The sequence below is a fragment of the Stomoxys calcitrans genome, chromosome 2 (assembly GCF_963082655.1).
Source record: "Stomoxys calcitrans chromosome 2, idStoCalc2.1, whole genome shotgun sequence".
Taxonomy (NCBI): domain Eukaryota; kingdom Metazoa; phylum Arthropoda; class Insecta; order Diptera; family Muscidae; genus Stomoxys; species Stomoxys calcitrans.
This window is the reverse complement of record NC_081553.1, coordinates 239,090,030-239,159,093: the sequence shown is the minus strand read 5'-3', so window position 1 is coordinate 239,159,093 and position 69,064 is coordinate 239,090,030. Positions and strand designations below refer to the sequence as shown.

Sequence of the window (69,064 nt, the reverse complement as noted above, 5' to 3'; positions counted from 1 at the left end):
CTTCATGTATTTCGGTTTAATTCAAATTTCGATTATCGAATTCCGATTGAAGTGCAACAACGGCAAAGGAGCCGGCCATCGACCAAGGTAGTTAAGTACAGGATGAAAATGTCTAAGGTTTGTGGACGAGAAATCCAGAGGAGGCCTTCCCGCCGAAAAAGGAAAGTCATCGATAATTCATTAGTCGGGGCATCGGCAGTCATTGTCCAGGGTGATTGGACATGGGATGAGGAAAAAAGGGACCTTCACACGAGATCGAAGGGAGAATATTTTCTTCTTTTATTTTTCTGTTATACAAAACGATTTCCTGCCAACTAATGACGACTTCCAACAGGGAATTTCTGTGCGTAACAGATTCTGCATTTAGGAAGGAATACTGATTTCTATTGATCCTGATAGTTCATCGGTTTTGCACATAGGTAGCTTCCGCTGGGGCTCCCCGAAGAACGATTTTTCGCGCCAATCTTCTAGTATATGACGCCACTGCTCTCTCCACTTTCTTATTTCAGATTGTTCTTATTTTATTATAATTTTATTGATTTTTACTATTATAATCCTATATATGATTTTTCCTGAGAGGAGATCTGCAATTGATAGTACGACTTCGACGACTTTCCCTTAATGGACTTATAGTTTTTTGATAACCCTGTTTAACATACCATGAGTTTCTTCACGACTCAGAATTGTTATCGATATGCCTTATTGGAAATCGATTAATGTCAAGACAGATAGATTTATCTACCCTTTGGATAGACCAGCTGGTCATATAAGGACAGGCCAACCGGCAACACAACGGGCAGGAGTTTCTTTTATAAATAATTTCCTGCAAATTTCACACACTTTGCAGGAAGGGTATCCGTCCCGGGCTGTGAAAGCCTTAATACTGTTTTCCAACCTTTGTGTTTTTCCCGGTGGATAGGAGAATTGCTGCGACTGTGAATTTCAGCTTTCTGGTGTGGCTGGATATTGGCGGTCGGCTGTCTGTGTGGCAGTGTGTTGTGACAAGGTGCTGGAATGTTGGAGAGGGTCGAGGACGGGATGATATGGCCACCCTACACTCGAAGGACTACCTGTGTAGGGGATATACTGGCATTAGAGGAGGGCTGGCAGTGTGACTAATGGCCTTTTTGATGCAACTAATATTTTGGCGTTCAAGCAGGGCAGTTTTGAGACACACTCGCGTTTCTGTGATGCATTGACTGAGGCGGCCGATGGCGCCGATTACTATTGGAGTGTTATTTCGCCGAATGGACGTTTCTTGGGCGTTAATTGATAAATACAGAGGAGAATGAAGAGAGATTTTGCTGCTGTCGTTTTTTGTTTCGCCAAATGGGCTTTATTTAATACCTACAGAGGAAAATAAAGGAGAAATTTTTAGCTGCCGTCGAAGTTTATGGAAATTGTTTTACTATATGGCGGATGCGGTCACTATATGTGTGTTATTGGTTAGGAAGATAACTACCGCTGTGCGTTGCGCAGGCTTGCTCGACGACTAATTTGGAAGATTTGGACATAGGTCCCTGGGAAATTGGTGATATTTCGATTTTTTGTTGTCCAAGCTGTTATGGCTGTATGCTGCGCACAGAGACAATTGGTACTTGACATGACAACTGGCACATGTGTGCTGAGCACGGGGGCGAATGGCCGTTGCCATGGCAGCTGTTATGTATGTGTCGCTGTTTTGTTATAACCGCGCTGTGGACCAGCAACTTCAATCTTCAGAATGTTGCGGCAATTTCGATTGCCTTTATGATTCACTGCAACTATTGTTGTTGCAATTTTTAAACAGGGGTCCTGTGACATTGTATATGTCCAGTTTTTCTTGTTGTAATTGTTGTTATCGCCGTTTTTTGTTGCTGTTTTCATAAGAAAGAAGACTGCAATTATTGTTATGAATTTAGTTATTGCATTCTCCCTGAGTTTTTTTCAGATTTTTGTCGCAATTTTGAAAAGAAGTTTTTGTGTTACTGTTGCGATTTTGACCATTGTAGATGTCCAGTTTTTCATGCTGTAATTGTTGTTATGGCCGCCTTTTGTTGCTGTTTCTCATGGGAAAGAACGCTGCAACTATTGCTATAAATTTAGTTGTTGCATATTCCCAAGATCTTTTTTCAGATTGTTGTCGCAATTTGAAAATAAGTTTCTTGTGTTGTTGTCGAAATTTGGCCATTACAACATCAGGCATTTTGCAGTCATCGTTGTGACGTCTCGATGGCTGAGACCGGTGAGGTTGCAGTTTTGACTACTGCAGCCGATTGATCTTTTGGTATAGCTGTGAGTTGCGGCTATCGATGGTGCAGTCCTTTATAGACTTTGCAGCACTTGTTGATGCAGATCTGTCACTCTTAAGGAGATTACTACTGCTGGCTGTTATTGCCACAATTACTGGCCGAAAGTGTTAATTATACTTCTGATGGGAGCGGCCGTTAAGGATAATTTTAATTTTCCTTGCTGTCATTACTATTATGACCAGGTTATACACATAAATGGGAAGCTAACAACTTGGGCTGTCGACCTTGATGCCACTGCTGATGGAGCAGTCGTTTTTTTCAGACAGAATCTCTCAGATTGTTGTCGCGATTTTGGGGGTAGGTTCTGTTGGGTTTCATTGCTCTGACATTTCGATGGCTGAGACTGTTGGTGTTACAGTTTTGGTTGCTGCAGTTTATTAGTCCTCAGACGGAGCTACGTTTTTGCAGCTATCGATGGTGCAGTCTTTTGTGGGCCCAGCAGTACTTGATGATGCAATTTTCGGCCTGAGGGATTTTCGCCTGTAGAAATGTTGCTGTTTTTATGGAAAGGAATGCTGCGATTATTTGTGGCAGTTCTAGTTGTTTGCAATTATTCCCTGAGTCTTTCAGATTGCTGTCGCGGTTTGCGGGGGTAAGATTTTCGTTTAGGTTTCATTGCTGTGACATTCCGATAGCCGAGACCATTGGTGTTGCAGTTTTGGCTGCTGCAGTTGATCGTTCTTCGGTTAGAGCTGCGACTTGCAGCTATCGATGGTGCAGTCTTTTGTGGGTCTTGTAGTGCCTGATGATACAATTTTCGGTCTGAGCGATCTTCGCCTGTAGAATAGTCATTTTTAATAAGGTTACTGCTGCTGGTTGTTATTGCCACAATTGATGCAATATATACCGCTGTTATATTGCAATTTTCCTATTTGCGAGAAGTTTGTTGATACTAACACTTTTGTTTCCGTTGCAGAAATTGTTGCTGTCGAATGTTGCTGTTACTATTGCGGGACTGGCGCTATGGCAGAGAGGCCGATGTACTGTTGAAATTACGGCCATTATGACAAGAACTCTCAGGACTTTTGCTTGTCGTTCGGAGAATATTTCGAGGTGATTTTCGCCTGGTAGTTGGGACCTTGACTATTGCAATACGTTGACCCTGGAGACGGGCACATTTGCACTTGTGACCTTCTGCGTACTTCTTTTGACCTTCTACTTACCCTCCTTGACCTCATACTTACCCGGACTGGCCTTTTCCGGTTCCTTTAAAGTTACTGCTTTAATTTTCAACCCCCTTTTATCTTCGAGATTGGAAATTTTCCAGTCTGACGTGACATAGGGCTTGCCTACTAGTTATGAGATGGGAATTACTTTAGAGGAAGACAGGTGAGGGGTAGGTTTTAGGGAATCTGGGAGAATTGATTAATGAATTTGGGAGATCTGGAAGGATTTATGACGGTCAGAGGATAGGACTGAGAATCGCCACGCGGCCCTTATGGCTAACTGGGGATAGATGTTGTGATGATGACGACAGGATAGGCGGGGGAAACCGTGGATAGGGGGGCTCCAGTTACCTACCATAGGGTTGCCGGATCCGCGGGCCTTGACAACCCAAAGAACTGGGGATAGTCCTTTGCAGATTGACAATAGGATAGGCGGGGGAAACCGTGGAAAGGGAGGTTCCAGTTTCCTGCTATAAGGTTGCTAGATCCTCTGGCCTTGACTACATAAGAACAATATGAAGGGATGGGTAGGAGGAGGAAATGAATAGGACGAAAGGAATTGGAGAAGTAATGACCTCACATGTGTGAGGCACAATTAATAACGTGGTGGCGTTAGTCTGAAACGAAGAGAAGAATTATGACGTATATATGAGGGCGTACGAGGTGTACAGCCGGGACGACACCACTGATAATTTATATTTTGACGACGATAGGTAATACTGGTGGGCAAACCCCGGGAATAGGTGACACTATAAGGCAGCCAGTTGTGACGATGATATTGAGAGACGGGCTGCCAGGAATCCCAGTTACACCAGAGGTCCTCATCGCTGTGCATATTCGGTTGCGGTTGCTGGAGGACAGGCGGAGCCTCTCTTGCGGTTACGAGTGTGGAAATGGTAGACACTGAATCGGGGAAGTCATTTTCAGTTACGGACGTAGAGATGGTGGACTCTGAGTCGGAAAAGTCACTTGCATGTAGACTAATCGATGGACTAAGGAAAGAAGTGAGGGAGATAAGTTGAGATTCCTGACTTAGAAAAATGGGCTGACTATCACTGTCATACCTGGGTGTTGGAAAGGGAACACATAGACTAGTGGACGGAGTAACCGTACGAGATCCAAACTTTTTTGTCAGATTGCTCACAGATACATCCGAAGCGGGTGTGTCCGACCGGACATTTGGACTACTGGAGGTCGGAAATAAGACACAGACGGAAAACTATTGTAACACATGACTTACCTAGGACCATTATTGGACCCTTTTCCATTACGGACCGCACGGGTTCTCGCTTCGCCTTCTTTTCCGGCGCCGCATTCGGTTTCTTCATTATCGATTTCTAGTTTTATTTTTTTGACAGGTGATGCAGATAGTGACAGGTGATGCAGTAGCACCCCTGACAGACAGAATAAATTCACGAAAGGCTTCACGGGTGGTGGGAAACACCTGTTGAGACAGGACTATGCCGGACATACTGCGGATGGAGGTAAGAGAGAACAGAGACACTTATGAGGTGGTCATAGACAGGACACAGTGATTCCTTTGATGCAAGGAATAACGCTCTGACACACCTGTCTTTCGCAATGAACACAATAGATCTTTTAGATCTGATTTTCGAACACGACTGGTTTGCACTAATCACACGGATAATTAATTTTCACACACACACAGGTTAAGGGTCTATACGCCCTTGTGCAGTTTACTTGAATGACTGGCTCCGACACACGGAACTCAGACACGATCTGACGGGCTTTTTTCATAAACCCTCACGCTTGTATGTATGGGCAATTTACGATAGTCTTTATGAATATTGACTAGAATAATACGTGATGAGGAATTCAGGAGGTACAGGACCAGAGTTTGAATTCCCTTACAGGTTTTATGTATTTTCTCTCTGAATGTTAGACGCCGACTGACTTTTTCTTCATGTATTTCGGTTTAATTCAAATTTCGATTATCGAATTCCGATTGAAGTGCAACAACGGCAAAGGAGCCGGCCATCGACCAAGGTAGTTAAGTACAGGATGAAAATGTCTAAGGTTTGTGGACGAGAAATCCAGAGGAGGCCTTCCCGCCGAAAAAGGAAAGTCATCGATAATTCATTAGTCGGGGCATCGGCAGTCATTGTCCAGGGTGATTGGACATGGGATGAGGAAAAAAGGGACCTTCACACGAGATCGAAGGGAGAATATTTTCTTCTTTTATTTTTCTGTTATACAAAACGATTTCCTGCCAACTAATGACGACTTCCAACAGGGAATTTCTGTGCGTAACAGATTCTGCATTTAGGAAGGAATACTGATTTCTATTGATCCTGATAGTTCATCGGTTTTGCACATAGGTAGCTTCCGCTGGGGCTCCCCGAAGAACGATTTTTCGCGCCAATCTTCTAGTATATGACGCCACTGCTCTCTCCACTTTCTTATTTCAGATTGTTCTTATTTTATTATAATTTTATTGATTTTTACTATTATAATCCTATATATGATTTTTCCTGAGAGGAGATCTGCAATTGATAGTACGACTTCGACGACTTTCCCTTAATGGACTTATAGTTTTTTGATAACCCTGTTTAACATACCATGAGTTTCTTCACGACTCAGAATTGTTATCGATATGCCTTATTGGAAATCGATTAATGTCAAGACAGATAGATTTATCTACCCTTTGGATAGACCAGCTGGTCATATAAGGACAGGCCAACCGGCAACACAACGGGCAGGAGTTTCTTTTATAAATAATTTCCTGCAAATTTCACACACTTTGCAGGAAGGGTATCCGTCCCGGGCTGTGAAAGCCTTAATACTGTTTTCCAACCTTTGTGTTTTTCCCGGTGGATAGGAGAATTGCTGCGACTGTGAATTTCAGCTTTCTGGTGTGGCTGGATATTGGCGGTCGGCTGTCTGTGTGGCAGTGTGTTGTGACAAGGTGCTGGAATGTTGGAGAGGGTCGAGGACGGGATGATATGGCCACCCTACACTCGAAGGACTACCTGTGTAGGGGATATACTGGCATTAGAGGAGGGCTGGCAGTGTGACTAATGGCCTTTTTGATGCAACTAATATTTTGGCGTTCAAGCAGGGCAGTTTTGAGACACACTCGCGTTTCTGTGATGCATTGACTGAGGCGGCCGATGGCGCCGATTACTATTGGAGTGTTATTTCGCCGAATGGACGTTTCTTGGGCGTTAATTGATAAATACAGAGGAGAATGAAGAGAGATTTTGCTGCTGTCGTTTTTTGTTTCGCCAAATGGGCTTTATTTAATACCTACAGAGGAAAATAAAGGAGAAATTTTTAGCTGCCGTCGAAGTTTATGGAAATTGTTTTACTATATGGCGGATGCGGTCACTATATGTGTGTTATTGGTTAGGAAGATAACTACCGCTGTGCGTTGCGCAGGCTTGCTCGACGACTAATTTGGAAGATTTGGACATAGGTCCCTGGGAAATTGGTGATATTTCGATTTTTTGTTGTCCAAGCTGTTATGGCTGTATGCTGCGCACAGAGACAATTGGTACTTGACATGACAACTGGCACATGTGTGCTGAGCACGGGGGCGAATGGCCGTTGCCATGGCAGCTGTTATGTATGTGTCGCTGTTTTGTTATAACCGCGCTGTGGACCAGCAACTTCAATCTTCAGAATGTTGCGGCAATTTCGATTGCCTTTATGATTCACTGCAACTATTGTTGTTGCAATTTTTAAACAGGGGTCCTGTGACATTGTATATGTCCAGTTTTTCTTGTTGTAATTGTTGTTATCGCCGTTTTTTGTTGCTGTTTTCATAAGAAAGAAGACTGCAATTATTGTTATGAATTTAGTTATTGCATTCTCCCTGAGTTTTTTTCAGATTTTTGTCGCAATTTTGAAAAGAAGTTTTTGTGTTACTGTTGCGATTTTGACCATTGTAGATGTCCAGTTTTTCATGCTGTAATTGTTGTTATGGCCGCCTTTTGTTGCTGTTTCTCATGGGAAAGAACGCTGCAACTATTGCTATAAATTTAGTTGTTGCATATTCCCAAGATCTTTTTTCAGATTGTTGTCGCAATTTGAAAATAAGTTTCTTGTGTTGTTGTCGAAATTTGGCCATTACAACATCAGGCATTTTGCAGTCATCGTTGTGACGTCTCGATGGCTGAGACCGGTGAGGTTGCAGTTTTGACTACTGCAGCCGATTGATCTTTTGGTATAGCTGTGAGTTGCGGCTATCGATGGTGCAGTCCTTTATAGACTTTGCAGCACTTGTTGATGCAGATCTGTCACTCTTAAGGAGATTACTACTGCTGGCTGTTATTGCCACAATTACTGGCCGAAAGTGTTAATTATACTTCTGATGGGAGCGGCCGTTAAGGATAATTTTAATTTTCCTTGCTGTCATTACTATTATGACCAGGTTATACACATAAATGGGAAGCTAACAACTTGGGCTGTCGACCTTGATGCCACTGCTGATGGAGCAGTCGTTTTTTTCAGACAGAATCTCTCAGATTGTTGTCGCGATTTTGGGGGTAGGTTCTGTTGGGTTTCATTGCTCTGACATTTCGATGGCTGAGACTGTTGGTGTTACAGTTTTGGTTGCTGCAGTTTATTAGTCCTCAGACGGAGCTACGTTTTTGCAGCTATCGATGGTGCAGTCTTTTGTGGGCCCAGCAGTACTTGATGATGCAATTTTCGGCCTGAGGGATTTTCGCCTGTAGAAATGTTGCTGTTTTTATGGAAAGGAATGCTGCGATTATTTGTGGCAGTTCTAGTTGTTTGCAATTATTCCCTGAGTCTTTCAGATTGCTGTCGCGGTTTGCGGGGGTAAGATTTTCGTTTAGGTTTCATTGCTGTGACATTCCGATAGCCGAGACCATTGGTGTTGCAGTTTTGGCTGCTGCAGTTGATCGTTCTTCGGTTAGAGCTGCGACTTGCAGCTATCGATGGTGCAGTCTTTTGTGGGTCTTGTAGTGCCTGATGATACAATTTTCGGTCTGAGCGATCTTCGCCTGTAGAATAGTCATTTTTAATAAGGTTACTGCTGCTGGTTGTTATTGCCACAATTGATGCAATATATACCGCTGTTATATTGCAATTTTCCTATTTGCGAGAAGTTTGTTGATACTAACACTTTTGTTTCCGTTGCAGAAATTGTTGCTGTCGAATGTTGCTGTTACTATTGCGGGACTGGCGCTATGGCAGAGAGGCCGATGTACTGTTGAAATTACGGCCATTATGACAAGAACTCTCAGGACTTTTGCTTGTCGTTCGGAGAATATTTCGAGGTGATTTTCGCCTGGTAGTTGGGACCTTGACTATTGCAATACGTTGACCCTGGAGACGGGCACATTTGCACTTGTGACCTTCTGCGTACTTCTTTTGACCTTCTACTTACCCTCCTTGACCTCATACTTACCCGGACTGGCCTTTTCCGGTTCCTTTAAAGTTACTGCTTTAATTTTCAACCCCCTTTTATCTTCGAGATTGGAAATTTTCCAGTCTGACGTGACATAGGGCTTGCCTACTAGTTATGAGATGGGAATTACTTTAGAGGAAGACAGGTGAGGGGTAGGTTTTAGGGAATCTGGGAGAATTGATTAATGAATTTGGGAGATCTGGAAGGATTTATGACGGTCAGAGGATAGGACTGAGAATCGCCACGCGGCCCTTATGGCTAACTGGGGATAGATGTTGTGATGATGACGACAGGATAGGCGGGGGAAACCGTGGATAGGGGGGCTCCAGTTACCTACCATAGGGTTGCCGGATCCGCGGGCCTTGACAACCCAAAGAACTGGGGATAGTCCTTTGCAGATTGACAATAGGATAGGCGGGGGAAACCGTGGAAAGGGAGGTTCCAGTTTCCTGCTATAAGGTTGCTAGATCCTCTGGCCTTGACTACATAAGAACAATATGAAGGGATGGGTAGGAGGAGGAAATGAATAGGACGAAAGGAATTGGAGAAGTAATGACCTCACATGTGTGAGGCACAATTAATAACGTGGTGGCGTTAGTCTGAAACGAAGAGAAGAATTATGACGTATATATGAGGGCGTACGAGGTGTACAGCCGGGACGACACCACTGATAATTTATATTTTGACGACGATAGGTAATACTGGTGGGCAAACCCCGGGAATAGGTGACACTATAAGGCAGCCAGTTGTGACGATGATATTGAGAGACGGGCTGCCAGGAATCCCAGTTACACCAGAGGTCCTCATCGCTGTGCATATTCGGTTGCGGTTGCTGGAGGACAGGCGGAGCCTCTCTTGCGGTTACGAGTGTGGAAATGGTAGACACTGAATCGGGGAAGTCATTTTCAGTTACGGACGTAGAGATGGTGGACTCTGAGTCGGAAAAGTCACTTGCATGTAGACTAATCGATGGACTAAGGAAAGAAGTGAGGGAGATAAGTTGAGATTCCTGACTTAGAAAAATGGGCTGACTATCACTGTCATACCTGGGTGTTGGAAAGGGAACACATAGACTAGTGGACGGAGTAACCGTACGAGATCCAAACTTTTTTGTCAGATTGCTCACAGATACATCCGAAGCGGGTGTGTCCGACCGGACATTTGGACTACTGGAGGTCGGAAATAAGACACAGACGGAAAACTATTGTAACACATGACTTACCTAGGACCATTATTGGACCCTTTTCCATTACGGACCGCACGGGTTCTCGCTTCGCCTTCTTTTCCGGCGCCGCATTCGGTTTCTTCATTATCGATTTCTAGTTTTATTTTTTTGACAGGTGATGCAGATAGTGACAGGTGATGCAGTAGCACCCCTGACAGACAGAATAAATTCACGAAAGGCTTCACGGGTGGTGGGAAACACCTGTTGAGACAGGACTATGCCGGACATACTGCGGATGGAGGTAAGAGAGAACAGAGACACTTATGAGGTGGTCATAGACAGGACACAGTGATTCCTTTGATGCAAGGAATAACGCTCTGACACACCTGTCTTTCGCAATGAACACAATAGATCTTTTAGATCTGATTTTCGAACACGACTGGTTTGCACTAATCACACGGATAATTAATTTTCACACACACACAGGTTAAGGGTCTATACGCCCTTGTGCAGTTTACTTGAATGACTGGCTCCGACACACGGAACTCAGACACGATCTGACGGGCTTTTTTCATAAACCCTCACGCTTGTATGTATGGGCAATTTACGATAGTCTTTATGAATATTGACTAGAATAATACGTGATGAGGAATTCAGGAGGTACAGGACCAGAGTTTGAATTCCCTTACAGGTTTTATGTATTTTCTCTCTGAATGTTAGACGCCGACTGACTTTTTCTTCATGTATTTCGGTTTAATTCAAATTTCGATTATCGAATTCCGATTGAAGTGCAACAACGGCAAAGGAGCCGGCCATCGACCAAGGTAGTTAAGTACAGGATGAAAATGTCTAAGGTTTGTGGACGAGAAATCCAGAGGAGGCCTTCCCGCCGAAAAAGGAAAGTCATCGATAATTCATTAGTCGGGGCATCGGCAGTCATTGTCCAGGGTGATTGGACATGGGATGAGGAAAAAAGGGACCTTCACACGAGATCGAAGGGAGAATATTTTCTTCTTTTATTTTTCTGTTATACAAAACGATTTCCTGCCAACTAATGACGACTTCCAACAGGGAATTTCTGTGCGTAACAGATTCTGCATTTAGGAAGGAATACTGATTTCTATTGATCCTGATAGTTCATCGGTTTTGCACATAGGTAGCTTCCGCTGGGGCTCCCCGAAGAACGATTTTTCGCGCCAATCTTCTAGTATATGACGCCACTGCTCTCTCCACTTTCTTATTTCAGATTGTTCTTATTTTATTATAATTTTATTGATTTTTACTATTATAATCCTATATATGATTTTTCCTGAGAGGAGATCTGCAATTGATAGTACGACTTCGACGACTTTCCCTTAATGGACTTATAGTTTTTTGATAACCCTGTTTAACATACCATGAGTTTCTTCACGACTCAGAATTGTTATCGATATGCCTTATTGGAAATCGATTAATGTCAAGACAGATAGATTTATCTACCCTTTGGATAGACCAGCTGGTCATATAAGGACAGGCCAACCGGCAACACAACGGGCAGGAGTTTCTTTTATAAATAATTTCCTGCAAATTTCACACACTTTGCAGGAAGGGTATCCGTCCCGGGCTGTGAAAGCCTTAATACTGTTTTCCAACCTTTGTGTTTTTCCCGGTGGATAGGAGAATTGCTGCGACTGTGAATTTCAGCTTTCTGGTGTGGCTGGATATTGGCGGTCGGCTGTCTGTGTGGCAGTGTGTTGTGACAAGGTGCTGGAATGTTGGAGAGGGTCGAGGACGGGATGATATGGCCACCCTACACTCGAAGGACTACCTGTGTAGGGGATATACTGGCATTAGAGGAGGGCTGGCAGTGTGACTAATGGCCTTTTTGATGCAACTAATATTTTGGCGTTCAAGCAGGGCAGTTTTGAGACACACTCGCGTTTCTGTGATGCATTGACTGAGGCGGCCGATGGCGCCGATTACTATTGGAGTGTTATTTCGCCGAATGGACGTTTCTTGGGCGTTAATTGATAAATACAGAGGAGAATGAAGAGAGATTTTGCTGCTGTCGTTTTTTGTTTCGCCAAATGGGCTTTATTTAATACCTACAGAGGAAAATAAAGGAGAAATTTTTAGCTGCCGTCGAAGTTTATGGAAATTGTTTTACTATATGGCGGATGCGGTCACTATATGTGTGTTATTGGTTAGGAAGATAACTACCGCTGTGCGTTGCGCAGGCTTGCTCGACGACTAATTTGGAAGATTTGGACATAGGTCCCTGGGAAATTGGTGATATTTCGATTTTTTGTTGTCCAAGCTGTTATGGCTGTATGCTGCGCACAGAGACAATTGGTACTTGACATGACAACTGGCACATGTGTGCTGAGCACGGGGGCGAATGGCCGTTGCCATGGCAGCTGTTATGTATGTGTCGCTGTTTTGTTATAACCGCGCTGTGGACCAGCAACTTCAATCTTCAGAATGTTGCGGCAATTTCGATTGCCTTTATGATTCACTGCAACTATTGTTGTTGCAATTTTTAAACAGGGGTCCTGTGACATTGTATATGTCCAGTTTTTCTTGTTGTAATTGTTGTTATCGCCGTTTTTTGTTGCTGTTTTCATAAGAAAGAAGACTGCAATTATTGTTATGAATTTAGTTATTGCATTCTCCCTGAGTTTTTTTCAGATTTTTGTCGCAATTTTGAAAAGAAGTTTTTGTGTTACTGTTGCGATTTTGACCATTGTAGATGTCCAGTTTTTCATGCTGTAATTGTTGTTATGGCCGCCTTTTGTTGCTGTTTCTCATGGGAAAGAACGCTGCAACTATTGCTATAAATTTAGTTGTTGCATATTCCCAAGATCTTTTTTCAGATTGTTGTCGCAATTTGAAAATAAGTTTCTTGTGTTGTTGTCGAAATTTGGCCATTACAACATCAGGCATTTTGCAGTCATCGTTGTGACGTCTCGATGGCTGAGACCGGTGAGGTTGCAGTTTTGACTACTGCAGCCGATTGATCTTTTGGTATAGCTGTGAGTTGCGGCTATCGATGGTGCAGTCCTTTATAGACTTTGCAGCACTTGTTGATGCAGATCTGTCACTCTTAAGGAGATTACTACTGCTGGCTGTTATTGCCACAATTACTGGCCGAAAGTGTTAATTATACTTCTGATGGGAGCGGCCGTTAAGGATAATTTTAATTTTCCTTGCTGTCATTACTATTATGACCAGGTTATACACATAAATGGGAAGCTAACAACTTGGGCTGTCGACCTTGATGCCACTGCTGATGGAGCAGTCGTTTTTTTCAGACAGAATCTCTCAGATTGTTGTCGCGATTTTGGGGGTAGGTTCTGTTGGGTTTCATTGCTCTGACATTTCGATGGCTGAGACTGTTGGTGTTACAGTTTTGGTTGCTGCAGTTTATTAGTCCTCAGACGGAGCTACGTTTTTGCAGCTATCGATGGTGCAGTCTTTTGTGGGCCCAGCAGTACTTGATGATGCAATTTTCGGCCTGAGGGATTTTCGCCTGTAGAAATGTTGCTGTTTTTATGGAAAGGAATGCTGCGATTATTTGTGGCAGTTCTAGTTGTTTGCAATTATTCCCTGAGTCTTTCAGATTGCTGTCGCGGTTTGCGGGGGTAAGATTTTCGTTTAGGTTTCATTGCTGTGACATTCCGATAGCCGAGACCATTGGTGTTGCAGTTTTGGCTGCTGCAGTTGATCGTTCTTCGGTTAGAGCTGCGACTTGCAGCTATCGATGGTGCAGTCTTTTGTGGGTCTTGTAGTGCCTGATGATACAATTTTCGGTCTGAGCGATCTTCGCCTGTAGAATAGTCATTTTTAATAAGGTTACTGCTGCTGGTTGTTATTGCCACAATTGATGCAATATATACCGCTGTTATATTGCAATTTTCCTATTTGCGAGAAGTTTGTTGATACTAACACTTTTGTTTCCGTTGCAGAAATTGTTGCTGTCGAATGTTGCTGTTACTATTGCGGGACTGGCGCTATGGCAGAGAGGCCGATGTACTGTTGAAATTACGGCCATTATGACAAGAACTCTCAGGACTTTTGCTTGTCGTTCGGAGAATATTTCGAGGTGATTTTCGCCTGGTAGTTGGGACCTTGACTATTGCAATACGTTGACCCTGGAGACGGGCACATTTGCACTTGTGACCTTCTGCGTACTTCTTTTGACCTTCTACTTACCCTCCTTGACCTCATACTTACCCGGACTGGCCTTTTCCGGTTCCTTTAAAGTTACTGCTTTAATTTTCAACCCCCTTTTATCTTCGAGATTGGAAATTTTCCAGTCTGACGTGACATAGGGCTTGCCTACTAGTTATGAGATGGGAATTACTTTAGAGGAAGACAGGTGAGGGGTAGGTTTTAGGGAATCTGGGAGAATTGATTAATGAATTTGGGAGATCTGGAAGGATTTATGACGGTCAGAGGATAGGACTGAGAATCGCCACGCGGCCCTTATGGCTAACTGGGGATAGATGTTGTGATGATGACGACAGGATAGGCGGGGGAAACCGTGGATAGGGGGGCTCCAGTTACCTACCATAGGGTTGCCGGATCCGCGGGCCTTGACAACCCAAAGAACTGGGGATAGTCCTTTGCAGATTGACAATAGGATAGGCGGGGGAAACCGTGGAAAGGGAGGTTCCAGTTTCCTGCTATAAGGTTGCTAGATCCTCTGGCCTTGACTACATAAGAACAATATGAAGGGATGGGTAGGAGGAGGAAATGAATAGGACGAAAGGAATTGGAGAAGTAATGACCTCACATGTGTGAGGCACAATTAATAACGTGGTGGCGTTAGTCTGAAACGAAGAGAAGAATTATGACGTATATATGAGGGCGTACGAGGTGTACAGCCGGGACGACACCACTGATAATTTATATTTTGACGACGATAGGTAATACTGGTGGGCAAACCCCGGGAATAGGTGACACTATAAGGCAGCCAGTTGTGACGATGATATTGAGAGACGGGCTGCCAGGAATCCCAGTTACACCAGAGGTCCTCATCGCTGTGCATATTCGGTTGCGGTTGCTGGAGGACAGGCGGAGCCTCTCTTGCGGTTACGAGTGTGGAAATGGTAGACACTGAATCGGGGAAGTCATTTTCAGTTACGGACGTAGAGATGGTGGACTCTGAGTCGGAAAAGTCACTTGCATGTAGACTAATCGATGGACTAAGGAAAGAAGTGAGGGAGATAAGTTGAGATTCCTGACTTAGAAAAATGGGCTGACTATCACTGTCATACCTGGGTGTTGGAAAGGGAACACATAGACTAGTGGACGGAGTAACCGTACGAGATCCAAACTTTTTTGTCAGATTGCTCACAGATACATCCGAAGCGGGTGTGTCCGACCGGACATTTGGACTACTGGAGGTCGGAAATAAGACACAGACGGAAAACTATTGTAACACATGACTTACCTAGGACCATTATTGGACCCTTTTCCATTACGGACCGCACGGGTTCTCGCTTCGCCTTCTTTTCCGGCGCCGCATTCGGTTTCTTCATTATCGATTTCTAGTTTTATTTTTTTGACAGGTGATGCAGATAGTGACAGGTGATGCAGTAGCACCCCTGACAGACAGAATAAATTCACGAAAGGCTTCACGGGTGGTGGGAAACACCTGTTGAGACAGGACTATGCCGGACATACTGCGGATGGAGGTAAGAGAGAACAGAGACACTTATGAGGTGGTCATAGACAGGACACAGTGATTCCTTTGATGCAAGGAATAACGCTCTGACACACCTGTCTTTCGCAATGAACACAATAGATCTTTTAGATCTGATTTTCGAACACGACTGGTTTGCACTAATCACACGGATAATTAATTTTCACACACACACAGGTTAAGGGTCTATACGCCCTTGTGCAGTTTACTTGAATGACTGGCTCCGACACACGGAACTCAGACACGATCTGACGGGCTTTTTTCATAAACCCTCACGCTTGTATGTATGGGCAATTTACGATAGTCTTTATGAATATTGACTAGAATAATACGTGATGAGGAATTCAGGAGGTACAGGACCAGAGTTTGAATTCCCTTACAGGTTTTATGTATTTTCTCTCTGAATGTTAGACGCCGACTGACTTTTTCTTCATGTATTTCGGTTTAATTCAAATTTCGATTATCGAATTCCGATTGAAGTGCAACAACGGCAAAGGAGCCGGCCATCGACCAAGGTAGTTAAGTACAGGATGAAAATGTCTAAGGTTTGTGGACGAGAAATCCAGAGGAGGCCTTCCCGCCGAAAAAGGAAAGTCATCGATAATTCATTAGTCGGGGCATCGGCAGTCATTGTCCAGGGTGATTGGACATGGGATGAGGAAAAAAGGGACCTTCACACGAGATCGAAGGGAGAATATTTTCTTCTTTTATTTTTCTGTTATACAAAACGATTTCCTGCCAACTAATGACGACTTCCAACAGGGAATTTCTGTGCGTAACAGATTCTGCATTTAGGAAGGAATACTGATTTCTATTGATCCTGATAGTTCATCGGTTTTGCACATAGGTAGCTTCCGCTGGGGCTCCCCGAAGAACGATTTTTCGCGCCAATCTTCTAGTATATGACGCCACTGCTCTCTCCACTTTCTTATTTCAGATTGTTCTTATTTTATTATAATTTTATTGATTTTTACTATTATAATCCTATATATGATTTTTCCTGAGAGGAGATCTGCAATTGATAGTACGACTTCGACGACTTTCCCTTAATGGACTTATAGTTTTTTGATAACCCTGTTTAACATACCATGAGTTTCTTCACGACTCAGAATTGTTATCGATATGCCTTATTGGAAATCGATTAATGTCAAGACAGATAGATTTATCTACCCTTTGGATAGACCAGCTGGTCATATAAGGACAGGCCAACCGGCAACACAACGGGCAGGAGTTTCTTTTATAAATAATTTCCTGCAAATTTCACACACTTTGCAGGAAGGGTATCCGTCCCGGGCTGTGAAAGCCTTAATACTGTTTTCCAACCTTTGTGTTTTTCCCGGTGGATAGGAGAATTGCTGCGACTGTGAATTTCAGCTTTCTGGTGTGGCTGGATATTGGCGGTCGGCTGTCTGTGTGGCAGTGTGTTGTGACAAGGTGCTGGAATGTTGGAGAGGGTCGAGGACGGGATGATATGGCCACCCTACACTCGAAGGACTACCTGTGTAGGGGATATACTGGCATTAGAGGAGGGCTGGCAGTGTGACTAATGGCCTTTTTGATGCAACTAATATTTTGGCGTTCAAGCAGGGCAGTTTTGAGACACACTCGCGTTTCTGTGATGCATTGACTGAGGCGGCCGATGGCGCCGATTACTATTGGAGTGTTATTTCGCCGAATGGACGTTTCTTGGGCGTTAATTGATAAATACAGAGGAGAATGAAGAGAGATTTTGCTGCTGTCGTTTTTTGTTTCGCCAAATGGGCTTTATTTAATACCTACAGAGGAAAATAAAGGAGAAATTTTTAGCTGCCGTCGAAGTTTATGGAAATTGTTTTACTATATGGCGGATGCGGTCACTATATGTGTGTTATTGGTTAGGAAGATAACTACCGCTGTGCGTTGCGCAGGCTTGCTCGACGACTAATTTGGAAGATTTGGACATAGGTCCCTGGGAAATTGGTGATATTTCGATTTTTTGTTGTCCAAGCTGTTATGGCTGTATGCTGCGCACAGAGACAATTGGTACTTGACATGACAACTGGCACATGTGTGCTGAGCACGGGGGCGAATGGCCGTTGCCATGGCAGCTGTTATGTATGTGTCGCTGTTTTGTTATAACCGCGCTGTGGACCAGCAACTTCAATCTTCAGAATGTTGCGGCAATTTCGATTGCCTTTATGATTCACTGCAACTATTGTTGTTGCAATTTTTAAACAGGGGTCCTGTGACATTGTATATGTCCAGTTTTTCTTGTTGTAATTGTTGTTATCGCCGTTTTTTGTTGCTGTTTTCATAAGAAAGAAGACTGCAATTATTGTTATGAATTTAGTTATTGCATTCTCCCTGAGTTTTTTTCAGATTTTTGTCGCAATTTTGAAAAGAAGTTTTTGTGTTACTGTTGCGATTTTGACCATTGTAGATGTCCAGTTTTTCATGCTGTAATTGTTGTTATGGCCGCCTTTTGTTGCTGTTTCTCATGGGAAAGAACGCTGCAACTATTGCTATAAATTTAGTTGTTGCATATTCCCAAGATCTTTTTTCAGATTGTTGTCGCAATTTGAAAATAAGTTTCTTGTGTTGTTGTCGAAATTTGGCCATTACAACATCAGGCATTTTGCAGTCATCGTTGTGACGTCTCGATGGCTGAGACCGGTGAGGTTGCAGTTTTGACTACTGCAGCCGATTGATCTTTTGGTATAGCTGTGAGTTGCGGCTATCGATGGTGCAGTCCTTTATAGACTTTGCAGCACTTGTTGATGCAGATCTGTCACTCTTAAGGAGATTACTACTGCTGGCTGTTATTGCCACAATTACTGGCCGAAAGTGTTAATTATACTTCTGATGGGAGCGGCCGTTAAGGATAATTTTAATTTTCCTTGCTGTCATTACTATTATGACCAGGTTATACACATAAATGGGAAGCTAACAACTTGGGCTGTCGACCTTGATGCCACTGCTGATGGAGCAGTCGTTTTTTTCAGACAGAATCTCTCAGATTGTTGTCGCGATTTTGGGGGTAGGTTCTGTTGGGTTTCATTGCTCTGACATTTCGATGGCTGAGACTGTTGGTGTTACAGTTTTGGTTGCTGCAGTTTATTAGTCCTCAGACGGAGCTACGTTTTTGCAGCTATCGATGGTGCAGTCTTTTGTGGGCCCAGCAGTACTTGATGATGCAATTTTCGGCCTGAGGGATTTTCGCCTGTAGAAATGTTGCTGTTTTTATGGAAAGGAATGCTGCGATTATTTGTGGCAGTTCTAGTTGTTTGCAATTATTCCCTGAGTCTTTCAGATTGCTGTCGCGGTTTGCGGGGGTAAGATTTTCGTTTAGGTTTCATTGCTGTGACATTCCGATAGCCGAGACCATTGGTGTTGCAGTTTTGGCTGCTGCAGTTGATCGTTCTTCGGTTAGAGCTGCGACTTGCAGCTATCGATGGTGCAGTCTTTTGTGGGTCTTGTAGTGCCTGATGATACAATTTTCGGTCTGAGCGATCTTCGCCTGTAGAATAGTCATTTTTAATAAGGTTACTGCTGCTGGTTGTTATTGCCACAATTGATGCAATATATACCGCTGTTATATTGCAATTTTCCTATTTGCGAGAAGTTTGTTGATACTAACACTTTTGTTTCCGTTGCAGAAATTGTTGCTGTCGAATGTTGCTGTTACTATTGCGGGACTGGCGCTATGGCAGAGAGGCCGATGTACTGTTGAAATTACGGCCATTATGACAAGAACTCTCAGGACTTTTGCTTGTCGTTCGGAGAATATTTCGAGGTGATTTTCGCCTGGTAGTTGGGACCTTGACTATTGCAATACGTTGACCCTGGAGACGGGCACATTTGCACTTGTGACCTTCTGCGTACTTCTTTTGACCTTCTACTTACCCTCCTTGACCTCATACTTACCCGGACTGGCCTTTTCCGGTTCCTTTAAAGTTACTGCTTTAATTTTCAACCCCCTTTTATCTTCGAGATTGGAAATTTTCCAGTCTGACGTGACATAGGGCTTGCCTACTAGTTATGAGATGGGAATTACTTTAGAGGAAGACAGGTGAGGGGTAGGTTTTAGGGAATCTGGGAGAATTGATTAATGAATTTGGGAGATCTGGAAGGATTTATGACGGTCAGAGGATAGGACTGAGAATCGCCACGCGGCCCTTATGGCTAACTGGGGATAGATGTTGTGATGATGACGACAGGATAGGCGGGGGAAACCGTGGATAGGGGGTTCTAGGTTACTAATGACTTAATAAGAAAGAGGGGCGGGAGAAGGAGTAGATGGCAGTGAGAACCAGAAGAGGTCCGTGTAGTGGGTGGGTGTCTCCTTATCACACATGGAGACACCCAGAAGGGGACCTCTCGTGGTTGCACTGCCATCTACTCGTATTTCATTCCAATACCTTCGCGCCCGTCTTCCTTTTTCCTACCTCCTGCCTATTTTAATCCTATCTCTCTTATGTACACTTTTGCCCGTCCATTTAATTAAGCCTACAATGCTAGTAATTGTTTCTTGTAAGCCTAAGATATTTTAACTAAATCCTGATGCTATTTTTTCTCTGTCGCTAAATTCTAATCTTGTCTGCTTCACTATGTATTTCTAGCACTGTTCTTTTCTCCTTCTTTCTACCAATTATCAACTTTCGCCTACAAACTATCCCTTTCACAACTCTGCAGGAGCAGGAGTAGATGGCAGTGAGAACCACAAGAGGTCCGTGTAGTGGGTGGGTGTCTCCTAATCACACATGGAGACACCCAGAAGGGGACCTCTCGTGGTTACACTGCCATCTACTCCTATTTCATTCCAATTCCTTCGCGCCCGTCTTCCTTTTTCCTACCTCCTGCCTCTTTTAATCCTATCTCTCTTATGTACACTTTTGCCTGTCCATTTTATTAAGCCTACTTTGTTAGTACTACTTGTAATTGTTTCTTGTAAGCCTAAGATATTTTAACTAAATCCTGATGCTATTTTTTCTCTGTCGCTAAATTCTAATCTTGTCTGCTTCACTATGTATTTCTAGCACTGTTCTTTTCTCCTTCTTCCTACCAATTATCAACTCTCGCCTACAAACTATCCCTTTCACAACTCTGCCTATTGACATACGGGATACTATACTTTCTTGAATGCTATTTGGAAATATCTGACGATAGGACAGGCGGAAAACAATGGACAATCGGATGGACAAATTCTGCTGATGAAGATTCTGGCGAATCAGAAATCGCGTTACAGATAGCCAGTCAAATGCTTTTAAGCAACATCACACATTTTGTCTCACTTTTGAAAATACTTACTGTGCTATCTTTTAACTAAATCCTGATGCTATTTTTTCTCTGTCGCTAAATTCTAATCTTGTCTGCTTCACTATGTATTTATAGCACTGTTCTTTTCTCCTTATTTCTACCAATTATCAACTTTCGCCTACAAACTATCCCTTTCACAACTCTGCCTATGGACATAAGGGATACTATACTTTCTTGAATGCTATTTGGAAATATCTGACGATAGGACAGGCGGAAAACAATGGACAATCGGACGGACAAATTCTGCTGATGAAGATTCTGGCGAATCAGAAATCACGTTACAGATAGCCGGTTAAATGCTTTTAAGCAACATCACACATTTTGTCTCACTTTTGAAAATACTTACTGTGCTATTCTTTGAATAGAAAGCATTGGACGAAATGGTCTATATCCGGACAATATTCTGCAATAGAACCTAAATAAGATTTAAGTTCAAACAAAGAAAGCGCAGAGAAACCAAACGAAAGGCACGTCGCATTAAGTGTAGATATCACTGTCTATACACAAAAAAGCACTGGCAGCATCAGCCGATGCCTGATCTCAGTGCAGAGAACAAATAAGTTCGGCGAAATTGTTGTTGTTGTAACAGTGTGTTGTACACTGAAAGGGCAGCCCTTGCCGATGAAGGATTCCATCAGGTCAATCCGGTACGTACAGCGGCTGCCATGTGAATCAATTTTGTCGTTCGTTCGTTCAATGGATGGTTTCAATGGACTCGTTTTTTAAAGTAGTTTTCCCGCCAAATTCCTTATTTCTACTCTGGGAGCCCCACTTTGTTGGCAAATTCGGACGGTCACTCTAACGATGACAACCTACTGTTGTTGTTGTTGTAGCCACATTTGCATGTGGAGGTGGCGATCCTCGTGAAGCTCCTATAGGCGAGCAAGCTCGTTCCGGCCTATACGACCGTTCGCCGAGGGAATATGATGGCGATTGGTTATTTAAACGCGCCAAAACCTCGCCTTGTCGTATCGAGCATCATTGGCACTCAGTATTTAAGAAAATCTCTGATCATTTAATTCATGCATTTACCGTGAAATGCAGGTACTAATCTGGCAATGTGACTCAATATTAAAAAGATATAAACATGGAATTCGGAGACCAGGCTTCACGAATGAAAAACAAGGAATGAACTTACGGCCAGACTGACAGACGGGCGGAAACCACTTTATAGACTGAGAATGTGATGACGATCTGAAAGTGATTCTGAGTCGATCGGTATACAGACGGACGGACATAGCTAAATTGAATCAGAAAGTGATTCTCAGTCGATCGGTATTCTTATCAATGGGGATAACTCTTCTCCTTTTTAGCTTTGCAAACATTGCACAAACTTATAATACCCTGTTACACAGTGGTGGTGTAGGGTATAAAAATAATATTGTGGTTGTTGTTTTAGTAGCAGTGTGTTGTGCACTGCAGTGGCAGCCCGTTCAACGGCTGCTATGTGATACAATTTTGCTGTTAAAAGTTGTTGGTGCTTATTGTACATGGAAGGTTTCAAAGGACCCTTTTTTTTAAATAGTTTTCCTGCCAAATCCCTCATTTCTACTCTGGCACTACCTCTTTATTGGCAAATTCGGATGGTCACGCTAACGATGACTAAGATAAAGAGAAATAAAAAATGTATATATTTAGTGCAAATCGTTTTCAATTTAGCTGGTTTTTGTTCTATATTTTGTACACATATGCTCTCACTCATATACGTATTATTGGGAAAGAGGTGCCTTTAAGCAGCATTAAAACAAGTCAACCACTTAATTGGATCTAGAATATCTTAAAAACATGAAGGTTTTTATTATTTCTGATACTTTTAGATCCATGTTTTCTTACCTATTTATTTTCAACTCGTATTGTAGTAAATACCTGGTCATCAAAGTTGGTTTGTTTATATTGTTTTAAATATTTTCTGTTGCTGTTCTTTTTATGAGGAGTAAATTTGGATAACGGCAAAATGTTCGTTTAAATTAGATCAGCGATGTTAGCGGGCATCTCCTCAATAGTTCTTTGACAAAATTGTTCAGAACCTTTAAGAATTCTACGATCGTCGTCTGTAATGAAGTTGATGGCTACACCTTTACGGCCAAAACGACCGCCACGACCGATTCTATAATAAATTTAAACAGTCAAAAGTTGTCAGTTATTGTGATTATATTTTGTATTTACCTGTGAATGTATTTTTCTCTATTTGACGGCAAATCATAGTTAATAACCAATGATACTTGCTGGACATCAATTCCACGAGCCAATAAATCGGTTGTAATCAATATACGAGACGAGCCAGAACGAATTTGTTTCATAATCAATTGACGATCTCGTTGTTTCATATCATCATGCATTGCCGAAACAGTACAATTATGGGCTTTCATCTCTTCAATTAGTTGATCGACCTATATGCTGGGATGACATATTTATAAAAAAAAGTAATTTAATAGCATATAATCGTTCCCTTAGAATATGAATTTTTGTGCAAACTTGGTTCATAAAGGGCATAAAATTCTCCTATGTTGGTAAGAAACAAAAAATTTGGATGGCTCTAAACCACGCATATTTTCTTCTTAGATTTCTTACCTATAATCTTCTATAACGTAAACGTTAACAAAGATTTCAAATAACTTACCATGCGTCTGGTGTTGCAGAAAATCAATTGGAAGTGTGTCGTACAAATCACACAGTGCGACAGGTTTCCAATTTTCTTGCTTGACGTTATATAAAATTGTTTAATACTTTCAAGGATAAGTTCTTCCTTTAAGACTGTACTTGTTTTCTATTGCGCTTGTGAATCAAGTCGTCTTTAAAAGCCCTGCTCAAATTCAGTTATGTGCTCTGCAAGCTACTGTTGCTGTTGTAGACACATTTGCAATTCTCGTCAAGTCTTATAGGGCAGCATACTCGTTCCGGTCTATATGACCGATTGCCGCGGGAATATGATGGCGATTAATTATTTAAAGGCACCAAAACTCGCCTTGTGGTATCGAGCATCATAGGTACTCAGTTTTTAAGCAAGAGCTGGTGCCACCCGGGCTCTCACTGAGACACTCCACTAGATACTTTTGATTGTCCGCGACCTCAGTGCAGAAGTTCGGTAAGTTCGGTAAAATTATTGTTGATGTAGCAGTGTCTTGTACACTGAAGCGTCAGCCCTTGCCGATGGAGGACTTCATCGGGTCAATCCGGTACGTACAACCGGCTGCCATGGGATTGTCGGCAAAATTGTGTTTCTTTGTTGCTTTTGGCATTGTTGGATAAATAGCATTTGAATAAGGGAAGTAAGATTTTACTTATTTTCTATTGCGCTTGTGAATCAAGCGCCCAGCTCTAGTTGGGTTGGTATATAAAGCACCATTCTTCATTTGACAAATTCTGCTGATAAAAATTCTGGCGAATTAGAAATCGCATTATAGATGGTCGGTTTTTTAAGCAACATCACACATTTTGCCTTACTTTTGAAAGTTCTTGCTGTGCTTTTAAGCAACATCACACATTTTGCCTTACTTTTGTCTTCGCACTGGTAGGATCTTTGTCTACTGATGGAGGTGGTTGTAATCAATATACGAGACGTGTCAGAACGAAATTGTTTCATAATCAATTCACGATCTCGTTGTTTTATATCACCATACATTGCTGAAACAGTAAAATTGTGGACTGTCATCTCTTCAGTTAATTGATCGACCTATATGCTGAGATGGCATATTTATAAAAAAAACAGTAATTTAAATAGGATATAATCGCTCACTAAGAACATGCATTTTTATGCTATTTGGTTCACAAAGGACATAAAATTCTCCTATGTTGGTAAGAAGCAGAAAATTTGGATGGCTCTTAACCACGCATATTTTCTTCTTAGGTATATAATTCAAAGTAAATAACTATAATGTAAAAGTAAACAAAAATCTATTATATACTATTGGATGGCTCTTAACAACGCATATTTTCTTCTTAGGTATATAACTCAAAGTAAATAACTATAACGTAAAAGTAAATAAAAATCTATTATAACTTACCTTGTGTCTGGTGGGTAATTGAAAGTTGAAATTGAAAGAAAGAAATCACACATTGTGACAAATTTCCAATTTTCTTGCTTGACGTTGACATAAAATTGTTTAATACCTACAAGGGTACGTCCATCCTTGGTTCATCCTGGTGCCACCCGGCCTTTCACTGAGACTCTCCACTCGATACTTCTGATTGTCCGCGTTTGCAGGCTGATCTCAGTGCAGAGAAGAAATATGTTCGGTAAAATTTTCGTTGTTGTATCAGTGTGTTGTACACTTAAGCGTCAGCCCATGCCGATGAAGGACTTCATCGGGTTAATTCGGTACGTACAACCGGCTGCCATGGGATTGATTCACATAGGGTATCTAACTCACAAGTTTCTACAACGTAAAAGTAAACAAAAATCTAAAATAACTTGCCATGCGTCTGGTGTTGCACAAAATCAGCGGTTGGGTAATTGAACGTGTGTCGTACAAATCACACAATGTGCAAAGTTTCGAATTTCGAAACATAAAATTGTTTAATACCTACAAGGGTATGTTCATCCTTGGTTCATCCTGGTGCCACCCGGCCTCTAACTGAGACTCTCCTCTCGATACTTCTGATTGTCCGCGATTGCAGGCTGATCTCAGTGCAGAGAAGAAATAAGTTCTGTAAAATTTTCGTTGTTGTATCCGTGTGTTGTACACTAAAGCGTCAGCCCATGCCGATGAAGGACTTTATCGGGTTAATTCGGTACGTACAACCGGCTGCCATGGGATTGATTCCCATAGGGCAAAAAATTCTCCTATGTTGGTAAGAAACAGAAAATGTGGATATCTCTTAACCACGCATATTTTCTTCTTAGGTATCTAACTCACAAGTTTCTACAACGTAAAAGTAAGCAAAAATCTAAAATTACTTACCATGCGTCTGGTGTTGCAGAAAATCAGCGATTGGGTAATTGAACGTGTGTCGTACAAATTACACAATGTGCAAAGTTTCGAATTTTCTTGCTTGACGTTGATATAAAATTGTTTAATACTTTCAAGGGTAAGTTCGTCCTTCTAAGACTATACTTGTTTTCTATTGCGCTTGTGAATCAAGTCGTCTTTAACAGCCCTGTTCAAATTCAGATGTGTGCTCTGCAATCTACTGTTGTTGTTGTTATAGCAGTTTCTTGTGTTCTATCTTTCGTCTGCTTGGTTCTGTTGAGTGTCAAGATCCACGGTCTCTGCGACTAAGATGGGGTGCGTCCAGAGGGATCTAGGTTTGACTGAGTAGTTTAACTTGTGACGTGTATCGTGTTGTCCCTCGTCTTAATCGGGACATACATCTTGCACGTCGGTATCAATTTTTGCTCTCTGGGAGTTGAGGCGGCTGTATCTGCCGGAACGTAATTGAGCTAGAACTACTCTGGTTTTTTGCCGGGGAGGTCAATTTCTTCGGGTGCAATGGGAGGCGGTCGTTCTCCAAGGACTACATTCACCCGGTAGCTGTTTACCGCATCTGCTACCGTGTCCGCATTAATGTTGTCTAGACCTGCTTGATATGCCGCTCGATCTAGAGGTTCTCTCTTGTAGCGTTGAACCTCACGCTCTAGATAATGTAGATCTATCTTAAGGCTTCTGGGCGGTGAGTATCTATCCATAAGATGATGGTTTGGATAGTCTCTTCGATAACAGCCCAAAAGGTATTGCTCAGACAGCATGTAGTTATGTCTTCGCACTGGTAGGATCTTTGTCTACTGATGGAGGTGGTTCACAGAGAACTAAGGAGACAGCCCGTCGCAGTTCGGAGGGCGGCATTCTGACAGATCTGAATATTATTCCACTGCGTGTCACAGAGCTGACGAGACCACACTGGCGCTGCATAATTTACCACAGATCGGCCAACTGCTTTTTACGTGGTTAACAAGGTTTTTTTGTCCGCATCCTAAATGCTGCTGTCAAGTGACTTGAGGACATTGTTTCTTTGCGCTATCGAGAGATGACTTATGCATTTTTATGAACCGAGTCTGATGGTATTGATCTGGACATTGTTTACCTTCAGCAAGACGGCATTATGTGGCACACAAGCAACGACACCATTGCTTTTTTACGGGAAAAGTTTCCGGGCCGTGTTATCTCAGGAAGAGATGATCACAATTGACCACCAGATCTTGTGATTTAACACGTTGCGACTTTTTCCTTTTGGGGAAAACAGCCCAGGGTCAACACCACAAAGATAGGATTAGTGAGGCTCTCGAGGACATAGGTCAGCCATTTTGCGATTTGGTTATGGCAAATGGCATGGAAGGTATGGTCCGGTAAGCGTGGTAGTGGTGCCCATTTTACTGAATTTCTTCTTCATTATGAAATGCGTACCTTTCTCGTTGTTATGAAATAAACATCCGATCAATTATCCCAAAAATTCCATTTGTCTTTGAATATCAAAATAACATATCTTATTGGAAAATCCTTTATTAATTGACGACAATTAAATAGTACTTCAAGCTCATTTCCGACATGGACCCACAATACCTTGATAAAAACGATTTTTTTTTGGATATTTAGCAAAAAATAAACCATTCTAAAATCCGGTAACGAGTACTTTTACTACTACTACTACTGAATTTTCCATGAACATTTCATTTATGGACAGGGGATACTTCTAAAATCCGTTAACGAGTACCTTTGCAATCTATAAAACAAATAGTCAGTTTTGTCGAGGAAATTTGTATTTCCTATTTTTTTCTTTTTCCTACAAACTGAGAATTGCAGCATGTAAATAAGCGAAATTTTTCATTTATTATATTTATGTAATATTGTGTATTTTGCTATAACTGGCTTTTCTTAAGTCTCCTCTTCTTTAAACAAAAAAAAAAAAAAAAAAGAAATCCATCAAATGTTTCAGCACTAACCTTAAACTTAAATTTACTATGTTAATACACTTAATTTTATAACAAATTATAACTACAAACTAGTATCCAAAATGTGTTCAAGAACAAAATTTACAAAAGTCGTTTAAATCAAAAATGTTCAGCCGATACTAAATAAGATAGTAAAAATGTAATGAAAGCTTGAAGCAACTCCAAGATGTCTTTATCAAGTAGGATAATTTATGTAAATGTTATTTTATTTGTTTAGTTTCTTATCAAACAATAAATCATTTAACAAAAAACATAATACTAAATAAAACATTCTTCACCTATTTTAATCCTGGAATCAATAAAATGTTAATACAAGCATTGTTCTATGGAGGTCTTTCTAATCAAAGAAAATTTTACGACGGCAATATTGAAATTATAATACCATTATTGTGCTTTTATTGCAAAAAAAACAGTATACTCATTATTTCAGTACGCCGTAGGTAGTACTATGATTACAGGATCTGTAAGATTTTTGAGACATTCTTGAATAAAATAGCTTTGCTGAATAATTTAAATTATATACAATATGTCGGCTCACAAATAAGTATTACAAAACAATAAAAAAAATCTATTTTTATTATATGTATGCCTCTGACCTACGCCAATTGCAAATTAGATTCTCTATCCCACGACGTACGAATAGTTCTTTTTAGTCTGAGTATAAATTTGTTACTATCCAGTCCATAATCAATGCTTATATTCAAGTTTTAACATATTTCCAGCCTGTTATTTAAAGTTGCTTTTTAAATCATTAAATTTGCTCTTAATAGGAGATTAGCTACAATATTTAACATATGAATTTTTTTTCTGATTAATAAATAATTTGTGTTCCCAATAATGCTTTACTAAGTTATTGGTGAAATAAAGAGCATGATATCAGGACTCTAAAAAGTAAATGATTTATTATTTTTTGCAGACTCTTTTTTTTTTGTTTTGTGTGTAATCTAGATCTAATTGTTAAGCCAATTTCATGAGGCGTACATTCGATTAATATCATGCTGATATTTGTCTTGAATGTCTTTGCGTTTGAGCTTGAATGCAGCAGTAACAAGCCCCATGTCGGGCGACCAAACTTCTTTACACAATGTTATAGCGGCGGGTACTTCATACTTTTGTAGTTTGCCTATTAAAAAACAACGCACATTAGACATTGAAAATTAATTACCTTGTGCGTTTGCTTACATTTTCTAGCATGCTCCGCTATTTCCTTAATCACCGCTTTTTCAATCACAGGATTGGAGCAGAGTTCTTCAAATGACTTCCCTTCCAACCCGTGGCGAATAGACAATTCTTCCAAATGCTTTTGATTTGGTACAACTAGAGCTACAGTAAATTGCTTGGTTGGGTCGCCGTACACACATATATTTTCCACCAATGGACATGTTTTCAATTCCGATTCTACTTTGCCCAATGAAACATACTCGCCTGCTTGTAATTTCACCAAGTCCTTCTTACGATCTAAAAATAAAGAATTAAATAAGTAAAATTTTCCATGTCAAAAATAAATCTCCAGAGAAATTTACCTATTATTTTAAGTATGCCGTCAGGATGCATTTCTCCAACATCTCCAGTTTTGAACCAGCGCTTACCATCCTCGTCAAAGAAATCATCAGCGGTTTTATTTGGTAGCTTATAATATCCCATTGAAACGCATTCGCCACCAACAAGAACTTCACCCTAGTTGAGAATAAAATCGATATGGAACCCAGTTCAATGAATCATAAACCAGCTTAAGCTTACTTGCGGATAAGGTTAGGGCTACGGTTTAAGTGAAGAAAAATAAAGAAAAACTTTTCCGCAGGGTACTACAGAATTTTTCGACAAAACAATTTATCCGAATGTAGGTTTAATAGTTAAATATAAATGACACTGTCTCAAAAACAAATATTAATATAATTATTTCTTCTGGAAAACTTGATTTTTTTTGGTTTCCCTGCCACATACAATAATGCACATTTTTAATTTCTCACTACAACAAAACGTATGTAGGTTTTTAGGATTAGGTTTCATGGGTAGCCGAACTTGACAAGTGGGCTCACTCGGAGGCCAATCTGACCTATTGGCGGCACATCAGTAGGAAAAGAAGTGTAAATGAGAAGGTAACGGAAAAGTGTGAAATATAAGAAACATAAGAAAAAATAGATAAAGAGAGCGTACTCGGTAAGAGCCAGCAAGTGATCACCTTGCTTCCATGTACATAAACGCGTATTTGAGACACCGTTACCGTTTGACACTTTTTTTTCGACGACTGCCAACTGTGCGACACTTTTTTATTGAACACTATTCGCCATACTTTATAGGGTTTTGGCCAATTTTTCTACTCGACAAGAGCCTGCAAGAGGTCTCCTTGCTTCTTTATACATAAACGCGTATTTGGGACACCGTTACCGTTTGACATTTTTTTCGACGACTGCCAATTGTGCGACACTTTTTATTGAACACTATTCGCCATACTTTATAGGGTTTTGACTCATTTTTCCACTCTTGTATGCTACTTTGCTAAAATTCTTCTTTTATGATGTTTTTACACCTATATAACAGCGCCGAATATGTTAGCACGGTTGCCTATGATAATGAACGCCTTTGTTCGAGTTCGAGCGAGGGCATCAAAAATATTATCAGTGGGTGGTAAACACCTTAGTAACGCTGGAAACTTCTCTCCGAAGATACATCGCTCAACGGCACTCGTATAGGACTTAAGATTGTCCGTTATTCCTTGATTCGATGTTCAAAGAAAAATTTGCAGTTAAATCATTTTATACCCTCCACCATGGCATTGGAGTTTTCTAAACTCATGATTCTCCTTATAATATACCCATTTTTGTTGGCCATCTTATCATTCTGAGTCAACAGTTCGTCTATATTTCGAAGCGCATGTAAGGTTATAGCTTTTAAAAAGATCTATCTATTGATTGGACTAATTTCACCGATGAGAAAACAACTCCTATGCGATTTGGCTTAAATTTTGCATAAAACATTTACGTATATACTCTTGCGGAGTGTGGTCCAAATGGCTTCATTAATTTTGCATCTGGAACGAGTTCTTTCAAATAGCTTTTGCTAAAAGAAAATCATGTTCGATTCGATCAGGATAAACATTGTTTTTTCTATCTTTCACCATAGGAAGACTAGGCTTTCGGCTTTCGTCATGCCGTTTGTAACATTTCGATCTTAGAACCCTATAAAGTTTATATATTCCTCATGTCTTTAGCATTCAACCTCCTCTTCCATGAAAGTACGCTAATATTGGTATATTTAACTAGAACTTTTGCTGTAGAAGCAAATGCTTTCGGGGCTTGTAGACAATATAAATGTAAACAAAACAAATATCACATAGCTGTTATTTCTAGTTCGGCAGACATACCAATGTGAACTTGGTAACACTTTGCATCAGCTACCCTGTATGTTAATATTACAGCTAGATGTTAGTCTTATATCATGATTTAAAACAGTTATCGATTTGCACGTGTACAGAAAGCATTGAATTGAGATATTTGAGGTGAAACTTCATTTAATTTTATTTTTTTAATAAATTTAAATTTTACTTCCACACATTTTTGTCATTTGAACAAATAAAAAATATTTTCACACATAAAAGTGGTCGTTTGAATTGGTACCACTTCGTATCAGCTTTCCGGTATATCTATTGGAGCAGGGGAGAGCAGGTTTATGCAAAAAAAACTTGCCTGTAAATTAAGTAAGCCAACTTTTTGAATACCGAGAAGCTGAAGAAAGGGAGTTAACGGCGACATAAAATGGACTTTTACTTGTAAGGAAATATAAAGAAAATATTTAACGTAAAACTTAGTCTAGCAGCACCTTAAATGAAATTTAAAATGGGTATTCAGGAAATTTCATAACTCAGCTGAAGAAAGGGAGTTAACGGCAACATAAAATGGACTTTTACTTGTAAGGAAATATAAAGAAAATATTTAACGTAAAAGTTCAGTAGCTCCTTAAATAAAATTTAAAATGGGTATTCAGGAATTTCATAACTCTTTGTCTTTTTTCGTTGATCTACTTTGTTTGTTTGTTCACATTTCTCTCATTGCCGGACGTAATAAAAATTTTTATTTTGTTTGCATTGTCAGACGGTAACTTAACTGCACGAAAAATTGGGGAAGAACTTTCTTTGATATGGCCAGTAACTTTGTCGACCTGGATGCCACACAGAAAGGACGAGTCTTTGATGGAAATCGAAAATCACCCCCTTCACCTTTACACTTGATTTCAATATATTCATCTGACTTACTCTACTAAGTTAAAATATAAAACTAGACAAAAGGTTCTGTGCGAAACCCACGAAAGTAATAATTGCTCAAAAATGCCATGAATAAAACAAACAATAATTTCGGTATATAATCTGCTATTTCTACAGAAAGGACGAGTCTTTGATGGAAATTGAAAATCACCCCTTCACCTTTAAACTTGAAATCAATACATTTATCTGACTTACACTACTAAGTTAAAAAATAAAACTAGACAAAAGGTTCTGTGCGAAAGACGTGAAAGAAATATTTGCTCAAAAATGCCATGAATAAAACAAACAATCATTTCGGTATATAATCTTCTATCTCTACAGATTTTCAAGCCCAAAACCACCAAGACCTACAAAAAATATATAGTAAAAAATTGATACTATTAAATTCCAACTTACCAAACTTGCTGTCTTGGCCTAGTCGTGTTACTTGTGAAAATGGAATAATCTTGACTCCATCTTTAAAGCCTGATATATCGGTTTTGTGCAATTTGTCCTCCATAAAGATAATCGTATTAACGAGAGGACATTTTTCCAATAGCTGCGTGAATTTTGGTAGCAGATCATGAGATGTTATAACAGTTGTCACCTCCGTTTCACTTATGCAATGAGCAACACCCTCGTCTCCCAACGTTGCGTAAACAGTAACTATGGACATAGACTGTTTAAAACAGCCATGAGCCGCTATCATCCACTCAGCGCGAGTTTCCGCAAATATAACAATATTCTTGCGATGTTCCTGACTGCATTCGCGAAGACCGCGTCCAAATGCTGCAGCCATACGTTCTGATTCGATAAAGTTTTTCCATTTATAATCACCCATATTATACTTTTTAAAGACACGTCCATTAGGCTGTACCTCATCTTCTTCACTTAAGATTTGACGTATGCCCAGGCAACGCTTAGACGAATGTGTTTTTGGGACGTAGTTAATAACTTTTTCAATTGTGTCTATGTTGTCCTGCAACTTTTTAATGTGGACATCTCGTGGCCGTTCTATAGTCCGATAAGTTAAAGTTGATTCGTCATTGGACACAATTTTAGCCTGAAATTAAATAATACAAATACGCATGTTATTTTTATTAGACTTATTGCAGTAAAATTCACACAAATAGTTTCACTTTTTAGCTAGGAGCCACCGGGGCCAGCATGACATACAGGTTAGCATGTCCACATAAGACGGTATTATTGACAAATCCTGACGAGAGTGTAAACAAAATTTTGAAAGAAGGGGTATCCCCAAACATATGCGGTTGATATTTGTAATGCCTGTAGCCGCGTAAAACTTCTCCACACAGAGTAGTAGCTAGGAGCCACCGGGGCCAGCATGACATACAGGTTAGCATGTCCACATAAGACGGTATTATTGACAAATCCTGACGAGAGTGTAAACAAAATTTTGAAAGAAGGGGTATCCCCAAACATATGCGGTTGATATTTGTAATGCCTGTAGCCGCGTAAAACTTCTCCACACAGAGTAGTCGCACGCAATCAAAGCAATAATTTTCTTGCAATGAAACAAGAAAAAACAGACGAGAATTAAGTCGTTGATCGATCCCAGTGGTCGAATAACAACTTAAGAGATTTCCTATAACCATCACTGCCACCCGACTTATGTTTTAGCTCAATGATAAGGGACATTAAAAACTCAATTTTTTCATCAACAACTTCAAGATTTGGTCGAGCACTAAATAATTGCCACTATCGATCTTATTTTTATACCCTACACCACTACTGTGGTACAGGGTATTATAACTTAGTGAATTATTTTGTAGCACCCAAAAGAAAGAGAGATAGACCCATTGATAAGTATACCGATCGACTCAGAATCTCTTTCTGATTCGATTTAGGTCGCAGTTTTCATCTGATCATCTTCAAATTTGGTACAGGCATGTTTTTTGGCCTGGAGACGAAACCTATTGAAATTGGTTCAGATCTGGACATAGCTCCCATATATATGTTCGTTCGATTTTCAGTAATAATTCAATAAAATAGTCATTTGTAAACCGATTCTTTCGAAATTTGGCAGGAAGGATTTTCTTTTGACTCTCGACATTACTGTTGGAATTCATAGAAATAGGTTCAGATTTAGATATAGCTCTCATATAAATATATCGCCCAATTTTAACTTCCAGAATCACAGCAAGCGCATTTATTGACCCATCTTGCCAAAAATTTTGCGAAACGCTTTCCTCAACGACTGCCACAGTATTTGAGGAGTTTGCTCCAAATCGTATATATGTATATCTCCAGATTTTCACACCAAAAGCCACTACAAGCGCATTGTTTGACCAATCTTGCCAAAATTGTGCACAACGCTTTCCTCGACGACTTCCACGTTATCTGAGAAGTTTGCTCGAAATCGGATTAGAATTAGATATAGCTTCCATATATATGTTCGTCAGATTTTGGGTAATTTGCCATACTGTTGTCATTTGTCAACAGTAGTTTTTATAGTTTGAACATATTTGCTCGCCGAGGTCCATCAAAATTGGTTCAGAATTGGATATAGATCCCACATTGTACTTATGGGGTAGGTGTAGGCTATTATACAGTCGGCACCGCCCAACTTTTGCCCTTCCTTACTGGTTAAGAACTGAATTGGTGCCCTAAGGACTGTGAAGGATCGAATTAAGCTCAGGCAATTTTGATCTAAAGGATGCACCACACCCGCAACGCCTTTTGAAGCTGACGAGAACAAAGTCGTTGGTCGATCCCAATAGTCGAATAGCAACTTAAGATATTTCGCTCTTCTTATAGCTTTGTATAGCTACGTTGATATTTAGCTTAATCTTGTTCTGATATAACTTTGTGATTGATTCGTATCATAAATATTTTCTATACTGATCTTAACACGCTTGGCTTCGAGCCTCCTTTTTCATGATATCTGTAACACCAAATAAACCGGTAAAGTTATTATGTCACAGACACATCCAATTGCCTTAATTGCACCAATAGCGCTCTGTATCCAGAAGCTCTGCATTCTATATAAAAGAAATAGAAAAAATCACACGTTCTAAGTTAGAATTTAAGTAGTATCTCACAAAACTGTAGCGAATAGTTCTTGCAGTTCGCTCTATTTCTTAAACAACTTAAAATTAGTATTCAAAATAAATTAATAATTGAACATTGGGGAACATCATAAATAACAAAAAGGATTGATGCTCTAATTGCACCGGTTCTAACGATCTGAGGCTATAATTCCTCAGCTACATTAATGCGACATAATTTATAACACCGAACTAATATGGTATTTAAAACACACAAAATAGGATATACTCGTAGAACTTGTTTATGCAATATATGTGAAATTCTACCATCTGGAACACATAAATACAATAGACGAAACATGTATAGTAGAGATTAAGCTGGAATTCCGTTATGAAAATAAGAAGACCACATAAACGAGGGAATTAGGGAGATCACTCTATGTTGGTGTTTTTCTAGATGGACTATCATCCTCGAATTTAACTTAATTTTATGGTGTTTATAACAGACATACTCTCGGACAGACAAGTTCAAGGACATTGCCTGATCGTTTTACATTTTTTTTACGGAAAATGTATATGATAATATAACAAGTACATACCGCTGTATGGCCATATAGTTAGCGACACCATATTTAATAGGTTTTCGGGTTGTTCTTAAGGTTCTAAATGCCGTTTAACCGTAATATTTAGTTGGGTAAACCTTTCGTGCTCTTCAGTCTTGCAACTAAAATGTTAAACGAACCTTGGAGATATTTCGCATTGGTGTAGCTAGGGTGATCTTAAGGGGCTTAGCCACCCCCAGAGAATCTGTAGCCCTGCAAAACTGCAAAGTTTGAATTGGGGAAATTTTTTTCGAAAAATGGGACAAAATTTTTTAATTGTACTTGGCGGCCACCTTAGCGCTGAGGTTAACGTGTCCGCCTATGACGCTGAAGGCCCAGGTTCGAATTCTGGCAAGAACATTAGAAACAATTTTCAATAGTGGTTATCCGTTCTAATGCTGGAAACATTTGTGAAATACAATGGAATATTCATGGACAAATTTACATTACTTGGCGATTTGATGTAGGCAATTTTTTGGAATGGAAGTTTGGTCTTAAGGGGCCTGGCCACCCCCAGAGAATCTGTAGCCCTGCAAAACTGCAAAGTTTGAATTAGCGAAATTTTTTCGAAAAATGGGACAACATTTTTTTTATTGTACTTGGCGGCCACCTTAGCGCAGAGGTTAACATGTCCGCCTATGACGCTGAAGGCCCGGATTCGAATTCTGGCAAGACCATTAGAAACAATTTTCAGTAGTGGTTATCCGTTTTAATGTGGGAAAAATTTGTGAAATACAATGGAATATTCATGGACAAATTTACATTACTTGGCGATTTGATGTGGGCAATTTTTTTGGAATGGAAGTTTGAACTCAGAGTTATTGTATTTGGACAAATTTATTTTTTGCCTCAATTACAAAACTTGTTAAATGTTTCCCTAACAAATGGGATTTTAGAAGTTCCGAATTACTCGATCTTCGGCATTCCGTTTGTTACACCTCAAAATATTGGTGTAAGACCCTAGTGCATTCTCAATCGCCATGACATTTTAAATGTCCGTATATCTGTTGAAATCGCACAATCTTTTTATCAAATACAGCAAGCAGCTCCAAATATTGCCCAGAGTACTTTTTATTGAAGCGAATCAGTTGGAATTGCAAATGAGTCAAATCCGAATCAATCTTCCAATTTGACTTTTTCAGCCCCGAGAAGGCGCATATCTTATCCAATTAAGCTAAACGTGTGTACAAAGGCATTTTTTTGGAATGAAAGTTTGAACTCAGAGCGGTTGTATTTGCCACAATAACAAAACTTGTTAAATGTTTCCTTAAAAAATGGAATTTTAGAAGCTCCAGCATGAGACGAAATTACTCGAAATTCTTCATGCCGTTTGTTACACCTCCAAATATTGGTGTAAGACCCTAGTGCATTCTCAATCGTCATGACATTTGAAGTATCCGTATATCTGTTGAAATCGCACAATCTTTTAATCAAATATAGCAAGCAGCTCCAAATATTGCCCAGAGTACTTTTTATTGAAGCGAATCAGTTGGAATTGGAAATGAGCCAAATGCGAATCAATCTTCCAATTTGACTTTTTCAGCCCCGAGAAGGCGCATATCTTATCCAATTTAGCTAAACGTGTGTACAAAGACTTCTGTTATGACTTTCAATTCATAAAACCAGATCTCTAGATTTGACTCGTTGAGAACCTGCAATGAGCTTGAATGAGCCTTTAATTTCAGCTTACAAATATATTAGTACAAAGAACATAACAGATGCTATCCTTGGTAGGAGGTATGAACATAAGATTAGGCCATGCTAAACATAATCAGATTTTACTTCAAAGAACTATTTCTTCTAATACATAATGAGAATTTGGTACAATTGTTCAAATGAAAATCAAAATTTGGGCCAGGGAAATTGTATTAAAAACGCCATCCGTCCTAACGATCTGCAAATCTAGCAACTATTTCTGATGCGAAGAAGTCTAGCCCGAGTATACAAATTAAAATAGGAATGTGAATTTCTATTCGTACACCGTTTAGACGATCGTTTAGAACCGACTTATGCGGTCGACTTTGGCATTAACATGCAAAGTAGCCTCAAGATTAAAATATTTACCATTATAAATGTTCAAATGATAAATGAACGCAATTAATATTTGTTAACCGATTGTAACAAAATTTGGCACAACGGATTCTCTTATTACTTTCGAAAGTTCGGTTGAATATCATAGGAATCGGATTAGGTTTAGATATAGCTCCCATATATATCCTTCATCCGATATGGTACTTTAAGATTGTATTAGCCACAATTTTGGTTCCACCTTTTAGTGGGATTTGGATACAATTCTGAAATTGGAAAATTCCATCCTATTTTTATTTGCATTATCATGTGTAGCAGCCATAAGGTTAAACGATTTATCATTATTAACGTTCAAATTATAAATGAACACAATATATAAGTAAAAAACGTAATAAAATGCGAAAAACCTTTAAAATTCTTGCAAAACATTTGACATTCTGGTGGGATTTGGATACAATTCTGAAATTGGAAAATTCCATCAGCTGGGCTAGTGACTTTACCTTGTATAAATTTGTATAGAAGATTTATGCCGACGTTCATTTGAGTGGTTGTCTGACAACGCGACCAAAATAAAAATGTGCGTTATGTATGTCTCGCAGCAAGAAATTATGTAAACAAATAATTAAACAACCATCCACAAATTCTAGAAGTTGTGAAATACCATGAATAAACATTTTATTTTTCATTTAAAGCACTGTTGAACTATTTTATTTATTTATAAGCGTGTAAAACATCATCGCCGTTTGCTGGCCCAATATTTTTCCAACACTTAAGAGCTCGCCTACTGTATTTATAGCCAAGTCAGTCAAAAAAATAAATTTCCTTTTAATTTCGCTGCTTATTTGCTAATAAAAGCCACAGAACAACTACAAAAAGTGGTTGCCGAAAAATACCATTTTTAGCAATTGGCATTGAAAACTTCAGTTGAAAGTTGTCATTCCCAAAACCAAATTTTCAACTGACAACGCAATTGCACTAAGGTTCCAAAATCGACCCATAAACTTTTTGTTGTTGTTGAGACAGCAACAAATGAACACACGCACGCCTGGGTGTGCGCTCAAATTTCGAACAAGCATTTTCTTGGCCCTAGAGAGGAAGCCTATTGAAATAGGAATTATCGGTTCAGATTTGGATATAAGTCCCATATACACGCTCGTCCGATTTGGACTTAAATTGCAATTATATCGTCATTTGTTAACCGATTCTCACGAAATGTTGCACAAAGGGCTCTCTTACAAGTCGCGACATTATCTGTGAATTTAATAAAAATCGGTTCAGTTGTAGATATATCTCCCATATGTATGTTCGTCCAATTTGGACTAAAATTGCAATTATATCGTCATTTGTCATTTCTCTTATAGCTCTTATGATGACTGATGAATTTCATAGAAATTTGTTCAGTTTTAGATATAGCTTCCATATACATGCATCCTCCTATTTTCACTTTTAAGCCCTTTGCTAACCTATTTATCAACCGATCTTCTCAAAAATTTGCCCAACGGTCTACTCTCTGGTTTCTACAATATGTATGGATTTTTACGGAGATTCTACACATCAAATTTAAGAAAATTTATATATTAGATTTAATGAGTCTTAAGAACCTTGAAAATAAATCGAAAGCCCTATTTTATCCAACACTTAAGAGCTCGCCTACTGTATTTATAGCCAAGTCAGTCAAAAAAATAAATTTCCTTTTAATTTCGCTGCTTATTTGCTAATAAAAACCACAGAGCAACTACAAAAAGGTGGTTGCCGAAAAATCCCATTTTTAGCAACTGGCATTGAAAACTTCAGTTGAAAGTAGCCATTCCCAATACCAATTTTTCAACTAACAACGCAATTGCACTAAGGTTCCAAAATCGACCCATAAACTTTTTGTTGTTGTTGAGACAGCAACAAATGAACACACACACGCCTGGGTGTGCGCATCATTTTTCTGTTTTCAATCTAAAAACAATGTTTTCTTCTGATTTAACTCTGGCCAGAAAATAAAGTTATTTTATTCTATTTATATGAGGTCGTTGGTAGTTAGAGTTGCTCGTTGCTGGAATTATTTGCCCCTGTCCCTATGTGTTTTTTCGCAGTGTAACAATGTCCTCCGCCTAAAATTGTTAGAATATTTTTACTGTTAAGTACTTGCCCTTAGTAACAATTGACATTTGAATATAAGTTAAATTAATTAGACTTTTATTGCATCTTCAATAAAAGAAGGAAGAGAGATAGACCCGTTGATAAGTATAGCGATCGACTCAGAATCACTTTCTGATTCGATTTAGCTATGTCCGTCTGTTCATGGTTATTTGTGTATGATGTACAGGTTGCAAATTTTATCCGATCAACATTAAATTTGGAACAAGCATTTTCTTGGGCCTAGAGAGGAAGCCTATTGATATTGGAAAAATCGGTTCATCGGAGATTCTACACATCAAATTTATATATTGGATTTAATGAGTCTTAAGAACCTTGAAAATAAATCGAAAGCCCTATTTAAGTCACACAAATTATACCCATTTTTACTAATTAGCTGTCTAAAGTTGCCTTTTTATGTTAAACTCGGCAATTTGCTTTCCTATATTTTTTGTATATACATGATCCTAATCATAGCATATGGTATAACTTATGAAAAAAAATATTTTTGTCATTTAATTTCAGCAAATAGTAAATTTTTTTAAATTATCCTTTAAATCCCTAATTATATGGCCACCATTGCATAAGCAAAAACCACACAATGTGCAAAAACAATAAATGAACACATACTAAACTAAGAAAATGGGATACTTGCGAATATTACAAAATCTTAACGCTACACCACCAGTTTTTTACGATTTGAAGCAATCTAGGAATGCATTTCTCTAAACATAAAAATCTGCTGTTTTCAGATTATTGAATCCCTTCCTGAAAAACATGCTAAAATTAAAATTGCACAAATTACTTGTCTTATCTGTTCGGTCCTAAAGACCATTTATGTTTTTAAGTAAATTTGCTTCAAATTAAGTTTAGCATTTTTTAAATATACTCACTGCGCACCATCTTCGATAAACATCGTGTTTGCTTCGAAACTATATTCTTTCAAGTTATATGGTCAATATTATATTTGACTTCGGCATCCCGCACCTTCTCGCTATTCCGGATTTTCTATTCCTATTATTAACGTATTATATACGTCAAACACATGCACACTTTTGTCCTTTGGTCAAGGATATTTGACTTCGGCATCCCGCACCTTCTCGCTATTCCGGATTTTCTATTCCTATTATTAACGTATTATATACGTCAAACACATGCACACTTTTGTCCTTTGGTCAAGTATATGGACGTCACAATTGGATCTGGGTATTATTTCCTTATGTATGATTTATGACTTCTATGCGTTATTTAATGATTACTGATAGAAATGTATTTTCTCTTCGCCGTATAGATGAGGCGTGGTCCAACTATAATACTGTCTAAAAATGTAAACAAGAAAAACAAAACATACGTTATAATTACAAATGATCGTGTGAAATGAATGATTCAAACCTTTAAATACTACTATGATTTATGACTTCTAAGCGGTATTTAATGATTGAACACATTGTGTTTTGAAATTTAAAATGGTTTACACGTACCATAAACAAATGAATGCATAGACAAGACAACACTGCAAATATACATACATATATGTATACACTGCACATAACTAAAAGGTCTGAATGTAAACAGTAAACAAAAGTGAACCGCTGAATCGACATTCTCCAATTACGCCATTTAGATACTACAGTTGTATAGCATCAGTGTCACTGTATATATTGTATTTACAGCTACGACTAGTTTAATCACAAAACCTTCAAAGACATCGAAAGCTGACAGTTATGTGATGATTATCTAAATAATACATTGATACATGATTTTTACAATTTTTATTACTCTTCTTCTTGTGCCCAGTAGAAGTAATTGCATATGAAATCCCTTGCCAGCATATTATTTATGCATTGAATATTATTACAATAAAACCTCCGCAGATTAGATATCGATAGCTTAAGTCGTTAGTGCTTAGTTTTTTAATGTTTATTCCCATTTCTAATTATAATACATAAAAACAAGTAAAAGCGTGCTAAGCTAAGCCGGGTCGAATCTTATATAACCTAACCCAAATACCATAGATCGTTATTTGTCCGGTACCTCGTTATAGTGAAACAAAGAATAAAGGATAAAACAGATTCAGAGCTATATCAGGTTGTAAACCGGTTAAGACCATACTTGGCAAAGTTGATTGAAGCCAAAACAAAGCACTTCTTGCAAAATTTCTGCTAAATCGAATGTGCACTCTATGGCAGCTATATCAGGCTACGAACCGATTTAGACCATACTCGGCACAATTGTTGCAAGTCGTAGCAAAATACCTTGAGCAAAATTTCAGCCACATTGGAGGAGAATTGCGCACTATAAAGGCTCAAAAAATCAAGATCCTAGATCGGTTTATATGGCAGCTATATAAAATTATGAACCGATTTGAACTATTAGCACAGTTGTTTGGAGTCATAGCATGAACCAAGATTGGTTTATATGGCAGCTGTACCAAAATATTGGCTCATTTATAATCCCAACTAACCGGCACTAAAAAGAAGTATTTGTGCAAAATTTTAAGCGCCCACTATTACTAATTTGAAAGTTAGCGTGTTTTCGACAGACGGACGGGCATTGCTACATAGACTATGAACGTGAAGACGTTCAAGAATATATATATATACTTTATTAGGTATCAGATCAATATTTTGATGAGTTACAAACGGAATGGCGAAATTAGTTTACCCCTATCCTATGATGGAGGGTATAAAAGATAGGCTGTCCTGGCTGGCTCTAAGTTGGTCCACACCAGTGTGTCAGTATTTGTAGGCCATGAAAGTCCGATGTTGGGAAGGGAAACACTTCAGAGTCTTGTCGCCTTCCCCTTTAACGCTGTCACTTGCAGCACCTAATCTGTATAAGTGTCCCCTTAGTACTATGTGTCCTATAGTTGTCCTGAAGGCTTTAAGGGTCAGAAATTTTGATTTCGATGTGTTGCAGACAAAATGACGAAATGATCCAATATATAGTGGTTGGTATTGCGGCAATACCTTTAGTTGTCTGCAACATGATGAAACAAAAGTTAGCCGACAAGCAATTGTTTGCGTTTGTGGACAACGCTTCTTTATATTTATAATTGTAATTCGCTTTTAGCCCGTGTATAGGAAAAATGGTTCATTTGCTGCCGGTCATTTAAAGCAAACAAAGACGGTTTAAGGTCAATGATAAAGGGCCCCCTTTTTATAACAGAGTCCGAACGGCGTTCCGCAGTGCAACTAGCTTTAAGCCCGTGTATAGGAAAATGGCTCATTTGCTACTGGCTGTTTGCAATTAGCTTTAAGCCCGTGTATGGGAAAATGGCTCATTTGCTACTGGCTGTTTGGCTATCTATGACTGCAAATTTGCCCATGAGCATTCCATTAAGGAACAGGGGCCAACTTCTCAGATATCAATGAATACTGTCCGGTTCAAGTTTAAGTTTAAGCTCAATGAAAAGGGGCCTACTTTTTATAGTCGAGTCCGAACGGGGTGCCGCATTGCGACATCTCTTTGTGGAGAAGTTTTTGCGTGGCTGCAATACCAAATTATACAATACCTCACAAATGTCGCCAGCATTAGGAGGGGATTAACACCGCTGAAAATTGTTTCAGATTTTCTCACCAGGATTCGAACCCAGGCGTGCAGTGTCATAGACGGACACGCTTACCTTTACGCTACGGTGGCCTCTGTCCTTTTATGACAATTTGCTTAATTATCACAACGCATTCAGTGTTTTTCTTTTTCTTAGAAGTTCGAACATGTTGCGTTCATCTACATCTCTTTGTGGAGAAGTTTTTGCGTGGCTGCAATACCAAATTATACAATACCTCACAAATGTCGCCAGCATTAGAAGGGGTTAACCACCGCTGAAAATTGTTTCAGATGTTCTCACCAGGATTCGAACCCAGGCGTGCAGCGTCATAGACGGACACGCTTACCTCTACGCTACGGTGGCCTCCGTCTTTTTATGACAATTCCCTTAATTATCACAACGCATTCAGTGTTTTTTTTCTTAGAAGTTCGAACATGTTGCCTTCAAATGTCAATTTCTTGACATTTCTATGTGTGTCTAAATTTGCTTTGACTAGTTAGTGGAACAGAGTTGTATCCCATTTTGTTGTTGTTGGGCATCGGACTACACCTTTTATATGATTCTACGGTGGTCATATATCTCTTTGTCACTACTCTTTTTCTATCGATATTGGTACGAATTCAAATCTCAATGTATTTTCTTTCTATTGAGAAGTAGTTTTCAGTTAAAAAAAATTGTTTCAATGTTTTTCTATAGACTAAATTGCAATAATTTTAAAAATATAGTAATTTCTAATTTTTTATGCTAACCCTATGCCCTATGTTAAATCTCAATACGCATTTATATTGATTGGGGTACACTTTGTCTGTAGTAGCGTGCGGTCAAATGTGTTTAATTTCAATACGCGTTTATATTGGTTGGGGTGCACTTTGTCAGTAGTAGAGTAGCGGTCAAATGCCACCAAAAAAATCACTTCTCGAAAAGAACTACATAGTCAGTAGTGTCATTGTCTACTGGCAGTTTTCAATGGGGTACACTTCGTCGGTAGTGGTGTAGACAATGTCACTAAAAAAGACTAAAATTTTGATATTGACGCTCGCTGCAGGGAAGTTTTTCAATATTTATAAATACATTTTCCCCATGCAAATTCAATTAAGGATGCCTTTCCCATATCAATAAGTTCAGTCCGATTAATGTTTTAACCTAATGATTAGGGATCTCTTTTTTTTATGCAGAGTCTGAACGGTGACATTGTTTAGTGGTGATATTGGGCAAGATTTCCGTAATTTTTTTTATTTGATAATTTTTAAAAATAAAGCTTTTTGCTAAAGTTGCCGACATTTGTAAGATGTCTTGCTATGTTAAAACTTCTCTAGTGAGTGGTGTCGCTCTGCGGCACGCCGTTTTGACTAGGCATAAAAAAGGAGGCCTCTTATAATAAGAAAATAAGTACCTATTATATTTAAAACGCAAATAAAATTGTCAAAAACAAGTTTACAACTGCAAGAACATAGATATCTCTATTTAAAATTTCGATTTTCGGTTCTAACACTTTATGTTTTCTACAAAAATTAGCATAACTTATAAAAACATTATGCAAATTATGGGATTATTTGAGATTAAATTAAGATTAGCGCAAAATATTTTTTTTATATATTTAACAAAAATAAAAAATCGTCATCAAAGTACTAAAGTGGATTAGCCGAAGTTTTTAACAAAATTATTCAATAGCCCATAACTTAGTGCACTAAAACTAAGGCATTTACTCGGAAAGCACATTAAGAAGATTTTAAGAACATCTTAATTACCTGTAAATAGTGGTTTGGCAAGCAAGGCAAAGTTTGCTTGCCAAACCATGTTTGCCGATTATGGAAATATGAGGTTCAAATTAAAGGTATTTGGAAGTAGACCACGTATCTGATATCAACATTACGGACCAACTGGCTATGGAAAGTCCCACCACCATAACAACCTCCAAATAGGACGTATTTGCTCACCAAGACAATTTGGGTCCTAAAGAGAGACCCCAAACCGGACATATTTGCTGACTTTTGCAATAAGGAGTTTAAATGAGATTAGAAAACGAATTTGATATCCAATTTTGAGGCCAATGGTCATATGGGGTTCAAATAAATGATATATGGATATATGAGAATAGAGCACGTTGCTGATATATTTTCCGGGTTTAGCGTTTGGGGGATCACTAAAATCCCCAAAACACCCCTAAATCGGGCAAAATTAAATACGAATTTGATATCCAAATGTAGGACCATGTATTTAGGGCATCACCAAAACCCAAATTCCTCCCAAGGGTAAAAATTTTTCGACCATGCCCATATGTGGCTCTAATGAAAGGTATTTGAAATTAGAAAACGAATTTGATAAGCAATTTTGCGGCCATGTGTTTATGGGATGCCTCATCGTGTAAACTCCCCTAAACAAACAGAAGGATACTATTGGTGATGCCTCTATATCGTCTTTTGATATCACAATGGCAATATCTAACAAATGCGATCCGCCTATGGAACTCACTACCCTTGTCAATACAATCTATTTGCAACGCAAATTCATTTAAAAAAGCTTTACAGAAAAATCTTTAAATAATCTTAATATTGATAATGTCTTAATTAAATAATGTTTATATTGTCAAAATTATTTGTTAATTAATTATATATTACAAATGTTACTTTATATACTACTAATCTCTGTTGAACTGTGTTAAATGTCATTGATATCTCACATACAGTAATTATAAGATCATTGTTATCTTGTTGTATGTGAAAACGAACAAATAAATCTAAATCTAAATCTAAACCTATGGCAATATGGGGTTTAAATAAATGGTATTTGAAAGAAGAGCACGATGCTGATATTTTTTAGGGCCAATTGTCTGGGAGACCACCTCATCCCCTAAAACACCCCTAAATCAGATATCATGAGAATATCGGGCTGAAATGAAGTCTTTTAAGAATGGAGTACACCTTAGGTTGGGAAATATTGGTCTTAAGACACTAAGTGGTCAAGGTCCCGACATATAGTGTAAACTAATTTCGTCATTTTATTTGTAACACTCGAAATATTAGTCTCAAGACCCTAAGACACCCCTAAATCAGATATCATGAAAATATCGGGCTGAAATAAAGTCTTTTAAGAATGGAGTACACCTTAGGTTGGGAAATATTGGTCTTAAGACACTAAGTGGTCAAGGTCCCGACATATAGGGTAAACTAATTTCGTCATTTTATTTGTAACACTCGAAATATTGGTCTCAAGACCCTAAGATTTTTTTCTGATCTGTGCTCGACACGCACAATTTTGATGAAATTTTGGATGAAGTTAAGCATTCACTAGGATACAGTAGTGCAAGCGGTGAACAGCTACCAGGTGAATGTCGTTTTTGGACACCATCCGCAGCCACCAGAATATCACTGGCTTAAATACGTTTCGGCAGATAGCTCAATTCTAACTGGGCTGGGATTAATGCACGCTTGCAATCAAAAAGCATTTGTAAAAAGGGTACAATTTTCTAGAAAAAATAGTTAAAAATTTTTCAAAATTTTACGTACCTTAAAATTATTTGAGAGAAGTATATCCTGTTCTTTTATGGAATGTTTGTGGGAAATTTAAAAAACGTTAATAGATGAAATAGACTTCTCTAACGCTCGCCGTGGCAAAACTCGACAGTAAAATTGGGATTCCTATAAAAGAAAGTTCAAAGTGGCAAAAATAGTAAAAGCACTAACTAAAAATGTAATATAGTTCACTTAGTGCCTTTTTTCGTTTGGCCCTATGTGGTACCTTTTCGGGTGTTGCGTGTCCTAAAAAGGACCAAATCTAGTGCGAAAAGCACTAAGTTGGCATCCCTGCTCCGGATTGTATTTTGTGTGGATATTTATAATTCAAAAACCATATTTTCTAATCGTCATCATCTAATATTATAGTTTTAGTTTGAAAACGCATACGTTTTGTGTTTTTTACAATACCATCTGTAAGATTTTCTCCAGGATTGGGACATGGCAGTTCTTTCATAATTTTTTTTGTATTTGTTCTGCTATTACGTTGCTAAAATCTATTTGTTTTTGTACACCCAATTCACTTGTATCAAGTTTGTAAAGTTTCAAAGTTGGAACTTTTTTCAAAAAAGGAGCTTCGCTGTCAAATTACATGATATAAAGACGTTGATTTGTAATTCTTCGTTTGGTGTTAAGGAGTCTTCTCCTAGAGCTAACAAACAACCGGGTTTTTCTGGATGCGGTTTCTTACAACACGTATTTTGGAATAACTCGGAACTTTCAGATGATTTTCTAAAAAATAAATAAATAAAAAAAGGTAAATGAATTACACTGTCGGTATTTCCTTTAATTAAATAGTAAAATTAAATTAAGTAATCCAAGAAATAAACATAAACTCTGTACCCGAACTTATAAAATATGCCCTAAACCCCATTAAAAATTGCCGTTTTAAACAAAAAATGATTTCATACTATGAAGAAGTACATGTCTTTATTTAATGATTCAAATTGGAGGTGACGATCTTCGACTAGATCCTATAGACGAGCAAGCTCGTTCCGGTTCTAAGTACCTATCCCCGCGGAAACCTGATGGTCATTGGTTGTTCAAAGGCGCCAACAACTGAAATCGAGCATCATTAGCACTCAGTACTTTTGCAAGAGCCGGTGCCGTCCGGCCTCTTACTGAGGCTCTCCGCTCGATACCGCAGATTTTCCGCGACTGCAATTGCATCTACTTCGTATAGAGCATTCCACTATTCGCAACCTGCGGACGCGCCTGGTAGCTCGCAGCGAAGCTTCGCCTGATAACAATGAACACCATATAGATCAGAGATCAAAGTTCCAGCCTATGTGGTGCTCAAGGTTATGCACTGCCGGTGCCTTTGAGGCTTACCCACCACACAAATCCCGAAAGTGGATTTTTTTTATATTCTTAAATTTGAATCCCATATGGTCATGATGGGTCAAATAACATATATTAGTTGTTTTTAGCAGGTTAAACACCACCTAGATACTTTAACACAAATTTTAATGTCATTTTCAGTCTTCTCCCAAATTGCTTTCATTTGGGTCCCATACAGCAATTATCTTGTTATTGTACCAATTTGAGAACTATGTTTCAGTCTGCATAACGTAGCATCACTTGCTCTAAAGTTGTAACATATCCATGGTGTTTTATATTTCATTATTGAACCTATGCAGTTTTACAAAAAGCTCCAACGAATCAGAACTTTTGCCCCACCATGTTAAAGTGTCTTTTTTTTGTAAATTGTGATTTATATTATGTACTAACCGAACCGGGTCCGCTCCGCAGCTCCTTCTTTAATGCCCTTATCCATTTTATTTGAGCCCTTCATTGCAGTGGACGATACATATGATTGGAACGCGTAGGTTCAAATCCTGGCAAGAATATTGGAAAAATGTAAAGTGGTGGTTATCCCCTCCTAATATTGGCAACATTTGTGATTTATTATGCCATGCATAGAAGTCATGCAGTGCGACAGCTCTATAGTGTCGGCGCGACGCCGTTGAGAATCGGCTATATAAAAGAGGTCCTTCATCATTGAGTTTAAACTTGGATCGAACAGCACTCATGGATATGTGAGGAGTTTGCCCCTGTGCTTTAATGAAATGTTCATGGCCAAATCTTTGCACTATTTTCTTATACCTTACGTGGACTCCTATATTGTAGTATGTAAATATGTCCACTTGGCCCTTAATGTAAATATAAGCTTTGTGCTATACTCTCAACTACTTTTTATATAAGCCTCACATTTCCATAGTCGGTAAATAAGTCCCATTTCACTTAAGCACTATATTGTCCACTTGAGATGGTACCACAGACATTTCGCCCAAACATGGATGCCAAATTCCCCAATACCTTTCATTTAAGCCCAAAATTGGCATGGTCGATTAACATATACGATTTGGAGGGCGGTTTGAGGCTGCGGCTGGCACTCCGCTACTTTGCCCTAGAAATTTTTACCAAATTCGTTCTTTACCGGAACCGATGCCGCCCGGCCTCTCAATGAGACTCTCCGCTCGATACCGCAGATTTTCGGCGACTGCAATTGCAACTACTCCGTAATATCTTCCGAATTTCTTTTATTTGTGTTTAATATAGCCATGGTCGGCTAATATGCCCATTTGGGAAGTTTTTTGGGGGGTGGGGACACCTCCCATTACATCGACCTCATTTTTAATTTTTAATTTAATTTGCTCAAGTCGTTAGACCATATATGACTTAAACACTACAAAATTAATAATTTGTCATATTCGCAATTTTTTTTTCCATATTCGTAATCTACTCCCAAATACCTTTCATTTGAGTCCCATATTGACATGAAAGTCCAATAAATCTTTTTGGGGAAGTTTCGTGGTTAGGCGGTTCGCTGGGTACTTAGACTCAAATTTTAACACCATAGTCCTATTCTACTCTCCAATACCTTTAATTTGATATCCATATTGTTCCGAACGGAAATCGGTTTATACGGAACAAACAAACACAAATTGATTTTTATATATCAGAAGATTTGGCAGCCACAGGCAGTGCATAACCGTGAGCACCACATAGGCTGGAACTTTGATCTCCGATCTATATGGTGTTCATTGTTATCAGGCGAAGCTTCGCTGCGAGCTACCGGGCGCGTCCACAGGTTGGGAATAGTCGAATACTCTATACGGAGTAGTTGCAATTGCTGTCGCGGAAAATCTGCGGTATCGAGCGGAGAGTCTCAGTAAGAGGCCGGGCGGCACCGGCTCTTGCATAAGTACTGAGTGCCTATATTGATATGACAAGCCGAGTTATTGGCGCCTTTTATAACCAATGGGCATCATGTTCCCGCGACGATCGGTCATTTGGACCGGAACTAGCTTGCTCATCTATAGGAGCTAGACGAGGATCCACCAAGGCTGGAACTTTGAGCTCCGATCTGTGAGGTGTTCATTGTTATCACGAGAAGCTTAGCTGCGAGCTACCGGGCGCGTCCACAGGTTGGGAATAGTCGAATACTCTATACGGAGTAGTTGCAATTGCTGTCGTGGAAAATCTGCGGTATCGAACAGAGTCTAAGTGAGAGGCCGAGCGGCACCGGCTCATGCATAAGTACTGAGTGCCTATGATGCTCGATATGACAAGCCGAGCTAATGGCGCCTTTTATAACCAATGGGCATCATGTTTTCGCGGCGATCGGTCCTTTGGACCGGAACTAGCTTGCTCATCTATAGGAGCTAGACGATCGCCACCTCCACATATAGACATGTGGCTAAAACAAACAACAACTATTTATTCAAATGGCACAGAACCTCACCATTGTCACCTCATTAGAAGGGGATAACAAAACAGAAAATTTTTTCGGTTGTTCCCGTCAGGATTCGAACCCAGGCGTATGGTGTCATGGGTGGACAGGCTAACTTCTGCGCCATGGTAGCCGAAGTATGGGGGAAATCGAAGAATTACTAATCACATAACTCTCTTTACCAAATCAATACTTTTTTTTAACGATATTGTACAAAAATTTTTAAAATTATGCCTACATCCATCATTTATTGTTGAGGATTTCATAAAAAGAATATAATGGTGGTACATAAATTAAATGACTGACTGTCTCTCTACTTTCAATATAACTTTGTTTTTACTCTTAACATTAAAGCTATAACATTTTGATATTTTATATATTTTAGATAATGTCCGTTGATGAAACAAAACTTCACCAAAGACTTTCGAAATATATTCAAAGTTTGTTTACATATATAGAAATGAGGTGATATGAATGTCAAGTAAAAGAAATTGTAAACCGTCAGTTTTTGTGAAACAAGTTTTGCAGTAGTTAATTAATAAAATGAATGTATGTAAATATTATGCGGTGTATTTATGATGCATTATTTTCTAACCCATTTAAGCGAGCTTTATAAATTACTTGATGACCCGGGCCCGCTCCGCTCCGCCTTCTTTTACTTTATATGGAACAAAATTTTCCTTGGAATATTAATATTAATTTTCGTAAATTAAAAAGCTTTTAGTGAAATACCTTGCTACGAAAATAGTATATCGCTTGACTAACAGTTTAACAATATAAGTGCCTTTATCTGAATCCCATATGATCGTTGTTGGTCTACGAATTTAAGTTTGAATGTAAGGTGTACTCCACTCTTAAAAGACTTTATTTCAGCACGATATTCTCTTGATATCTGATTTAGGGGTGTTTTCGGGGATGAGGTGGTCCCCAGACACTTGGCCCTAAAAAAATTACCATTTATACCATTTATTTATGTTGTTGTTGTTGTAGCAGTGTGTTTTACATCGAGACGGCAGCCCTTGCCGATGGAGGATTCCATCGGGTCAATCCGATACGTACAACCGGCTGCCATGGGATTGCCATTTATTTAAACCCCATATTGCCATTGGTTTAGTGGAGTTTACACGATGAGGCCCCAAACACGTGGCCGCAAAATTGATTATCAAATTCGTTTTCTAATCTCAAATACCTTTTATTAGAGCCACATATGGGCATGGTCGAAAAATTTTTACCCTTTGGGGGGAGTTTTGGGTTTTAGTGATACCCTAAATACATGGTCCTACATTTGGATATCAAATTCGTATTCTACTACTCTCAAATACCTTTATTTGAGCCCCATATTGCGATGGTCAGTAAAAAATTGGGTTTTAGCGTATTTTCGGAAAGGAGTAGACTCCCAGAAAATTGGTCCGAAAGTGGGTATTAATTCTTGATCTACCCCCAATACCTTTCATTTAGGGGTGTTTTGGGGGTTGGAGTGGTCCCCCAAACGCTAAGTCCGGAAAATATATCAGCAACGTTCTTTATTCTCATATATCTATATATCATTTATTTGAACCCCATATCGCCATTGGCCTCAAAATTGGATATCAAATTCGTTTTCTAATCTCATTTAAACTCCTTATTGCAAAAGTCAGCAAATATGTCCGGTTTGGGGTATTGGCCTTAAAAACAAAAAATATATAGTTCTACTCTCTTTAAGACCCAAATTGTCTTGGTGAGCAAATACGTCCTATTTGGAGGTTGTTATGGTGGTGGGACTTTCCCTAGACAGTTGGTCCGTAATGTTGATATCAAATACGTAGCCTACTCCTAAATACCTCTAATTTGAGCCCCATATTTTCATAATCGGCAAACATGACCGGCTGGGGGGTGTTTTGAGGGATGGGCTGCCACTCAGTGAGTTGGCCTTGAAAATATATATCGGATTCGTGTTCTCATAGACACTTGTTTCGAATATTGATATCAGATTGGTGCTTTACTCCCAAAGACCTTTCATTTGAGCCCCATATTGCTATGGTCGCAAATTTGTCCCCTTTGAATGATGTTTTTGGGAACAGGCGGTCCCCCAAACACTTGGTCCCATATTTGGATATCAGATTCGAATTCTACACTCAAATACCTTTTATTTAAGCTCCGTATTCCCATGGTCAGTAAATAAGTCCTGTTTGTTTGTAAATAAGTCCCCCTAACACTTAGTCCGACAATTGGGTATCAGATACGTTTTCTTATCCTAAATACCTTTCATTTGAGTCCTATATTGTCGAGATCTAAACCGTCGTGGTCTAAATATATGTTTGGTAGGTTTTAGGTTGGGGCGGCCCCCTAGGTACCCCATCCGAAATATGGATACCAAATTTTTATTTTTATATGAGAGCACACAAAATTTCGCTTAAATCGCACCACCCATCTCCGAATATAATAAAACATTTCAATGAACCCATAATATACAGCATCTGAACTCTTGTACCCAGTTACAAATTAAATTAATTTACTTCACGCTTTAACGTTAAATAATTTTCGTTTTGTTAACCGGTGAACATATGTATGCATATAACAAAACATCAAAAAAAATCCATGAGCTCAAACATTTCATTGATTCTTGTTGGTCGTCATATACAGCATCTTACTCTTATACCCACTTATAAAATAAATTCATATACTTCACGCTTTAACGATGAATAATTTTCGTTTTGTGATAGCATTTATATAAGCACTACGTTGATAACAACTCTTATTGTACTGGTTTATTCTACGGCTGTTAAGTTTATATAAGCTGTACACGAATTAACCTGATAATTACCCATTACATCATGCTTAGCAACTCTATTTTAACACTCACCTTGGCACACTTGACTAGTTCGTTTTGACCAGCAGCATTGTTTTCCTTCTTACCACCCCAAGCACGGAGTACAGAAGCTTGCAAAGCACGGCCGTAAAAAAAGGTAAGCGCCCAGGGTTTCAAAAGAGGAACGTTGTTAATAGCATTCAAATGAACGGAAGCTTCTTCCTCGGATTGACCGCCAGATAGGAAAGTGATGCCTTAACGAATTATTTAATTAAATAATGTATAGATACATATTAAAATGGCAAATTTATTTACCAGGAACGGCGGCAGGAACAGTTCTGCGCAATGCTGTTACTGTAGCATGGGCAACCTGTTCTGGGGTGTACTTCCTGGGACAAGATTGTCCAGCAGTTACCATGTTTGGTTTCAACAGGGTCCCTTCCAGGAAAACATGATGGTCATTCAATGCCTTATAGCAAGCAGCTAAAACAGTTTCAGTCACTTTTTGGGCGCGCTCCAAATCATGATCCCCATCAGGCAAAACTTCAGGCTCGACAATTGGTACTATGCCTTGGGATTGACAGATGGAGGCATAACGGGCCAAAACGTTGGCGTTTTCTAAGATGGATTGGTAAGATGGCGTATATTTGCCAATTTTCAAAACACAACGCCATTTTGCGAAATCACATCCGTCCTTCTTATATTGAGCGCAACGACAGGCCAAATCGTCCAAACCTTGAGTTGTGCACTCATCTTCCGAACCCATCAATGGCACTACGCCCTTATCAACTTTGATACCAGGAATAATGCCACGCTTTTTAAGCAATTCCACGAAGGGAGTACCATCGTCGGCTTTTTGGTACAAAGTTTCATGGAACAAAATAACACCTGAGATGTTTTCAGACACTTCGGGGTTAGTTGCGAACAGCAATTCTTCGGAGGGATAACTGAAATAGGTTGTCAGTTTGATATTAGCCTTTCTGCTGTAATCATCAAAAAAAAATATATATATACCCATATATTGTTAGTGATATTTCGAAAAGGTATAACAAAAGATTATCTTACCTTACTTTTTGCAAACCACGAACGGGAGGCAAACATAACATTTATTCACCCGGCACGGGATGGTTGTGGCACCATGTGAGGTGTTCATTGTTATCACGAGAATCTTAGCTGCAAGCTACCGGGCGCGTCCATAGGTTGGGAATAGCCGAATACTCTATACGGAGTAGTTGCAATTGCTGTCGCGGAAAATCTGCGGTATCGAACGGAGTTTTAGTGAGAGGCCGAGCGGCACCGGCTCATGCGTAAGTACTGAGTGCCTATAATGCTCGATATGACAAGCCGAGTTATTGGCGTCTTTTAATAACCACTGGGCATCATGTTCCCGCGGCGATCGGTCCTTTGGACCGGAACGAGCTTGCTCATCTATAGGAGCTAGACGAGGATCGCCACCTCCACATATAGACACGTGGCTACAACAAACAATAACCATTTATTCAAATGGCACAGAACCTCACCACTGCCGCCTCATAAGGAGGCGATAACAAAACAGAAAATTTTTTTTGGTTGTTCCCCTCAGGATTCGAACCCAGGTGTGTGGTGTCATGGGTGGACATGTTAACCTCTGCGCCATGGTAGCCGAAGTATGGGGGAAAGCGAAGAATTACTAATCACATAATTCTCTTTACCAAATCAATACTTTATTTTTTTAACGATATTGTACAACAATTTTTAAAATTATGCCTACATCCATCATTTATTGTTGAGGATTTAATAAAAACAATATAATGGTGGTACATAAATTAAATGACTGACTGTCTCTCTACATTCAATATAACTTTGTTTTTACTCTTAACATTTAAGCTATAACATATAATGTGTTGCGCGAGATGTTGTATGGTTTATTTCTTAACTTCGTCTATTTTATTACTATTGCATTTTGACTCCATCAAAATAAAAAATAACCTAGAGTGTATGTATGTGTTACTTAATTGATATATTAATAAATTGCCAAACAATTAACTTCCAAACGTTTGTGAATCCATAGCAGGAGCTTCGTTCAATAAGCGTGGTTAGCCACGAACAGTGTAGCATCGGCACCAGCACCAACAACGCTACCAGCAACGTATTTGCCAACGGCTGCTTCACCATTACCCTAGAAAAGCAAAAGTATATATGGTAAATTTTTATGTACATAAGTGCAAGGTTTATAATTCTCGGTAAAAGAATTGCCGATCTCCAGTTTCGATTTTGTTGTCTGCAACAATTTTGACAATACTCAATACTGTACTCATATAAAAAGTGTACTTCCTGTCTATTAGTTTTAGTTAAACTTACAGTTTATTATCTAAATTGTCTCACTGTTCAAATATCTTTTGACTCTAATATTGGCTATTTTCCATATTGTTTAGGGAAAATGTCTCTACGGAATTAAATTAAATGCAAATGTCAGTTCTTGTTTCAGATATTATTCATTTAAATTTAATAATGTAAAACATATGCTATGCCCTATATTTGCCAATTTTCAAAACACAACGCCATTTTGCGAAATCACATCCGTCCTTCTTATATTGAGCGCAACGACAGGCCAAATCGTCCAAACCTTGAGTTGTGCACTCATCTTCCGAACCCATCAATGGCACTACGCCCTTATCAACTTTGATACCAGGAATAATGCCACGCTTTTTAAGCAATTCCACGAAGGGAGTACCATCGTCGGCTTTTTGGTACAAAGTTTCATGGAACAAAATAACACCTGAGATGTTTTCAGACACTTCGGGGTTAGTTGCGAACAGCAATTCTTCGGAGGGATAACTGAAATAGGTTGTCAGTTTGATATTAGCCTTTCTGCTGTAATCATCAAAAAAAAATATATATATACCCATATATTGTTAGTGATATTTCGAAAAGGTATAACAAAAGATTATCTTACCTTACTTTTTGCAAACCACGAACGGGAGGCAAACATAACATTTATTCACCCGGCACGGGATGGTTGTGGCACCATGTGAGGTGTTCATTGTTATCACGAGAATCTTAGCTGCAAGCTACCGGGCGCGTCCATAGGTTGGGAATAGCCGAATACTCTATACGGAGTAGTTGCAATTGCTGTCGCGGAAAATCTGCGGTATCGAACGGAGTTTTAGTGAGAGGCCGAGCGGCACCGGCTCATGCGTAAGTACTGAGTGCCTATAATGCTCGATATGACAAGCCGAGTTATTGGCGTCTTTTAATAACCACTGGGCATCATGTTCCCGCGGCGATCGGTCCTTTGGACCGGAACGAGCTTGCTCATCTATAGGAGCTAGACGAGGATCGCCACCTCCACATATAGACACGTGGCTACAACAAACAATAACCATTTATTCAAATGGCACAGAACCTCACCACTGCCGCCTCATAAGGAGGCGATAACAAAACAGAAAATTTTTTTTGGTTGTTCCCCTCAGGATTCGAACCCAGGTGTGTGGTGTCATGGGTGGACATGTTAACCTCTGCGCCATGGTAGCCGAAGTATGGGGGAAAGCGAAGAATTACTAATCACATAATTCTCTTTACCAAATCAATACTTTATTTTTTTAACGATATTGTACAACAATTTTTAAAATTATGCCTACATCCATCATTTATTGTTGAGGATTTAATAAAAACAATATAATGGTGGTACATAAATTAAATGACTGACTGTCTCTCTACATTCAATATAACTTTGTTTTTACTCTTAACATTTAAGCTATAACATATAATGTGTTGCGCGAGATGTTGTATGGTTTATTTCTTAACTTCGTCTATTTTATTACTATTGCATTTTGACTCCATCAAAATAAAAAATAACCTAGAGTGTATGTATGTGTTACTTAATTGATATATTAATAAATTGCCAAACAATTAACTTCCAAACGTTTGTGAATCCATAGCAGGAGCTTCGTTCAATAAGCGTGGTTAGCCACGAACAGTGTAGCATCGGCACCAGCACCAACAACGCTACCAGCAACGTATTTGCCAACGGCTGCTTCACCATTACCCTAGAAAAGCAAAAGTATATATGGTAAATTTTTATGTACATAAGTGCAAGGTTTATAATTCTCGGTAAAAGAATTGCCGATCTCCAGTTTCGATTTTGTTGTCTGCAACAATTTTGACAATACTCAATACTGTACTCATATAAAAAGTGTACTTCCTGTCTATTAGTTTTAGTTAAACTTACAGTTTATTATCTAAATTGTCTCACTGTTCAAATATCTTTTGACTCTAATATTGGCTATTTTCCATATTGTTTAGGGAAAATGTCTCTACGGAATTAAATTAAATGCAAATGTCAGTTCTTGTTTCAGATATTATTCATTTAAATTTAATAATGTAAAACATATGCTATGCCTTCTGGAACCTGGGGGAATGCACATCGAATCTTGGAATTCTTCACTTTAGCGGCAGAAAAAGTGATCATTACGCCAATAGTTTGGAACATAATATTAGCTAATATTTATGCTGGGCAACAAATAAACTTGCATTTGCAGCGAACGAAGGAATTGAGCCAGCTTGATATTTGCCTTGACAGGCAAGTGCATTGGCCTGTGTTACAAAATAACAAAAAAAAAATAAATAAATAAATAAAAACAATGAATAATCGAAGAAAATTGTTTATGTCCCCATATACCGTATATGAATCTAACATACAACCATTAAAAAGAATTACCAAAAATAAAACATGTAAACCAATGCCATGAACAAAATAGTATGAATATAATTATTAGTTCGAATATTTTGTTTTAGAACCAAATAGTCATACAAATTTACTCCTGTTATACTCAGGTTACTGAAATGTTTGTATGTAATTATATAATGGGCCTCATTGGCTTTATATTAAATATTTGCTTAATAAATGAAATGAAATGAAAAATATTTAACTCCAATTGTTTTAAGGTATAATTTATCCGATTGTTTTTTTTTACATTATAAAGTGATGTTATTCAGTTTTTTTAATAATTAGAAGAAAAAAACTGAAGAAAATGTCCACTAATGAAAACAAAGTTTATTAATGAATGTTAAAATATACTCAAATTTTTTACGAAATGAGGTGATGTGAATGTCAACCAAAGGTGTAGTATCTATATTTAATAAAATATTTTTTTTTTTTGGATATTTTATGTATTTTAGATAATGTCCGCTGATGAAACAAAAGTTCACCAAAGACTTCTGAAATATATTCAAATTTTGTTTACCTATACAGAAATGAGGCGATATGAATGTCAAGTGAAAGAAATTGTAAACCGTTTTTGTGAAACAAGTTTTGCCGTAGTTAATTAATAAAATGAATGTATGGATATAATATGCGGTGTATTTATGATGCATTATTTTCTACCCCATTTAAGCGAGCTTTATAAATTATAATGAATAACCATTTAGAACATTTGTCAACCGATCAACATATATACGAATATAATAAAACATTTCAATGAGCCCATAATATACAGCATCTGAACTCTTGTACCCATTTATAAAATAAATTAATATATTTCACGCTTTAACGATAATTTTCGTTTTGTGATAGCATTTATATAAGCACTACGTTGATAACAACTCTTATCGTACTGGTTTATTCTACGGCTGTGAAGTTTACATAAGCTGTACACGAATTAACCTGGCAATTGCCCATTACATCATGCGTAGCAACTCTATTTTAACACTCACCTTGGCACGCTTGAGTAGTTCGTTTTGACCAGCAGCAACGTTTTCCTTCTTACCACCCCAAGCACGGAGTACAGAAGCTTGCAAAGCACGGCCGTAAGAAAAGGTAAGCGCCCAGGGTTTCAAAAGAGGAACGTTGTTAATAGCATTCAAATGAACGGAAGCTTCTTCCTCGGATTGACCGCCAGATAGGAAAGTGATGCCTTAACGAATTATTTAATTAAATAATGTATAGATACATATTAAAATGGCAAATTTATTTACCAGGAACGGCGGCAGGAACAGTTCTGCGCAATGCTGTTACTGTAGCATGGGCAACCTGTTCTGGGGTGTACTTCTTGGGACAAGATTGTCCAGCAGTTACCATGTTTGGTTTCAACAGGGTCCCTTCCAGGAAAACATGATGGTCATTCAATGCCTTATAGCAAGCAGCTAAAACAGTTTCAGTCACTTTTTGGGCGCGCTCCAAATCATGATCCCCATCAGGCAAAACTTCAGGCTCGACAATTGGTACTATGCCTTGGGATTGACAGATGGAGGCATAACGGGCCAAAACGTTGGCGTTTTCTAAGATGGATTGGTAAGATGGCGTATTTTTGCCAATTTTCAAAACACAACGCCATTTTGCGAAATCACATCCGTCCTTCTTATATTGAGCGCAACGACAGGCCAAATCGTCCAAACCTTGAGTTGTGCACTCATCTTCCGAACCCATCAATGGCACTACGCCCTTATCAACTTTGATACCAGGAATAATGCCACGCTTTTTAAGCAATTCCACGAAGGGAGTACCATCGTCGGCTTTTTGGTACAAAGTTTCATGGAACAAAATAACACCTGAGATGTTTTCAGACACTTTGGGGTCAGTTGTGAACAGCAACTGGCGGTATTGGCGGCGATTATCTTCGGTATTTTCAACTCCGATGTCCTTCAAACGTTTTCCCATGGTCGAAACAGATTCATCGGCAGCAAGAATGCCTTTGCCAGGGGCCACAATGGCTTGGGCAATGCGGCTCAGTTCTTTTTGCAATTCTTCGGAGGGATAACTGAAGTAGGTTGTCATTTTGATATTAGCTTTTCTGCTGTAATCATAAAAAAAATACGTATATATAGTTAGTGATATTGATATATATCATTAGAAAAAAAGGTATCTATGTATTTGATTTCAATAGGATATTGCTTAAATTGAAAAGTTGACATCAATATTTTGGAATGTTCTGTTGTTCTAATATGCATGAGTTATTAGGTGTTAAGTTGATAGCTGTAGCATAAGTGAACTTTTTTAGTTAAATATAAATTCATTTTCTAGATAGGACAACGAAAGTATTGTACTACCATTACCCTCGGTTTTAACAAAATATATCGTTCTAATTTCCTGTAATAGAACCGCCTCGTCTGACTTGTATGTAATGACTGAAAAAATGTCTACAGTTTCTCCCTCTGGAACGTGTGGTTACAACTTTCACTTCGTCGACCGGCTCATGCGCTATACATGGGCAAACATGTGTATCTACGTTACGTATTCAAAGCAGAGAAACGGTAACAAACCGGCTTTCATTTGTCTCCACAAGCAGAGAATAGTGTGGCGATGAATATGTATCAGAAAAAGTTTTTCATCCAAACGACATTGAATAAGGTCAAATTGATTCAAATGTTGCAGATACATAACAATGCGCGCAACATCTAGCTCAGTGGGAGTGCTTAAAACATATATGTACAAGTATGTATATATAATATGATTGCATGTATGTATGTACATATGTACTTCTAGCTGGAATTTGACTTCCTTGACATTGAAGTCACTTGTTTGCAGTATCATGTTTTCGTTTTTAAATTTCTATTTGTGATTGATTTAATTTCGTTATCTTAGTTGCTGGCGTTCAAATGCTATTAAAAGAGGCTATTCATATATTGACGATTTTTATATAGTTGTACATATTTAGCACAACTTTTGTTTGAAATGCAACAATCAGTGCCATAGACACCACTAGTAAAAGAGCAAACCCAAATAAAACGCATTGTAGGAATACTGAAACAATAGTCTTTGATTTCCTTGAAAAGATGCTGCGCACATGTTTTAATTCGTCGTTATACACTCTTAAACGAGCTGGAATTTAATAGGAATTTAAATTCCAGCTTGCGGTCAAAAACAAACAATAATGTTGATAAACTAGACAAAAAAAATGTTTGTCGTGCTGATAAACCGACAACCTTACCACTGAATTAGTACTTGTTATTTAATTTAGGACAGCCTACACATACATATGGAAAACATTAGTAAATACATAGCATACAAGACATCATTGGAATTTTTGATTACAAAATTTGAATCTATTGGAAACAAGATGAGCAATTTACACACCAAATATACACAACCCAAGGCATAGCCTCGAAGACTAATCTCCGTTTAGTAGGATACTCTTGCGCGTCATTTAATTTGAATATCAATCATTCTTAGCAATGAATATCCATGAAGGAAAATCAACCAGATAATATTCCATCGAATGAAAGAATTATTTTTATTTTATTTTACGATATTCACTTGAGGTATTCTATCACATTTTAAAAAAATTAAGACACTTTGCTCCTTTCAGAACGCATAGATTACGAAATAACATTTAATTGACCCCGATAAAAAATTTTCAAAGATTAAGGACAGAAAATTCCACGTCACTTGATGTTAATGCGGAGTAATGCTCCAAATCACTCGGAGCTCACAGAAATTCCATAGAATTTACCACAAGAAAAAAATTTTAAATATTGTACTTACTGAAATGTAGGTGGTTAAGTTGATGGAGTTCTTATTCGCGCTGGCCTGGAGGACGATTGAAATGCGACTTTATATTCCAAGTGTTGATAAGCAAAACAGCAGCCGTTAAACAGAAAGAGAAAGGTTGTTTGAAGGTCGCTGTGTTAGGGTAGGGATTCCAAAGTCGACTTTCAGCTAATCATTAATCGATTTTTTGTGTAAAAACGTCGAAGTTAACTTTCACTGATTAAAAAGTCAAATAATCGATTTTGAAGTTGAATAGTAGAAAGGAATGCTGCACATCAAGGCGGATTCATAAAGGTGGTCTCACGCGAACAGCTGTTAGGAGCAGCCCAGGTTTGACAGTATTAAGATGGCAGATTTTTGTTTGAATTCTCTTTCTTGTATCTTCTTTCTCGTATATATATGCCTTTATCCCTGCAATACGTTTCGCATCTTTTTGTCGCAATTAGGCGGAATACCAAGCATTTTATTGGTGCCAAAATGTAAAGATAATCATAGGTGCTAAATATCTCCTTTTTGCTCAGCCTTTATTTTCTATTCACAAGGATAGGGAAATCACTTTTCTTTGATTTCCCTACCTTAAGGGCGGGTTTCTCGTAGAAAAAAAATTAAGTTCGTGTAAGCAAGCACTTTATTGGTGCCAAAATGTAAAGATAATCATAGGTGCTAAATATCTCCTTTTTGCTCAGCCTTTATTTTCTATTCACAAGGATAGGGAAATCACTTTTCTTTGATTTCCCTACCTTAAGGGCGGGTTTCTCGTAGAAAAAAAATTAAGTTCGTGTAAGCTAACTGTGGTCGCGTACTCAAAAATTTGCACAAACGTTTACGGAAACTCTTTTGTTTTCCAGTAAAAGAGAGTGTGAGCGTTAAAAACATTTGGAGAGTTTTGTAAATGAGAGGTTGCAAATTTCTGCTGGATGGATTTTCCCCCGCGGAAGTTTCTTACTCTTTTGCAAATTTTTATTGGCAAATTGTTATTGGATAAGTACGCCAACACACTGGTAATCGATAAAAAACACAGCTATATTTATCGGGACGATAAGTCATTATTGGCACGCATCTGCCGGTAATGGTTTATCTTTATGGTTATCTTCTTTCCCGTATATTCTCTGCTCATACACGCACACATATACACACACTCACACAAATTTGTTTATGTGTGTTGGTAAAACGCCGATCAGCTTGTTAACAACATGGCGGATTGCACCATGATTTGTAGTTGGTGTACAAATGAGACCACCTTTAATTGTTTCGCCATGATATTTGCTGTGTTTAGTTTACTAGTCTAGCGAATTCGCCAGCTTATGGATAAATATACCGCTGTTCTCGCTAATTTAATTCTAATTAATGTTGGCAGCACTGACAGCACATCTGATATAATTAAATTTCAATAAAACAAACAAAATAATTCATTTTAAATTTAAATAAATGTTTCTCGGAGTTCATAAATGTGATTTCATTAAAATCGTAAGCAATTTTGCCACTTCAGAACGTTTAATCAGTGAATAAATATGTTTCGTTCTTCCTCCTTTAATTTTGAAATTTAAATTCAAAATCTTTTAATAAACAGCGATACTAAGCGAGTATACAATTAGCCGCGTAGCTAATCGAAAACAGCATTAACGGGTAAATAGAACACCCCCTTTTTATTTTTTTATATTTCTGTTAAAGCTTCATTTCTTTAATAATTTTTACTGATATTTCGATTTCTTAATTTGTTACTTTAAATAAAAGAATCTGTCTTTAACCCTGCAATACGTTTCAACTCTTTTTGCGCTTATGCTAACTCAAACTAACCTCGATTAGGGGGTATAGGAACCGCTTTATTGCTGCCAAAACACAAAGATAATCACAGGTGCCTGGAACGCTATTCTATCTTTGGCTAGTGGAACAAATTTTCTGTCATAAGGCCGGTACTATATAAGTTTTTGGCGATATTTTTCGCCGATTACCTTTTTTAGATAGTAGATTTTAAATAAAAAAACTGATTTCATTCAGTAGGGTTTTAATAAAATTGTTACTTAATCGTTGTTATTTGTGTAGTGTTTCAAAAGGGTAATCGAGAAAAAATGTGTTTTCAACGATGAAAAACGAACATACAACGAAATTAGAAACCAAACACCACGAAACATTCACTTTTAATTTGGCTTAATTGGTTCGTTTTTCCCCGTTAAAAACCCATGATTTGACATTTTTCAAAAACTATACAAAAAACAAACAATAAAAATTGTATTAAATTTTTACCGTAAATTATGAGGCAATGTCCTACTAAATGAAATCCGCAAGTTTATTTGCTTTAAAATCTATTATCTTAAAAAAAAACTATTGGCGAAAAATGTCGCGAAAAGCGAATATACTACCAGTCTTATGGCCAGGTTTCTCATTCTCCGGTTACAATTTATTGTATCGATAGGATAGAATTTGGTTTTCTGAATATATGCTTATTGCTTATCCTAACGCTAAGCCTTAACCGATAGACGGGTGCCGGTTAGCGACTTCTCGCCCCGATAAATACAGCTGTGTTTTGTTAACCGATTGCTGCATAATATAACGTTGTGTTCGCGTACTTACCCAGTAACAATTTGCACAATAAAAATTTGCAAAAGAGTAAGAAACTTTTGCGGGTAAAAAACAATCAGAAGAAATTTTCAACCTTTCATTTATAAAACTCTCCAAATGTTTTTCGCTCTCTCAGAGAGTAATGATTTTCCGTAAAAGTTTGTGCAAATTTTTGAGTACGCTAGAACTTTATTTGCTGATTGCTGCGTAATGTCATCTAAATTACCTTAAAAGTGTACGTGAAAACCAAATGTGCGAACAAGAGGTTTATCCCCACGATAAATTAATGTTCTGGTTAGTTAACACGAATTTTATTTTTCTTCGAGAAACCCGTCTAATGGCTGGTACTATGTTTGTTTTTCACCGTTGAAAATCCATGTCTTTCGCAATTACTTTTTAGAATATTATACAAATAACAATGATAAAATAACAGTTTTATTAAAATTTTACCATATGTAATAAGGGAATGTCCTATTGAATGAAATCAGCAAGTTTTTTTGATTTAAAATCTATTATCTCAAAAAAGTAATCGGCGAAAAGTGTATAAAGTACCAGCCTTAAGTCTTTGATATGTTCTTTTAAAATTGGCAATACCTCTAGATTGAAACACAAAAACACTTGTTAGGGTTCTTTCTGGGTTCTTTCTGCTTTCGGAATATTTTTATTATATATATTTATTATTTATATTTTTTATTTTTCGAAAATAAATATATAAAAATAATAAATAATAAATAAAAACGAAACAAACTATTGAAATGGAGTTTGACAGCATTCCGCTTGAAAAGCAGAACAGAATACTCAGCTTTACAGCCGGTCCACTGGTGTAAAATGACTCGTGATTTTTTTTTTCTCGACCACTATTTATATGGTCATTATTTTTCACGCCAGACGCGCATTTTCCAAAGGGACCATTTTCCAAATTTTCTTGGTATCTTAAATTATGTTCTGCACCATTTTGCCTTAATATCTGCTTTGACAATTTTCTGAATTTTCTTGCTGTTCTGACGTTTTGCCCTTTTCTTTGCCGCCCCTGTCACTTAATTGAGACGCGCATTTTCCAAATTTTCTTGGTGTCTCAAATTATGTTCTGCACCATTTTGCCTTAATATCTGCTTTGACAATTTTTTTAATTTTCTTGCTGTTCTGAACTTTTGCCCTTTTCTTGCCCGCCGCTGTCACTTTATTGGGAATCATAATTTGAGTAACCGTCATATCATTTAAAATAACAGAAAAACGATAAGTCGTACGATTTTGAAATACCATCTACGCTATACACCACACTAGCCCATATACTTTAAGGAAACCGAAACTACGCTAATAATTCTATTACTGATATTCATTAAACTATTCTGGTCATATTAATGTCATCATTATCGTTAACATTTAAAAATACGGCCAAATTATACGGCGTCGGCCATATTCTTTATGAAAACCGAAATTCCGCTAATAATTCTGTCTGATGCACAAGCCCATATACCTCAAGGAAATCGAAACTACGCTACTCTTTCTATTACTGACATTCATTGAACTATTCTGGTCATATTTATGTCAACATTATCATCAACATTTCCAAACACTGCCAAAATATACGTCGTACGGCGTCGGCCATATACCTTATGAAAACCGAAAATTCCGCTAATAATTCTGTCTGATATTCATTAAACTATTCTTGTCATATTTATGTCAACATTATCATTAACATTTAAAAATACGGCCAAATATACGTTGTACAGCGTCCTAACGTAACGTCATTGCGTGCGTACCCCGGTAACCCTTCTTCGACTAATCACATATCGATACTCGATGTCGGCATAACCGATGACTTTGAGTCCTCAGAATTTTCTGTTCACCGACCAAACACCACATGCCTAACATAATTGACACTTATTTTATTATTCGAAATATTCGAGCAAAACCAAAACAACCCCAACAAACAATAATTCTTTTACTGATATTTATTAAACTATTCTGGTCATATTAATGTAAACATTACCATTACATTACAAAATACGGCCAAAACATACGGCGTCGGCCATATACCATATGAAAACCGAAAATTCCGTTAATAATTCTATGTCTGAATTCATTAAACTATTCTGGTCATATTTATGTCAACATTATCAACAGTTCAAAATACGGCCAAAATATACGTCGTACGGCATCGTGACGTGACGTCATTGTGTGCGTACCCGGTACCCGTTCTCGACTAATTACATATCGATACTCGATGTCGGCATAATCGATGGCTTTGAGTCGTCAGAATTTTCTGTTCACCAACAAGGCGGATTTAAAAATGTGGTCTCCCGCAATCAGCTCATGTACGCACTCGTATACACACACTCACACAAATTTTTTTGCGTGTGTTGATAAAACGTCGATCAGCTTGATGACAACATGGCGGATTGCACCATATGATTTGTGGTTGTTGTACAAATGAGACCACCTTTAATTGCTTCGCCATGGTTCACCGACCAACCACCACGTGCCTAACATAATTGGCACTTGTTTTATTATTGGAAATATTCGAGCAAAACCAAAATAACCCCAACGAATCTTTGAGCGTTAAAGTACGAAGTCAACTGACTCCCGAGATCGCCAATCATGCTGTCCACTCACTATTCAGGCCACACCACTATGTTAACTTTCTCATGCGTCACATATAGTTCTATCGAAACATGTGGGTAGAGCTGGCAAACAATCGATAATAGCAACATTCGATAGTTCTAATAATATGTATCGATACCATCGTTAATTTCCCATCACCAATATTTCAAACGAAAATGAGAAGTAAAAAACAAGATCGATTTATGTAGAAGCAATATCAATGCACAGACCAAATAAAACCAAGGATAATAAAGTCAGTTGGAAGTCATGAGAGAAATCATTGTACAAAATGCTAGCCTAATCGGATGAATATTGCAATGTATCTTAAAGCATACATTCAGCGTCGGATTATTTATTTTTGTTTAGTTTTGCAAAACATTTAACTTTTGCGATAGTATCCATCGGAAAAATATCAATTGATATTTAGCTCTACATGAGGGCTGAGGCGGATTTCGACATAGTTGGGAATCTATGCACATGAAATGGCAACGACCCCCCCATTAAGGCAAATCAACCGGTCCAGTCTTCTGTATGTCGTAAAATATTGGGTCCATTAAAAAAAATTTACAAACAAAAGTACGCGAACGACTTCCAATGAAAATTTGCAGAACAGCAGTTGATTTTTGTTTTGGTTGAATTCTTATTTGCTTGCTAAGGAAAACAATTGTTCTCAAATAAAAAAACTGGCTATATTTGTGAGGTATTTTCCTTAGAAAAACGTCAATTTATTGACCCGAGAGTGACAAGGCTAGAAGGGGAGCCATTCGTCGTATCCGTGATCTCCCTGCCGGTGGACAGCCATTACAATTTAACGTGCAATCCCATGGCAGCTGGTTGTGCGTACCGGATTAAGTCCTTCATCGGCAAGGGCTGCCTCATCAGTGTACAACGCACTGCTACAACAACAACCGTGCATGAAGCTCCGAATGTCATATGTGGTGCTTAGTCACGCAAGGCGCTGGTCCCAGACGGAATTTTTACACAAATGCTGAAGAATCTGGATTTGCCTGGAGTCGAATACCTTACAACTGTCCTCAGCCTGCCTGAACACTATTTTAGTACCCGATGTTTGGAAGATGAGCAATGTGATCCCGAGCAAGGGGGAGTCGTACAGACCGATCTCCCTTCTCTCATTAGTAAACAAGACGCATGAGGGACTACTTCTCCCGTTGGACAATTTCAATTTGCCGAGCATCAGCATGCATTTCGAAGGCTGCATAGGACTATAACTGCTTTACCCAAAAGTAGAAACAACGTTCTCAAGTCTCCCGTTGGCAGCACTTGGTTTGCTGATAAAGATCTTCGACTAACCACCTAATGCTTATGGATATTGTGGCTAGACAAATTGCTGCGACCACTGATGTGAGGCTAAGGAAGCGTTCTATTTGGTCATGTGACGGCTATGGACACTCTGTTCTCATTGAAGGTATCTGTATCCGTTCACAATTGGCAGACAAATTTTCACTAATTTTTATACCCTATAGCACCATTGTGGTACAGGGTATTAAAGATTTGTTCATTTGTTTGCAACGCTAAGACGGAGAAGAGCTAAACGATAAGTATACGGATCGGCTTAGAATCACTACCTGATTCGATTTAGCTATGTCCGTCTGCCTGTCTGTCCATGTATTTTTGTCGTCAAGGTCCGGTCGCATTTGTTGTCCGATTTTCACAAAATTTTGCAAAAGTCTCTTTTTTGGTCCATGGACGAACACTATTGATTTTGATATAAATCGATACAGATTTAGATATAGCTCCCATATATATCTTTCATCTGATATGCACTTTTTAAGGCTGCAGAAGCCACAATTTTGGTCCGATCATTACAAAATTTAGCAAGTTGTGTTTTATTCGACGTCTTCACGTGTGTATAAAATTTCGTCAAAATCAGACCAGGTTTAGATGTAGCTCCTATATATATCTTTCATCCCAGTATGGCTCTTTAAGGCTGTAGAAGCC

The 69,064-nt window shown here is 38.6% G+C and overlaps 9 protein-coding genes and 2 long non-coding RNA genes across 18 annotated transcripts in view; all 11 read right to left on the bottom strand.

Annotated features, from left to right (window-relative positions):
- LOC131994859 (uncharacterized) overlaps positions 1–1,803 on the bottom strand; it is a 3,735-nt gene extending 1,932 nt beyond the window's left edge. Inside the window, exons 1-2 of the mRNA XM_059361816.1 lie at positions 1,692–1,803; positions 1,088–1,257 (exon numbers count right to left, since the gene is read on the bottom strand). Coding sequence (XP_059217799.1) covers positions 1,088–1,257; positions 1,692–1,803 — 282 coding nt within the window. The remainder of the gene's footprint in view (positions 1–1,087; positions 1,258–1,691) is intronic.
- Positions 1,804–3,445: 1,642 nt separating this feature from the next.
- On the bottom strand, positions 3,446–7,180 carry LOC131994858 (uncharacterized). The gene is made up of 5 exons (XM_059361815.1): positions 7,069–7,180; positions 6,465–6,634; positions 4,698–4,915; positions 4,522–4,644; positions 3,446–4,449 (listed from the first exon to the last, which is right to left on the bottom strand). The coding sequence occupies exons 1-5, from the start codon at positions 7,178–7,180 to the stop codon at positions 4,053–4,055; spliced, it is 1,020 nt and encodes a 339-aa protein (XP_059217798.1). The 3' UTR covers positions 3,446–4,052.
- A 1,642-nt stretch (positions 7,181–8,822) lies between these two features.
- Positions 8,823–12,557, bottom strand: LOC131994857 (uncharacterized). Its single transcript, XM_059361814.1, has 5 exons — positions 12,446–12,557; positions 11,842–12,011; positions 10,075–10,292; positions 9,899–10,021; positions 8,823–9,826 (listed from the first exon to the last, which is right to left on the bottom strand). The coding sequence occupies exons 1-5, from the start codon at positions 12,555–12,557 to the stop codon at positions 9,430–9,432; spliced, it is 1,020 nt and encodes a 339-aa protein (XP_059217797.1). The 3' UTR covers positions 8,823–9,429.
- Positions 12,558–14,199: 1,642 nt separating this feature from the next.
- On the bottom strand, positions 14,200–17,934 carry LOC131994856 (uncharacterized). Its single transcript, XM_059361813.1, has 5 exons — positions 17,823–17,934; positions 17,219–17,388; positions 15,452–15,669; positions 15,276–15,398; positions 14,200–15,203 (listed from the first exon to the last, which is right to left on the bottom strand). The coding sequence occupies exons 1-5, from the start codon at positions 17,932–17,934 to the stop codon at positions 14,807–14,809; spliced, it is 1,020 nt and encodes a 339-aa protein (XP_059217796.1). The 3' UTR covers positions 14,200–14,806.
- A 5,026-nt stretch (positions 17,935–22,960) lies between these two features.
- LOC131994855 (eukaryotic initiation factor 4A-like) lies at positions 22,961–23,716 on the bottom strand. Its single transcript, XM_059361812.1, has 3 exons — positions 23,619–23,716; positions 23,165–23,395; positions 22,961–23,105 (listed from the first exon to the last, which is right to left on the bottom strand). The coding sequence occupies exons 2-3, from the start codon at positions 23,365–23,367 to the stop codon at positions 22,961–22,963; spliced, it is 348 nt and encodes a 115-aa protein (XP_059217795.1). The 5' UTR covers positions 23,368–23,395; positions 23,619–23,716.
- Positions 23,717–23,766: 50 nt separating this feature from the next.
- Positions 23,767–27,380, bottom strand: LOC131995373 (uncharacterized). Of its 2 annotated transcripts, none has more exons than XR_009397431.1 (5): positions 25,900–27,380; positions 25,526–25,781; positions 25,003–25,374; positions 24,443–24,678; positions 23,767–24,376 (listed from the first exon to the last, which is right to left on the bottom strand). It is a non-coding gene; the product is annotated as an uncharacterized LOC131995373 (long non-coding RNA). The 2 variants fall into 2 exon arrangements; XR_009397432.1 differs by having other exon boundaries at positions 24,443–24,622.
- Positions 27,381–28,760: 1,380 nt separating this feature from the next.
- LOC131994854 (long-chain-fatty-acid--CoA ligase 4-like) lies at positions 28,761–29,840 on the bottom strand. The gene is made up of 4 exons (XM_059361811.1): positions 29,829–29,840; positions 29,408–29,561; positions 29,067–29,342; positions 28,761–29,007 (listed from the first exon to the last, which is right to left on the bottom strand). The coding sequence occupies exons 1-4, from the start codon at positions 29,838–29,840 to the stop codon at positions 28,853–28,855; spliced, it is 597 nt and encodes a 198-aa protein (XP_059217794.1). The 3' UTR covers positions 28,761–28,852.
- Positions 29,841–31,632: 1,792 nt separating this feature from the next.
- On the bottom strand, positions 31,633–54,596 carry LOC106095542 (fructose-bisphosphate aldolase-like). Of its 3 annotated transcripts, XM_059364080.1 has the most exons (5): positions 54,541–54,596; positions 53,791–54,458; positions 53,530–53,729; positions 32,542–33,187; positions 31,633–31,703 (listed from the first exon to the last, which is right to left on the bottom strand). In XM_059364080.1, the coding sequence occupies exons 1-5, from the start codon at positions 54,579–54,581 to the stop codon at positions 31,648–31,650; spliced, it is 1,611 nt and encodes a 536-aa protein (XP_059220063.1). In that variant the 5' UTR covers positions 54,582–54,596; the 3' UTR covers positions 31,633–31,647. The 3 variants fall into 3 exon arrangements, with proteins under 3 accessions (XP_059220063.1, XP_059220061.1, XP_059220062.1); XM_059364078.1 differs by lacking the exon at positions 31,633–31,703 and having other exon boundaries at positions 32,453–33,187; XM_059364079.1 differs by lacking the exon at positions 31,633–31,703 and having other exon boundaries at positions 32,453–33,187; positions 53,791–54,455.
- Positions 54,597–55,156: 560 nt separating this feature from the next.
- Positions 55,157–55,980, bottom strand: LOC131995372 (uncharacterized). Its single transcript, XR_009397430.1, has 2 exons — positions 55,816–55,980; positions 55,157–55,633 (listed from the first exon to the last, which is right to left on the bottom strand). It is a non-coding gene; the product is annotated as an uncharacterized LOC131995372 (long non-coding RNA).
- On the bottom strand, positions 55,980–56,466 carry LOC131994853 (fructose-bisphosphate aldolase-like). Its single transcript, XM_059361809.1, has 2 exons — positions 56,411–56,466; positions 55,980–56,328 (listed from the first exon to the last, which is right to left on the bottom strand). Exons 1-2 carry the CDS (start codon positions 56,449–56,451, stop codon positions 55,980–55,982), a joined length of 390 nt encoding a protein of 129 aa, XP_059217792.1. The 5' UTR covers positions 56,452–56,466.
- Positions 56,467–57,026: 560 nt separating this feature from the next.
- On the bottom strand, positions 57,027–62,068 carry LOC106087935 (fructose-bisphosphate aldolase). 5 transcript variants are annotated; one of them, XM_059364085.1, is made up of 5 exons: positions 61,937–62,068; positions 59,431–60,248; positions 59,170–59,369; positions 57,976–58,050; positions 57,027–57,503 (listed from the first exon to the last, which is right to left on the bottom strand). In XM_059364085.1, the coding sequence occupies exons 2-5, from the start codon at positions 60,227–60,229 to the stop codon at positions 57,408–57,410; spliced, it is 1,170 nt and encodes a 389-aa protein (XP_059220068.1). In that variant the 5' UTR covers positions 60,230–60,248; positions 61,937–62,068; the 3' UTR covers positions 57,027–57,407. The 5 variants fall into 5 exon arrangements, with proteins under 5 accessions (XP_059220068.1, XP_059220066.1, XP_059220064.1 ...); XM_059364083.1 differs by lacking the exon at positions 57,976–58,050 and having other exon boundaries at positions 59,431–60,245; positions 61,937–62,067; XM_059364081.1 differs by lacking the exon at positions 57,976–58,050 and having other exon boundaries at positions 61,937–62,066.
- Between the last annotated feature and the right edge of the window lie 6,996 nt (positions 62,069–69,064).

Bases quoted from the DNA above. Each gene is read 5' to 3' on its own strand.
- LOC131994858 (XM_059361815.1), bottom strand. From the start codon at position 7,180: ATGTCACAGGACCCCTGTTTAAAAATTGCAACAACAATAGTTGCAGTG. The intron at 4,916-6,464 runs GTATATCCCCTA...TGTCCGGCATAG, and splicing joins CCAGCCCTCCTCTAATGCCA to TCCTGTCTCAACAGGTGTTT. The intron at 4,450-4,521 runs GTATGACAGTGA...TTCTTTCCTTAG, and splicing joins GTTCCCTTTCCAACACCCAG to TCCATCGATTAGTCTACATG.
- LOC131994857 (XM_059361814.1), bottom strand. From the start codon at position 12,557: ATGTCACAGGACCCCTGTTTAAAAATTGCAACAACAATAGTTGCAGTG. The intron at 10,293-11,841 runs GTATATCCCCTA...TGTCCGGCATAG, and splicing joins CCAGCCCTCCTCTAATGCCA to TCCTGTCTCAACAGGTGTTT. The intron at 10,022-10,074 runs GTAAGTCATGTG...TCCGACCTCCAG, and splicing joins GGGTCCAATAATGGTCCTAG to TAGTCCAAATGTCCGGTCGG.
- LOC131994856 (XM_059361813.1), bottom strand. From the start codon at position 17,934: ATGTCACAGGACCCCTGTTTAAAAATTGCAACAACAATAGTTGCAGTG. The intron at 17,389-17,822 runs GTTATAACAAAA...TTAACGCCCAAG, and splicing joins AGTTGCTGGTCCACAGCGCG to AAACGTCCATTCGGCGAAAT. The intron at 15,204-15,275 runs GTATGACAGTGA...TTCTTTCCTTAG, and splicing joins GTTCCCTTTCCAACACCCAG to TCCATCGATTAGTCTACATG.
- LOC131994855 (XM_059361812.1), bottom strand. From the start codon at position 23,367: ATGAAAGCCCATAATTGTACTGTTTCGGCAATGCATGATGATATGAAA. The intron at 23,106-23,164 runs GTAAATACAAAA...AATTTATTATAG, and splicing joins AGAGAAAAATACATTCACAG to AATCGGTCGTGGCGGTCGTT.
- LOC131994854 (XM_059361811.1), bottom strand. The intron at 29,343-29,407 runs GTAAATTTCTCT...CTTTATTTTTAG, and splicing joins CGGCATACTTAAAATAATAG to ATCGTAAGAAGGACTTGGTG. The intron at 29,008-29,066 runs GTAAGCAAACGC...GTTTTTTAATAG, and splicing joins AGCGGAGCATGCTAGAAAAT to GCAAACTACAAAAGTATGAA.
- LOC106095542 (XM_059364078.1), bottom strand. From the start codon at position 54,581: ATGTTATGTTTGCCTCCCGTTCGTGGTTTGCAAAAAGTAAG. The intron at 54,459-54,540 runs GTAAGATAATCT...TGATGATTACAG, and splicing joins CGTGGTTTGCAAAAAGTAAG to CAGAAAGGCTAATATCAAAC. The intron at 33,188-53,529 runs GTGAGTGTTAAA...ATTTAATTTCAG, and splicing joins AACTAGTCAAGTGTGCCAAG to GCTAAAATTGTGTCCAATGA.
- LOC131994853 (XM_059361809.1), bottom strand. From the start codon at position 56,451: ATGTTATGTTTGCCTCCCGTTCGTGGTTTGCAAAAAGTAAG. The intron at 56,329-56,410 runs GTAAGATAATCT...TGATGATTACAG, and splicing joins CGTGGTTTGCAAAAAGTAAG to CAGAAAGGCTAATATCAAAC.
- LOC106087935 (XM_059364085.1), bottom strand. From the start codon at position 60,229: ATGACAACCTACTTCAGTTATCCCTCCGAAGAATTGCAAAAAGAACTG. The intron at 58,051-59,169 runs GTGAGTGTTAAA...TTTGTAACACAG, and splicing joins AACTACTCAAGCGTGCCAAG to GCCAATGCACTTGCCTGTCA. The intron at 57,504-57,975 runs GTTGCCCAGCAT...TTGCTTTTCTAG, and splicing joins CTGCAAATGCAAGTTTATTT to GGTAATGGTGAAGCAGCCGT.